The sequence below is a fragment of the Gadus morhua genome, chromosome 20 (genome assembly GCF_902167405.1).
Source record: "Gadus morhua chromosome 20, gadMor3.0, whole genome shotgun sequence".
Lineage (NCBI taxonomy): Eukaryota > Metazoa > Chordata > Actinopteri > Gadiformes > Gadidae > Gadus > Gadus morhua.
In genome coordinates this window covers 14,460,761-14,523,803 of record NC_044067.1, presented here as the reverse complement: position 1 = coordinate 14,523,803, position 63,043 = coordinate 14,460,761, and the positions used below count along the sequence as shown (strand labels likewise).

The window sequence follows — 63,043 nt, the reverse complement described above, 5'->3', positions numbered from 1 at the left end:
AAACTTGTAAACTGAACTGACTTTTCAGCACTGACTTTTCAGAGATTTGACCACACAGGCGCAAGCTTCGAGTCACGTGAATATTGGCAGTGTTCTGACGCTGTCATGCCAAATTTGTACTGGCTGCCAAATTTGTACCGGGAGCGTCATCCATACGTAATCCATTCCAAACCTGCCTGGCAACAGATGATCGCGTCGTCCGTTGCCTGGCAACGGACGATCGCGTCGAACTACGTGAAAGGTTCACGGACATTCGCGAACCTTCTATCTAGCGATCCATTATCTGTATTGTGCTATTTCGTCCTTGACCTGCTTTAAACACTCAGTTTACTTGCTAAATTTGATTAAACAATTAAATACAATACAAATATAAAGTAAAAACAAGTGTTATCTAGCGATCCGTTTTCTGTATTATGTTATTTCGTCTTTGGCAACATGAGCGCGAATGTTTTTTGAAACCCGCTTTAAACACTCAGTTTACTAGCTAAATATGATTAAACAATTAAATACAATACAAATATAAAGTAAAAACAAGTGTTTTTACTTTATATTTGGACGACGCGATCATCTGTTGCCAGGCAGGTTTGGATGGATACGTATGGATGACGCGCCCGGTACAAATTTGGCAGCCGGTACAAATTTGGCATGACAACGCCACTCGTTTTGAAACTCCTGACAGTCTAATCTGAAAAAAAAATAAACGTTCCTGGGGGCGGGACCATTTAGCTCTAAACCTATTGGTTGCTCTCGGCTGACGTACATTCCAATCACATGTGCCGTTCACCGGGCTGTGCGTGATTGACAGTGCTCTGCCGATGACACGAATAACAAGCGACTTTCGCGGTTGATTTTGATTTCCATTTTCTGGAACCATGGCTGTTTCCCAAAGTGAAGGCTGCAGCCTTGCTAGGACGCGTCCTTGCTAGTCGCGTCCTATGGAGATGAGACTATGGTTCCAGAAAATGGAAATCAAAATCAACCGAGAAAGTCGCTTGTTATTCGTGTCATCGGCAGAGCACTGTCAATCACGCACAGCCCGGTGAAAGGCACATGTGATTGGAATGTACGTCAGCCGAGAGCAACCAATAGGTTTAGAGCTAAATGGTCCCGCCCCCAGGAACGTTTTTTTTTTTTTCAGATTCGACTGTCAGGAGTTTCAAAACGAGTGGCGTCAAAACACTGCCAATATTCACGTGATTCAAAGCTTGCGCCTGTGTGGTCAAATCTCTGAAAAGTCAGTGCTGAAAAGTCAGTTCTGAAAAAATACGTTGCAATGTCATAAACGTACACCTTTACAAGTTTTTAAAACTAAATATTCAACCTTTCAAAACGTATTTCTCAATGTATGAACACCTGTTTGCAGAATCCCATTTACAAGGTTTCAAAACCGGGCAACAATGAAATACACTGTTAGAACAGTGCCAGATTTGAAACTCTGCAAATGCGCTGGTGAAATTGTTTGAACTTTGAAAATGTGTTGGTGACAATGATGAAGAAGATAAAATAGAACACAAAATCATGTTTACAGATGTTTGAATTTTAGTTTTATTTTTTTTCAGGTTATAATCTCTTTTTTCAGTGTTGCAAAACCTTTTTTACAAGGTGTTGAGTTTTCAAACCCAGACTTACAAGCCTTTGAAACTTTTTTTTTCAGGTTTGAATTATGGCAGGAAACTACGGAAGAGGATTAGGGCCACACATGTAAAAAAAAATTAAGTTCTGACTTTATTCTCAGAATTCTGAGAAAAAAGTCAGAATTCTGACTTTAATCTCAGAATTCTGAGAATAAAGTCAGAATTCTGACATTAATCTCAGAATTCTGACATTAATCTCAGAATTCTGAGATAAAAAGTCAGAATTCTGACATTAATCTCAGAATTCTGAGATTAAAGTCAGAATTCTGACTTTAATCTCAGAATTCTGAGATAAAAAGTCAGAATTCTGACATTAATCTCAGAATTCTGAGATTAAAGTCAGAATTCTGACTTTAATCTCAGAATTCTGAGAAAAAGGTCAGAATTCTGACATTAATCTCAGAATTCTGAGAAAAAAGTCAGAATTCTGACTTTAAAGTCAGAACTACGGGTATCTGTAAGGACCAACCTCCGTGGGAGAGACACTTTGCTTTATGCAGTAGGAGGAAACCTATGGAAGTCCAAGAAAGCCACAATCCGGCCCTAGAATGGCGCGGTAAAAGTGCACGTCCCATAGCCAACTCACCAAGCTCACCAAGTCCAGTATTCAGAATTCAAAGCATTTATTCACAAATACGTTCTATTTTTTTGACAAGCGGAGCCGACAGTCCTGTGCAAGTATGCACATTAGCCATGTGCGCCAAACAGAAGATAGACGCAATGTATAGAACTGATTGTTGTGCATTGTTGTGGATATGTAGGCTGGTTAGTTGTGGTTGTTTGTGGTCTTAGTGAAACAGCTTTGCCTTGGAGTTGGAGAAGTTGGAGTGATTGTGTGAATGTGCGAAAGAGAGCGCACCTGCCGTGGTGATGTTGGGCTTGTTGTTGGCTTATATGTGATCAATGATGTATCTGTCTGATCGTATTAGCTGTAGATGGATGGTTAAATAATGTCACAAGAACGGTCATACTGCAGGCTCTTATTTGCAAATGCACTGATTGTGTGCCTGTCTCCGATATGCTATATACCTGGCATTTATTCAGTTCATGTTCTTCTGAGTGCGCAAGAACTGTGCCAATTATTGTCGTGTTTGCATTGTAATGCACAACTTTGCCCCTCCCTGTTATAAAATAACGTGCATCCCAACAACTTTAGCCAATGCAGGCTCCTATTGCTATACCAGTGTGTTTAACGTGTGTGCGTGTGTGTGTCTGTGTGTGTGTGTGTGCGTGTGTGTGTGTGTGTGTTGTCATGTAGGCTATAGATATAGATTTATTGTCTTGGCTTGCTTGCATCCATGAAATATTGTAATGTTATGGCCTAGCTGGCTACTGCATATCGAGAACAATCTGGGGATGAGGGCATCCCCGAATATTGACGGGTATTTCGAACACTGCCATCTCAATATATAGCCTAACATATACAAATATATCAGTGTACTAGACACAAATGTATTTTCCACTAGCTAGTGGTGGTCATTACATTGTAGTGAAACTAGTAAAGACAACACAGCTTTATGTTACGGCGAAACATGGAGGCACTGCAGCTCTAGTCTCGACAATGCGTTACTTTAGTCTGGTATTTTTCTTCACTGATTGGTTAGACAGCCTTCAAACTTAGTGGTCAAGCAAAGAAGAGGGAGGGCTCGTTCTGCATACCTAATAGCCGGAGTGAATAACTAATAGCCGGAGTTAATAACTAATAGCCGGAGTGAATGACTAATAGCCGCGGCTATTAGTCATTCAAAACCGTACGGAATTCTTGCCAAACCGCACAGGTTTTGCACTTTTACCGCGCCATTCTAGGGCCGGATTGTGGCCTTCTTGTCTTTCCATAGGTTTCCTCCTACTGCATAAAGCAAAGTGTCTCTCCCACGGAGGTTGGTCCTTACAGATACCCGTAGTTCTGACTTTAAAGTCAGAATTCTGACTTTTTTCTCAGAATTCTGAGATTAATGTCAGAATTCTGACTTTAATCTCAGAATTCTGAGAAAAAAGTCAGAATTCTGAGATTAAAGTCAGAATTCTGACTTTTTTTCCTCGGAATTCTGAGATTAATGTCAGAATTCTGACTTTATTCTCAGAATTCTGAGATTAAAGTCAGAATTCTGACTTTTTTCTCAGAATTCTGAGAATAAAGTCAGAACATAATTTTTTTTTACATGTGTGGCCCTAATCCTCTTCCGTAGGAAACTGACTCCATACACGAGCCAATCAGAGTAAAGTCACTGTGTAAGTGGCGGGATTAGTGGCGCAGGTTAGTGTGGGGAGTAGTGAGGAGAGAAACAGACCTATCGATCTGAGAGTTAAAGGGAGGAGGCATCGCGGTGTGGGGAGCATTTAAGTTTTATCGTGGAGGTCGACAACTCGTGGTCCTGATATAAACTTGTGTGTGACTTGCAAGAGGTGAATATATGTATGCCTGTATTTTGTGTTATATCTAACTGTTATAGTGAAAAGAGACTGGACGTGTAACACAAGGTTAGCGACGTGCTCGCTAGCGGTAGCATTCGGTGCTATTGTGTCTGCATATCGTAGCTTTAACATTGTGACATTTCTGAAGCTAAAGCAAAGCTAATTCGACATGAGATAGCGTTTGATATTGCAGCTCAATTCGGATAATATGCTTTAAGGAGACGGACGTTGGAGAGGGAGAGAGACGGGTTTCGAACCGATGGCCCGGCTGTGCTGTGGTTTTCTTCCTTGTGACTTCGCCACCGTGCCATTGCCCGCTCGTGTGTTTGATTTGTGACCGCCAAGGCGCCAACGCCATTGCCATTATCATCGTGAGACTCATCACCCCCCCTCCTACCTCTACTAACAACACCCTGGATTCGTGAGTACTAACATACAGATGCACGTGCTTTTATTTTGTGCTCAGCTCTTGAATGAGGCGGCCATTACCGTTTTCAGGCCCCACAGCGCACAAGCTTCAATAAACAGGCCTGCAACGCTTTCAAATCTTATTTAATGTTGAGTTCATATGAATGTGTGTGTGGGACCACAGGTAAACCATTGAGTTTGGGAGTTCTTGTAAATTACTATTTGAAGGTACCTTAACAATTCTAAAAGGGATTATATTTATTTTCAAGTTTATTTTGAAAATCTTTTATTTCATTTATTCATTTGATGAATAAATACCTGTTAAGGGATTTTTGCATTTAAAGTACAGTTGTGGTGGTCATTATTAAAATAGCAAACATTTTTAAGGGTACACAAAGTTGTAGTTTACTACAACGAGCCCAGGCCCAGTCCCATTGTATTAACCACTCTAGCTTATTTTAACTACATGGGACCTGGGTTACTTTTGTCCAAGATGAAATATAGTGGTTGACACTGAAATGTTGACTATTGGTCCTGTCTCGGGTATTTGGCGAATTTTGAATCACATCAAATGTAGGCCTATTCATTTTAGGGCTGTCAAAATTGCTCAAAAATGACATTCGAATGTTCGTTTGGAAAAAAATCACGAATTCGAACTATTCGAATACGTTCGAATAGTTCGTATTCGAATAGCTTGTGTTCGAATAGCTCGTGTTCGAATAGGCCGTGTTCGAATGTGGCAGCGGGCTTCAGAAAAGAATCGAGCCGGGGCTGTTTGGCCGTTGGTCCGCTCTCAAGCTCACCCGGGTGCGCCGTGGACAGATGTGCCCGCATGTTGCTGGTTGTCGAGTGGTAGGCCAATTCAACTTTGCACAGCTTGCAAATAACCTTATGCCTTGGCTCAACAATTTTTCCCCGCTGAGCCCAAAAGCCAAAAAACCTCCACACGGTACTTGTAAGGTTGCGGGGGGTTATGATCTCCCTCCCCGACTCTGATGCAGCCGCGACGTGTTCTGTATTTTCAGCCATTTTTCATCTGATAACGGTTTTTCACATATAATCATGACGTAGCTGTTTTTGTTTTTTGCGTTGCTGTGATTTGTTTACATTTCCCGGGTATGTGTGCGTACAGTACGTACAGTATCAGATCACGTACAGTACGTACAGTAACTACAGTTACAGATTACACTGTACAGTCATTACGTAGCTATGTTCTGTGTTTGTGCTGCAGTGGTTTATTGAAACTTCCCGCGCACATGCACGTACAGTAGTAGCCTATCAGATTACGCTGTAGGCCTACAGTAGCCTATCAGATTACTTTGTACAGTATGTGTTCTATGTTTGCCGTCTCGTTGAGTGCTGGTGGGCGGCGGCTTCCTGCTGGGCATTTCCTTAGTTTAAAACGAGGGACATCGCGAACAGACAGAGGCTCATTCACAAAGCAGTTAGGCGCCTGTACCGCGGGAGTGTTTTTTCACATTCGAATATTATGAGGGACATCGCGAACAGACAGAGGCTCACTCACAAAGCAGATAGGCGCTTGTCTAACCGAGCGTTGGCACTTAGATATTTATATAACAAGAATGACACAAACGTGGAAGGGAAAATAGTCTCGTTTACTTAGTACATATCAGAAGTCACCCAGTCACAGCGTGAGAGCTGGACTACCTATATCCAAGTACGAAAACCCCGAGGGGATAAAATACATTCGCTCTTCACAATACTAGTCTGTTACACTTGTACCGCGGGAGTGTTTTTTCACATTCGAATATTATGAGGGACATCGCGAACAGACAGAGGCTCATTGTTACGGCCTCCAAACAACTGAATAAGATACCCAGTGGCTCGAATTGGAGACCCCAACATAAAGGAAGGACACCATGAAATAAGATGTTTTAACGGGTTTTATTAACCAAATGAAACCATAGCTGAAATGCAGTATGAATACTTTGCCAAATAAAGAAGTCTGCAAACTAGGGCTGTAACGATACGCGTATCAAACCGAAAATCTCGATACTCAAAGCCACGATCCTGTCTCGCGGTGTGAGAAGGCAGAAGCGCGATACGCCCTTTCTAACTCTGCGGTCAAATTGTCAGATTGAAATTTGCTAATAATTTGTCTAGATAATAGTCTGCTGACAGCGCCCCCTCCTATCGATGCCGTAAGTATGCGACTGCAATCCTCCGTGGCTACGGAGGATCGCATTTCTCCACTGCCGTCGAAGTGCTCATATGCGATATGAACGACATTTATCCAGAGGGGGCCTGTGTGATCCTGTCTCTAGTGTTTTGTGTGATTTGACTGGCAGTTTGTCTGCTTATAGGTCGGAATGAAGCGGCCACCGATTATTGACAGGATGGGTACTTTATTCTACCGGACTCGTTCGCTTTTTCACTAGACACACGCGCTACCGCTCGCTCTCCTCGCTCGTCCACTCACTCGCTGACGTCACTCACACACGCATACGCACATTGCCATTCTGGCGCATACACATATGCTACTCGTAACGCCTCGTTATTGCGACGTTCATGACCTTCAGGTTTTTCTCCATCTATTGAAAGTTAGGCTATTAAACATGTTGCATTCTATACGGCCTGATTATGTCATTATTTAAGCTACATAGCCTAATAAGTAGTGCTAATAAGGATATTTGACTAAACCAACCAAACAGTTGAAAAAAGCATCCTCCCACACGTTATTTCTTTATTCATTTAGCTATACTTTAATAGTATTCTTTTTGTTCAAATCTGTTCAGTGTTCCAAATTATTTGTTATTAAATGTTACATTAAGTTAATTGGTATATAAGTGTTGTTTAAATAAAATGCTTTTTAAATTTCAAAAAATCGTGGGATGTATCGAACCGTGGGTCAAAAATCGTGATACAAACCGAATCGTGAGTTCGTGTATCGTTACAGCCCTACTGCAAACCAAAAGGGACCTGGGGATGCCGGACCAACTCAGCAAAATGGAGGGGGGACCAGGCCACCCCCTATAGGGACGTCGAGGCTGGCCCCCCTCCCTGCCTGACAAAACCAAATCATAAACTAAGAACTAAACGGAAAAGTAGGACCGCCGGCCATCCCCAGGCCTAGGTCAAAGATTACAGAAAGAAAAGGCTATTTAACAACTCTCACTGTGGGACAAAAGGTGTTGCCGGGTCTGTGTCCCAAGCAACTGACTTTGCTGGCTTTATACAGCAGGCTGGTAATTGGGCGGTAGCGATCTCAGATTTGCTGCAGGTGTGTCAGCCTGAGTGCCAGCCTGATGAGAAAGCAAAGACATGGGGGTTTAGGCACAGCACAGTGATTGAATGTGAGTGAGTCATGGCCACACGCAACACTCATTCACAAAGCAAATGGAGGCGCTTGTACCGCGGGAGTGTTTTTTCACATTCAAATATTAATTTTCACGTTCGAATTCGCGTTTTTGGATACATTTCGAACGAATATTCGAACTTCGAATATTCGTTGACAGCCCTAATTCATTTATTTATTGAATTATAATAACTTATTCAAATAAAAAACGTAACAAATATGGTTGCAAAGCTGTCAAACCAGCTAGCCCAACAGAAGAAACCCTAGGGCCTCAAAATTAATCAATTAATGTATTCATATAGGGCCTACTACAGCAATCAGAATAGTAATCTATTTTTATTGATTTTTGGGGAGTATTTCAAACTATTAATTGCATCCCGATTCAATATAATGAAAAATGATCTGCAACTAATCACCTGTAGTAGGTAACAGCCCACCATTGGTAACTACTACAGCAATCAGAATGACAAAATGTATTTTTGTAGATTTTTGGTGAATATTTAAAACTATTAAAGGTCCCATGGCATGAAAATCTCACTTTATGTGATTTTCTAACATAAATATGAGTTCCCCTAGCCTGCCTATGATCCCCAATGGCTAAAACCTGCTTTCGGTGTAAACCGAGCACTAGGTATCCTGATCGCCTTTGAAAAAATAGAAGCTCAACGGCGCTGATTTGGAATGTGGCCCCATATGTTGTCATAAGGGGCCAAGCTACATCCCCTCTGCCATGCCCGCCCAGAGAATTTGGCCCGACAATGAGTTATTTGGATAACTGTTCTGCTGTTTGTGTAATGGCGCATAACACGTTGGTTCACTGACGTCTCTCATATTTCCAAAACGAGACTGTAGTGGGGGCAGTGTTTCCGCTAGAAGAAATTGGTGCCGGTCATATGACCGGGAAGGTTTCATTTTACCAGTCAAATTGGAAAAAAATCTGTCAGATATAATGTCCGTGTTTATTGCACTTAAAAAAAAAGTGCAGACGAACAAATATAATCTAGTGCAAGGCAAAGCATAAATAATAATAGCCTAAAACAATACAAAGTAGGCTACCAACAGTAAAACAAACTGGCGCGTAACATTATAAAATGCAGACTGTAATGAAAATAATTAAATTAAAATCATTAAACTACAGTGTAACAAGAGACGGGAGTATTTTAAAATGGATAAGAAACAGTGAATTGCCGGCCGTGACATGAACTAGGCCTACAGCATAAAATAAATAAAAACGATATTTTACTTCTTTCGATATTCGGCAGCTGTGAAGCGTGCCGCTGCTGAATTAAAGTCAAATGTATCGAGAGTGTCTCTGCTGCTTGCAATGCGCATAAGCCTTGTGACTCTTCCTTCCCCAAGGCGGCTTCGCTGAGCAGTCTTTATGCGGTTCTGCAGGGAGAAGCCTCTCTCCGCTGGCACACTGGAGACGGGGATAACGCAGGCTACCTTTGCCAGTTTGACCCACTCTGGGAAGATTTCCACGTAATCTCTTATGAGCATCTCGCAGGCCAATGAAAAATGCAAACTGCGGAGGGCTGTCAACATTGGGATGGCATCGATGAATGTGGTGGCTGTTGCTGAATCGTCCTCGCTTGCAATGTCTTGGCCAAAATGACCCGTTATGGTTTGGATTGCTGGTTCTGCATTCTCCCGAAGTGCTGAGAGAACGGAGGGACAATCAGTCTGTGTTTTTTTATTTTTAGCCAATAAACTAATATTCCTTGGTTATTCCTCTGTCTCCAACGTTCATGTAACACTGTACAAATCAGTTTTGTTAGGCCTACATTAGCCTACTGTCTCGCGTTTCCTTATTGTCTGTCAGCAGCCTATTATGGCAACACGGACGATTTTTACCACGATTTTGACGGTTACAGCATGGCCTAAAGCAGTGGTTCCCAACCTTTTTTCCTTGAGGACCCCCCTGCCAGGGTCCAAGACAAGCAAGGCCCCCCCAACCCTAACTCCGACCCACATACACACAATAAAAGAATAGTGATTAATTACAAACTTTTATTTGCAAAAATAAACAGCAGTTGTAGGCTTTTGTTCTTATTCTCCTGCTTTTACACTGTACACACACACACACACACACACACACACACACACACACACACACACACACACACACACACACACACACACACACAGTGTATAAAAATATGAACAGAAATTATAACTGCAAGGACATTTAACTATCTCTTTTCCTTTAACAACTGACAGGTGAGTGGACACACACACCTTCTTACATAGGAAATATACTTTCAGTAGTGTTTAAGCACTTTGGCTTATACATATAGCTCTGTCCCAGATCTCATTCAGACAACAAAACAGGGGTAGTCTTTTGATATTCACATGCACATCATGTCAGTGAAGGTTGACACAGCTATACACGTTTATGTGTAATAATTACAAGAACAGTAAACATCAATAACAGTAATCAAGTTATTCCTTATGTTTTTTTTACTCTGTGACAGTTAATTCATTCATAAACTAATGGCTACCTCGGACTTGCATACCTTTGACCAGGGATGCGATGTCAGGTGTGATGGTTGTGACAGCCAGTCTAAAGTCCTGGTGGGTATACCATGAACCTCGCTGAACATACCCAGGCTTTCTTAGGAAAACCTGGCTCGACAGAGCCGCAACTCGCAATCAGAGTTAAATGGTACCAAGAAGCTCACTTTAGATTCAATTAGTTGAACCAGGTTTTCCGCTTTAGGTTCAGTGCGCGTTCACTTGAAAGGGGCGTTTTTTGCGTCATTTTTCTCACCTTTACGATAGATCAAGCAGTCTACAGTGTTTCCCGCAGAATTTTTTCAGCAGCGGTGGTGTGGTCCCCGAAGCCCTCTTGGGGGTTCCGGGGGCATGGTCCCCCGGCCGAATTTTTTTGTACCCTTTACATTGGAATGCATGAATCTGGTGCACTTTGAGAGGAGAATATGTACTTAAATCCTATTCAAACAGTCCTGTGTATTACTGTAGATGGGATTATTGGTGTTGTAACTTTGCCTTTTGTGTCTTCATTTACAGATTTTTATATTTTTGTATAGTAATATTTAAACAAAAAATGCCACAACGCAAATATAATTTGCACAATTTATTTACAGATTTTTGCCTAATGCTTAAACACTAAACATGGTTGCTATGCCCAAAGCATAACTGTTTTTTTACGTAAGACCAGGGGCGCTGCCAGGAATTTTGGGCCCTATGAAAGATTCTAATTTTGGGCCCCCCCCCAACATCTATCGACTGTTTTGGTAAACATGGCCCAGCATCACAATAGCACTTCAGTTAGACTTTTCGTTGCCCCTTCATGGAGTATGGGTTTGTGTGACTTTAAATAAGGGTATGAACTTACTTATTAAACGTATTTCATTCAGTTAGTGACATCATGTAATTCAAGTAATAAACTAAGTATTTATAGCCTACTGTCTTTTAGGCAGCAGTCTTATACATATTGTCCAATAGCTGCTTAAACACAATTTTACAACAATGTCCTTCTCGGATGCTAAAATTGGACTTGACCCAGTTTAGTTTCAACACATCAACTTTTCAGCAAATCCAAACACACTGTTTTCCACACAACACAAATACCTATGGAAATCCAATGGAATTCTGTGTTGAAAAGAAAGCTGTGTGTACAGATTCACAAAGACAGAAATTTGATTGTTATGCTAAAATTGTCTGTAAGCAGCTTGAAACTGTACTACAATTGTCAGTTTGATTATTGGTTACCCATTCATGTAGTTAGTGACCTTGCTTTGTAATTGAGAGTACATTACAATGTTAAACCAGTACATGGCAGCATAAGCCTGTGTATGCTTCACAGCCAGAGCCCCAAGGAACCATAAGAGTACTCACAATTTCATACCTTGTATAACTGCAATAGTCTTTTCAGAAGACATGATGCACTGCAAAAAAATACAGTTTCTGCTTACTTTTAACAAAGATTTATTATGCAAGTAAAATTTCAAATATCCATAAATAGTACATAAAAAAAGATACATTAAAATGATAGACTCTTATAGGAACTGAATTAACATTACAATTGCTTGACATCAACACAAATATTTACACTTCAGCTTCAAACAATATGAAAAAAAATCTCAATTTACACTGTTCATGAATAAAAAGTTTAATTGCTGAAGTCTAAAGTGCAAAAAATAGCTCCAAGCAACAATCAAAATGTAAACAAAGAACAGAATTTACAGTGCAATTGCATACAATATCAATGGATCCACATTGTAGACATAAATAAAAATATACACTACTGCACATTTTCAAACAATATGAAGAAATCTTTATGTAAACTGTTCTTATAGAGCAGTAAAGACTTAAATTCCAAAGTCTAGACGCCGAGCCTTCTTGGTTGCAAAGTCACAAATCAAATCTTTGAAATCGAGTGAGCGAGCCAACTCACTTTCAATTGAAAGTATTGCAAGGCTATTCAACCTCTCTTGCACCATGGTCGACCTGAGGTAGCTCTTGATCAGTTTAAGTTTACTGAATGCCCTTTCCCCACCTGCAACTGTAACGGGCAGAGTGCAAAAAATCCTTATAGCTGTGCAAACCTCTCCAAAAATGCTATGCAGCTGCATTTTATAAATTGCATTGAGCAGATCAATACCAGAGCAATCAGATGGGAAAGTGGCAGAAAATACATCATTTAGATGCCTGATTTCACTCTCAAACTGAGGTGTGAGGTCCTTGTTGTATTTGTGTATTAGTGGCCGGCACACAGCAGCAACATCACTCTCCCTCAACTTTCCAACTTTAATGATGGCAGCAAATTCCTCAACAATATTTGCTGTGCTTTGGAATCTTGTGTCCAAGTCACTAATTATGTGATCCATGGCACAGTAGAAGATAGTGTTTCGGAATGTGTCTGCCGGATTGCCCTGAACGTTTTCTTCTGTGCGTGCCTCATCAAAAAACCTTTTTGAAATGGGGAGGTATCCCCAGTTCAGTGGCAATGAGTGTTGCCTCAGCGAGGAGGGAATCCCACTCATTTCTGAGATTCTGCATTTCAACTTTGAGGGACTTTATATTGGCTGCCTCCACCTCCAGAGAAATTTTCCCTGACTGCAGTATCACATTTCTTCGGTCAATTGCATGCAAAACTTTCACCCAAATCGTGAGGAGCACAATGGCATCAAATGTCATGAAATACTTTTGCAGACCTACAGCTTCTGCCCTGGCATCATGGGTTAGGCTGCATGTAATAAGTATTTTACCAAGGGCCTCAATGACACTTGGTAAGTGTTTGGCAATGGGCTTCACTGCATCAATTCTCGCACTCCAGCGAGTGTCAGACAAGCTGTGGACAGAGCAGCCAGTAGCTTGCTTATATATGGCCCATCTATGTGGACTGGCACTTACAAATCTGTAAAGACAGTTGATGAAGCCAAAAAAAGTTGACACTTCTTCGCTTGATCCTGCAGCATGTACCCCAGTGAGATTCAAAGTATGGGAAGCACAAGGTGAAAACGTGGCCAGATTGTTGGTCTTGAGTATTTGGGCTTGTACACCTTTAACTTTCCCAGACATATTTGCGCCATTGTCATAGCCTTGTCCCCTGCAATCACTGATATCTATGCCTAGTTCCTTAAGCATATTCTCTATCATTCCAGCTATTTCACTCCCAGTTTTTTTGTGAAATTGTTTAAATTCGGTAAACCTTTCGGTTATCTGCCATTCATTTTCATTCTCATTGTAGTGGACATATCTAACTAGCAGAACATTTTGCTCTGCATGAGAAATGTCAGGTGTGGCATCACAAATAATACTGTAGTAAATGGCATCCTCCCTTTCTTTCAGAATATATTTCAAGACCCTTTTTGCACAAAGCTGAATGAACTCATTTTGAGAGTCCGAAGACAAATAATGAGCAAGTCTGCTCCCTTTGGTATTGTTCCTGACTTTGTCGAGGTGGTCCTTTTAAAAGGGGGTCATAATGGGACATCAATTCCAATGTCCCCAAGTAATTACCATTGTGGACATCCCCTAATGTTTGTGTTTTGCCCCGAAAAGGCAAATTCCTGGATGCCAAGTGCAGCGTTGCATCTAAGAGGCGTGTCAAAAGAGCTACACTTTTCTCGATTTCTGACAGCATCTGGCTCTGTATGTGGTGGTCTACACCTTTTGCAGCATTAATAGAGCACTGTAGATTTTTCCATTTTAGATAACAATCTCTGTGTGCCCTATTGTTCTCATGGCTTGGTAATTTGTTATACATGCGACGCCATTTCACATCACACATTTTGTATCCACATCCACCCAGTGCGCTTTGAGAGGGCTTTTTTACCTCAGAGGCAAAAAGGACACAAGGAATGCAGAACAGTGCATTTACACTTTCACTGTAAATTAGCCAATCCCTTTTTGTCTTTTCCCTGCCATTTGCTGCCTTTGTGTACCTCAGGTACTCTGGAAAAGCTTTCCCTTCAGAGTCTTTTGGAAATGGCTTTGACTCTGTAGTAGCCAATTTCCTGAGAATACCAGTTCTGTCACTGTCCATGAGCTTTGCTGGCCACAACCCTGGATCAATTGACAGTAGATCCTCGCTTTCAGACTGGCAAACGTCCATTAACCCTGCCCCCTCCTGCTCTTCCTTACTCTGTGTTGCGCTGTCATCTGCACTGCTGGTACTGTTGTCCTCATCATGGTCTGATGAGGGGCTTGGCTCTGTATCAGTGATTTAAATGGAATGTCGGTTAGTGATGCATGGACGTTAATAAGCTAACACATGGTAATGTTAAATGTATGCAGGTTACAGTTATGCATGCAAGTTAGGTGTAATTCAAATTAACTCCATGATTTATAGTTTAAAAAGTGTCACCCTTAAAAGAAGGGAAACATCTTATTGTGAATAAATATGAAAGTGACATTGTAATCTGTGCCATTTCCTCACCATCTGAACCGCTGGTCCTCGTCCTGTCCTCCTGCACTTCGGCACTGGTTTCTGGACTAGACGCTGCAACATCATGGCCTGATGTGGGGGCTGGCTCTGTATCAGGGATGTGGTTTTAAGATGGGATTTAGTTAAATGCATGGCACATTTAGATGCATGCAGGCAATGAGTTACAATAATGAATATGCAAGTTATATGCATTCAAATTAACGACATTCTTAATAGCTTTAAAAGTATAACCCTGTGAATAAATATGAAAAGTGACATGGTCCTCTGACATGGTCACCTTCTGCACTGCTGGTCCCTGTCCTGTCCTTCTGCACTTCAACATTGGTGTTTGGAGGAACATGGCATGATGAGGGGCCTGGCTCTGCATCAGGGATGATGCATGCAAGATAGTAAATAGGTTAATGCAGGAAAAGGTTAGAAGAATGCAGGTTTCAATTAGCCTATACATGGAAATTAGTTGGATGCATTTCGTTAACTCACACTCACTGGCCTTACAAGTAACAAGAGTTACAGTAAAAGAAAGAAAAACATTCTATGTTTTCTCGAACCTAACGACTGACCGTTATTAGCAATACTGAAATATGATCTAGCCTATAAGGCACCCTCATTCAAAACTTTTATCCTAAAGCAACTAACATCCTACCAAACTAATGTTGCTTACCTCCTTCTCCGAAATGGGATCCAGTCGTGGTGGCCGTGGGCGGATCTTGTCCTCCTCCTGAAGTTGAAAATGCACATATTTAAGCCATAGCTATAATGTGGAAACCCCAGTCGATAATGTAACACATTTCTGAGCACATAATATAATAACATATTGCCTATAATGTTACAACGTATAACAATTAGGTTCAGCTATAACGTAATGAAGCAAGCATAATAATTTTCTCTTGACGTTATGAAGCAAGCATCTTTTGCCCGCCAACGGAGCTTCATGCCAATTCATTTTCAACCACGGCCGAGATAACAGACACCACCCCGTTAGGTTCTTTTGAAAAAAATATTTTGTATTAAAAGACGTTTATCACGGACGTTCGTCCACATTTGCCGTTTGTTCGCTGTGACAATAAAGGTGGAGTTTTTAAATAGGAAACTATGCTAACTAGCATGCTCTCTTGGAGGCTAATCCAAGAATTCTGCTTGTTAGCCTACCATTTGATAGAGTTTGAAAACGCAAGGTCATTGAGTGAGCATACCTTCTTTCTTGGCGAAAAATTTAGTGACCAGTTGCCTGCCACTTTTGGCCCTCTCCTCTTTCTCCCGTCTTTCCTTCAGTTTTTGCCAACCTGACTTCATTTCTGTAGGTGTCACCAACTCACCACCAGCTCACCATCATGTGGTTAAGACCTGACCTCAGCCGCTCTGTACACCTGCTGCCAGTGCCAGCATCTAACGCATCGCGCGTTGCGGCCGAACCATTTCGCAAGAGCTCAGGGGGAAGGGCAAATGACAATATGTTAAATAACTAACGAAAACGTTATGGAAATCGACAGTTGTGAGTTTAATAAGTTTATTTCCAATTACCATTTCTTTGTAATGAGACATTAAAAAAAAAAAAAAAAAGCCAAGAATATTAATATTATATTATTAATTGCCATCCGCGGGCCGTGGGCCGTGCTGCGTTGGGCCGGGCCCTTAGAATCAGTACCACTTTTCCCCGCCAGGCAGCGCCCCTGCGTAAGACACTTTGTTCAAAAATGTCCTTAGGTTTTTTCCCTGCATTTATGCTAATGACCACATGCTTACAGGCGATTAGCATAAATCCCTAACTAAAATACGCGATGAACGGATTTTATATGGCAATAAAGAACAACATCGGATCTAACAGTATGGATTCATTTTTCAAAGTTCCCGAAAATACCCCTCTGCGCATCTACTCGGCGCAGACGTGATCCCCTGTACAAGGTATCGCGACATGCTAATTTAGCCGCTACCAAAACAACTAGCTCGTCACCGCTGATTTCATTTCAACAATTAAAAATACGAACTTCATAGTAAATAAACCCACGTTTCCACTGCTCGATGCTGTGCTCATTCGTGTCGAATGAGCAAATCAAACAGGATTTTTTTGCAATCCTTCTGATTGAATATATGTACATTTATGACAAAATCGTGAGGACTAGGCTTGTGACACACACACACACACACACACAAATGTGGCGCTCGCGCGGTAATAGCTCATTGGCGCCACCTAGTGATCATTATGTGCAAATGCACAGCCTCTCATTAAAATGACTTAGGGGTCATTTGACCCCTCTTGCGGCGCTAGGAGTAAGTAAAAATGGCCCGGCGTTTCTAGTGTTAAACATGAACGGTTGAGTACTCCAGCTCTAACCATATCATACCACCATCAAGGAGTTTAACACTATTAATTTAATTTAAGAAATAGAATAATAATAAAAAATAAACACATTTTTTAAACTGGGGAGTCGGGACCCATTGAATTTCTCAGGGACCCACCCAACTCGCCACCTGTGGGTCCCGGGGACTCACTACATTGAAAACCTATCAACATCACTGGGTTTATAGATACAATAAAATGATTGGGCTCAGAGGGTTTTTAACACTGGTGGTCATGTAGCGACACATTTTTAGCAACTTACTTTCTCTCTCTGTCCGTCTGTCTGTCTCTCTCTCTCTCTCTGTCTGTCTCTCTCTTTCCTTCTTTCTTCAATCTTCCGCTTCACTCGCTACTGCTAGAATCAATGTAACTTTGCAACCGTGTAGGGTAGCCTACTGCCAACAACTGCCACACTCGCTGTGTATTTTTCTTCTTTGATGTTGGTTACGTGACGATGTGCCGCGTGCTGCGCAGTTGACGTTACGCGCTGTACATTTTCTAAAAGGAGCTACGTAAAAAAAAAAAAAAAAAAAATTAGAAGGATTTTTATTGCAGCGCCGGAGAAAATTCAGCAGCGGCAGCGCCGCTGAATTGTTCGCCATTAATCCAAATGGAATGATGATGATTTAAAAATGCATAAGCAACGTCCATCCTGCCTTATTTGATCATTTAGGGAATTCACTTTAAATACACCCTATGTAAGAAATGTATCGTATGTTTTCAACCGCTGAGAGGTAGCGGCTGTAGCGTAGTGGATTAGTATAAGACCCGAACGCCAGCGACCGGGGTTCAAATTCGCCGGTCTATCATCATGCATTTTACCCCATAGATGTGGTGCCAGCACGGCCTTGAAAATATGGGTTCAAGTTCGAAATAAGCACAAAAATATAATTCCATAAGCTTTAGTGAATAAGTATTCCATATGCATGAGAATTGGGACTTTTTAAAGGTCCCATGACATGCTATTTTATGTATTCTTTAATATAGGTATTAGTGGGCAACTAAAGCAGTATTCAAAGACGTTCCCGAAATTCAGCCGTGGTGCAGAGTTACAGCCACTCCGAGCCAGTCGCACATTGAGCTTCCCCCAAATGCGCTGTTTTGGTGTCTGTAGCTATAATGCAAATGAGGAGGAGCGAGGCGGGTCAAGGAGGAGGGTGGGGGTGTGGCCCTGAGCAGCTTGCAGCCACAGTACCATGCGCTGTTTACAGTGGATGTATCGCAATGGCGAGGCGCACACAGCCTTTAGCCGTGTTCTGTAAATATTCTAGAAAACACGGGAGTCCTGGAGCTCTATATCTAAATATTATCATATAGCCTACATAGATATCTATAATATATATTATCACGGCCAAAAGCTGTGTGAGCCGATATTATGAATCTCAAACGACCGCGTTGGGTTCTCCAACGTTCCTGGTTCTTCAACGTCCACATCAATGTGAAGTACACTGAACCGCGACAAGGAGGAGAAAGGGATCGTTGCCGGGCAGCGCTTAGCGTCGACGTTTTTCCATGTTTCTGAGAAAGACCCACGTAAAGCGATTTGCAAAAATTGCAATGCCTTGATTTTAATGAAGTTAGTATACAGTCATAAATGCAATGGTACTAGGGTTGCCGCGTGTGGACATTTTCACACCGAGTAATACACTCGTGTCAACACCGGTATATAAACGGTATAAAATAGTATAATATAATTTTGTTGATAATATCACGGCCAAAAGCTCTGTGCGCCTCCAGATGGCTGTAGCGCGGAGCTCTCGTAGGGATTGGGCTTCGGGGGGTTTGTTTACTGGCGTTGCTATGGTTACCGGTCTTGTGCGTTCCAACGCTTTTAGGTAGCCTTTCTATTAGTTTAAAAAATAAAACATTGCAAAGACAAACTGCCAAACTTTCTTTTTTAATCAAATAGGCCTAAAGATGACGTTGAATTTCTTTTTATTACTGAAAAAATAAATAAAAAATAACTTGAAGTTGCCGGTGTGCAACACACTCGGTGTTGGCCTCAACACCGGTAATTCCGTATACCGCGGCAACCCTAAATGGAACTAATAATTGGCTTAATAATTTCATTCTCATTTTCGGTTTCGGCCAAGAATCTTTATTTCGGTGCATCCCTAGTTCCTACATTAGCTGGATACTCATGGAATCTTGCTGTGAGATTAGTGGTTCAAAACTCTCAAGGTTGGCTTTAAAATGTTGCTCTTCTGTATGCTCAGTGGTCAAGCAAGAAATCCAGCAAATTTAAGTTAGATCATGTTTTATTGATGAGGAAACTTAACACATGTCAGTGATACGCCTCATGCTCATGAACCTCTGGCAGCTCATCATCTCCTTGAAGCTCCTGTACTCTCCGGGCCTCATGTACATCATCCTGCCCTTGTAATGGGGCTGCTCGTACATCAGCCAGTGGCCGTCCATCACGTGGCAGGACTGGCAGTCGGACATGCGGTAACGATCCTGGATGTTGTCACAGTCGTCCATCATCTCATTGAACTGACCAACGAAGTTCTCCCTCTCGTAGATCTTCATCCTGAACTGGCCTCTGTGCTGTAAAGCAGAGATTCAGAAAAACATTGTCAGCAGAGTCATCAACACAGTCAATGTAACAGTTGAGCTAGTTCAGCGTAAAAGTTGAACTGTGATTTCTCTTACAAAGGGGATCATTCTGCAGGACCTGATGTTGTCAAACATCATTCCCATGCTCTGCATGCGGTGCATGTCGTTGTACTCTCCCCTCCTCATGAAGAACTGCTGGCCCATGTAGTTGTTCCTCTCATAGAGCATGAAGCAGCCGCTCTCCACCCTGCAGGACTGGCACCTGCTCATGTAGGAGGACATGTCGGAGCAGTCGCTCATGCACTCATAGGAGCGACCCTGGAAGTTCTTCTCCTCGTAGAAAGTGATCTGAAACAAAGAATTTGTCAGCCAAAGTTTATAATTTCAGAATATCATGCCATTTCTTAATTTAACTAGTTGGCTTTAATCTGTATCATGTCATTATCTTAACGCAAATCAATTATTTATGTTAAAACTATGTGTATATAATATATATATATACCTTGCCCATCATGATGGCTGTGTTGGTTTCTCAGAGATCGGTTGGTCAACTGATGATCCACCTGTGTCAAGCCCCTCCATTTATACCTGAAAAGACCCCTAAAACTGTGACGGCCCCCTATTGTTCAAGCTACTGACTCATGACATCTACTCAACGTACTGTAGAAGCCCATTGAGAAGCTTCCACCTGCTCTTAACAGGTTTGAGCTAAATTAATGTATAGACGGATGCTTTGCTGACAAACTTAGAGGTTTCAAATATGAACTTGACATTTTAAATCTACCCATATTAGTGTTGCACGGTATACCGATGCTAGAAAGGTATCACGATACCCTCACGCAAAAAAGGATACAATACACTTATTTTTTAGTATCCTGACTTTGATTAAAAAGAAAATAATACTTTTTATTGATAAAGAAGCAGTAGCAGCAAGCGCGGCTATTGACACTTCTGATCAGATTAGATTTCTGATCGGAATAGATCTATTCCTGTCATGCAATCCGAATGTACTGTATGTATGGCATTCACAAAAAGGGTAAGCGTGTGTCCGTATGTCTCACGCACAACCGTTATGTTGGTCTGGACTGATGTATGTAAGGGATAATGTTGTACAGAACGCCGGTCATTATCGGGAAAATAAGCCCCGACCGGGCGAACCGGACCCCGACGCGAAGCGGAGATGTCTTGCTTCGCCCTGAAGGGTACTATTTTCGATAATGACCGGCAATTGACAGACATTGGTGATCTTGGAAGGCAGGGCTCCAGATTAACTTTTTCCTTGGGTGCACTGGTGCGCCTACATGTTTAATTTGGGTGCACCAGCACGTATTTATGGTGCACCCAAGTTTTGAGTTGTTGGGGGGGGGGGGGGGGGGGGACGACGACCGTGCTTGCCTTGCGCTGAGTTGTTGGGGGGGGGGTTGGACCGTGCTTGCCTTGCGCTGAGTTGTTGAGGGGGGGGGGTTGGACCGTGCCTGCCTTGCGCTGAGTTGTTGAGGGGGGGGGGCAACCCGGGCAGCTGCACCGTCGATATTTACGCCATTGATTAATAATATCTTGACCATTAAATAAATGCCGAATCTGTATCTCTCATAAAGAATATCGTCAGACAATGCCAAGGGATCCGTTCTGTCCCGAAAAACCCTCTGTCTCCGGAGAGACGCCTGTACGATAAGTGCCTCGAGGTCCATGGGAACACCCACAAATGGTGACGCCATTATCGGAGGAGGGGCTAGGAAGCTGCGCACGCCGATATAAATAGCCGATCTCCGGGTAGACTCGCTGAAAAGCTGCTCCCGACCAGGTTTGGTTGCGAGCGTAAGTCACCATGGTGATACAGCGACGCTTAAAGAGATCGACTTTCATGGTACAGCTAACCCAGGCTTTCAGCTCAACATACCTCGCTAACCCTCTAATCGAGATTCGTAGTACAGGCCCCTGGATTGGGCTTTGCGGGTTTGTTTCCCGGCGTTTCTATTGTTACCGGTCTTGCGTGTTCCAACGGTTCATTAGGTGTCTAATAATTCGCTGTCTAATCAATACTTCATTCACTGCCTCTTCCGTGGTTATTACAATATTATGAAGAGACTGCTCTGTAAAAAAATAAATAATAATAATTATACCAGATACATTTTCAGTCGCACCGGTGCGCCCAAATAAAATATTTGGTCGCACTGCCCCGAATTCTAGGCGCATGTGCACCCTACTCACTGTACCTTGCACATGTTTAAAATAAAAACATGAATATATGAACCTGTATATTATTTCAATGTCTTAGTATTGAATGCAAAATAACAAGGTAAATGTATACATGGCACTATAGGACCAGTTTAATTATGAAACACAATTTTATACTATAAGTAGGGGGTCCCCGCTCCATCTCTCCATCAATTTGGGGGTCCTTGGCCTGGAAAACGTTGAAGACCCCTGCTCTAGGGTCTATAGCATAAAACCGCGTTCAGGGGTTGACACTAAGGTTTCAAAAGCACTTGCCCATCGGGCAAGTACAGGTCAGGTTCAACTTGCCCGAATGTAATGTTCACTTGCCCATATTATAATCAGAATCGTGAACGGGCCTCTTTTTGCCAGGCACCCGGCCTGGTTTTGGGGGGGCGCAGAAAAATCTGCCTAGCTCAGAATGAAGCTGAATGTTAGCTTCCACACATGTTGTGTTTAAAAAATAACAAACTTCTTTGTTTACTTATTTATCGAGCGGTCACATCGTACCATGAATTGATTTCAATCCACCGTTGCAACCTATTAAAGCTATCGCCAAGTTATATGTAGACCTGCATGATTTGATGCAAATGTACATAACTAAATGTCAGAGGTAGCAGCAAAGATATGTCTTTTTTAACTTTAAAGTTTCTTGAAGCTCTAACTGAATAATCACAATCGCGTTTCTAGTAGGGTTGTCAGTCACGATACTGGATTTTCTAACTTCAACACTAGTCCTGGATAAAGATCGATATTCTATACCATTTTCGATATCAGGGGAAAAGTTTTTTTCAGGAAAGAACATACCCAAAGTAAATAGATTATATCTCCACAACTGCAAGGGCGATAATGTCATCTTTGGGCCAAAAGAAAGATTGTTGTACAAGTGAAATATTCAATGGGGATAATACTTGGTGAATAAAGCCATGGAACACAGCATAAGTGGAAGATAACATTTCCACCTGAAATAGTTATCAGTATCAGTTGGTCGTTATCAGTTGGGAGCAGTGGCGGCTGGTGGTTTTTAAAGTGAGGGAGGAAGGACTGCGCGCTTGGTTGCCATTGGCCTGCTTGCACTGTTGGTGTATGGTGGCATAAGAATGTGAGACTCAAGTTGTTTCAGGGTGTTTTGGTGAACTACAAAATAGCAGGGAGGGAGTTATGTGAACAAAATGTATACAAAGCCACCAGTGGCATCACTGTAATTTGAGAAGGAAAGGATGCAAAGCATATTAGTCAAATCAGGCCTACTATTGATTTTAGTTATGTTATTTAGCTATATTTATTTTCAGTTACAATTGCTTGTAATGCTACCAGTAAGTCATGCGTACCTAGCAAACCATGTAGCACTCACAACACTGACGTTGCCATTACTTCTGGTGACCTTGATTTTGGGAAGTGGTCTACCTCTTTCTGAATGAATGGAATGGTTTTTGTAATAAGACGTTAACAATGTCCTCCGTTTCCAATGTTTCCATTGTGCATTTAGGATCTCGCTATCGCAGATTTCACTTGCTCTGCGTCTCTCAGACTGAGCACCGCGGCAATGCAGACCGGGTTTGTTATCGACAGCGTTGCCAGATTGGGCAGATTTCCCGCCCAATGATAATTTTTCCAGCCTAACATGGTTAAAAGTAGCCCAATTGGGTGGGAAATCGGACCAATCTGGCAACACTGCTCAACATCCAGGGATCCTGCTTATTGGTTCATAGCGCAGACGGATAGATTTTTGCGCGAATCAGACCCCTTAACCCATTTAGGCCTAAAACGCCTGCTAAAAAAGGCCTTTTTATGCCTAAGAACGTTTCTGCAAACCCCTTCTGCAAACCCCTTCTCAAAACCTGAGGGTTTTCAGAGCAATATTAAAAATTTGTCAACGCCTACTAAAACCTTAATTTCTCAGGCTCTATAGCAGATAAAAACATGAGGTAAAAGGCATTTGAGAAATTAATTCTTTGGCTGTCAACTTGACTGACTTGCTTGGCCATAAACTTCAATTGCATATTTTTTAAAAATCATTAAACATCAAAAACATCAAAATTTTGAAAATCAATACAGATCTGCTTTTATTTCATACTTTTGAGGTACCAAAGTGACAAATGATGGACACTGAAACACAGATATAGAACAAAACCAAAACAAACCAGAGAGTTACTTCTTCTTTACGTAATAATTTCAATTTTAATTAATGTTAATTTTCTTTGTTGTATTATTTTGATGGATTAAAGCGTCTTGAGAAACCATATAATCATAACTTGGTGGTGAGTGTACAGATTAACAGAACAGTACAGTCTCAAGTCTAAACACAACTCATAATTTACTGTTGTCATCCTGCATAATTTCAATAAATTCCGAATTAATTACTTCGTCAATATCACTTTCCTCACTTGAATCAGCCATGACGGATCGCTTGCAGTGTTTCGAACCGAAACATTCTCGGCGTGTATGCTTATTTCGACCAATCACAGAGCATTTTATTAGTCGGTCAAAAATCCCTAATCATCTGTCACTCACCCCAAGAGTATTTCAGCCAATCACAGTGCATATTATTGGCCACGTGCCTCGGAAAAGACGACATCGCTCCAAATGACACAGACGCGTTTGCTGGCATTAATGGTAAATACGCATTGATGCGTGATCCGGTCTTAAAGGTAAACACGCACACATGCGTGATCCGGTCTGAATGGGTTAAGGTCCCACCCACTCGGAGGAGGATTTTCCTCCTCTCTCCCATTGAAACCCATGTTATCCACCGGCCGCCAGTACTTGCGGGAAAATGAATGGGAGTGAACGGCGGCGGAGGGAGGATGTTCCTCCCTGAAGTAATTGTCAATAGGCGATAGGGGGTGCTAATGTCCCTTTACCCAGGGAAACGAACATTATATATTCAAAGGCAATAAAGTAGTCATATTTAAGGGCATTAATTCATTACAATAGTCGGGGCAATCAAATTTTTTTATTCTCAACAATGTTAGGGAGGATCTTCCTCCCTCTCTCCTCAATGGAGAAGCCTCCACTGGTTGGGAGCGATGTCTTACTATGAGACACAAATAAAGGTAGATATCTTACAATTTTGACACTTGACACCTCTATTTAAAGTTCAGGGCAATCGAATGCACCAAGCCAAACACTCACAAATAAATATATGGCCACTAGATTGCGCCGAAGAATATGTTTTCTGATTGAAGGCAATTTACCCATTTCCTAAGAAACCTTCTCTTATTCATTGATTGAAAACACCATGTTAATTTGCAAAATTTGGCCCAGATACTGGATAATCTGTTTATGGTGGTTTTATTCGATCAGAATCAACTTTGTGGACAAAAAACACAAAAGTAATAGGCCTACTTCATTTTTGGTTGTTAAAAGAAAAGGGGACGTTTCATCTTAAGTTGTTATTTTCGAGTTTTAGTCACAGTATGATATGGTTTGGACTGTTGGAATAAGTGGAGGCTCAGCTTTCATGTAATATATAGGCCTACAGTAGTTTGTGAGGGTCCAATTTTGTGGAAAAAGATCGCTATTGCTATGCATGTGCACAGTTATGAAACCCAAAACCGTGTTCTTGACTTTCCTTGATAATTTGCCTCAATCCAAAGTATTTCCAAACTGCACTCCTCCATCACTACTCCATTTAAATTCTACCAAACCGTTCGCGGCGGTGCTGCACTTGAGATGCTAGCTGTGTTGGCTAACCTTAAGCGAATCACTGCCAGAGACCGCACTGCGAGTGAGTGACAGAAGGCGGGGCTATATTCGCACTGAAGCGATGCGTGTCTGTTAACTCGCTTTCCGAGAGAAGAGAAGACAGCGCGCTGATCAATTGCAAATACTTCTATTTTGTGTGGTTTTGCGGAACAAAAGGTTGTTCTGCAGTTTCTAAAAACATTTGAATAAATAGCTTTTACATTTACATCCACCCAAAATCCACTTGCCCGTTCGGGCAACCAGAAAAAATCGCAATTTGCCCAAACATTTTTTTTACTCGCCCCGGGCAAGCGGGCAACCGTTAGTGTCAACCCCTGCGCATTGTCTGATTACAGTTTAATTCATTTTTCACAATTTACCAGCCCTTGTTTTGATGAATAATCAACCTGCCATTCGTTTAAAAGGGTATCGCGACGGTCTATACTTTCAACATAAAGTGTACATATTTATAATTTGAAATTCGTCCCAGCCTTTATACCACAGATACTATAGGGTCCAGTGTTTCCCCTACCATTGTTCAGGCCTGGCGGGCCGCCAGGCCAACGAGCGCCCCCGCCAGGACAAGAACCGGCCAAAAAAAAAAAAAAAAAAAGATAAAAAAAAAAAAATAATAATAAAAAACTGCGGTCTCGCGCGTGCGCAGATGATGCCCCATCATAACGGACAATCTGACAGCATTAAGTTATATCATCATTAGCATGGCACCACCAAAAAAACTTAAAAGAGATGAAGGACAAAAAGGTATTTGGTGGGGAAGAAGGGCGAGTTACAGGTGTGGAGGAACGAGTCAGAGGGGCAGAGGGAGGAGATGTCAGCGAGAGCAACCAACCGAGCGCTAGCAATAGCATCGGTGACCCAGATAGGGGCAGCAAACACCGAAAATCCGGCTACGACCCAGACTGGCTTAAAAAAACCAAATACAGCCAGTGGCTATACCAGACTCAACATGGTAAGTTACAATTTGTTGTCATTTGTTTTTTTTTTATTTAAAGGAAATATATTTAGCTTACATTGTTGTTCTAAAAGGGCTCAAAAGTCTGGTTCTGGAAGTAAAAATCCCATTCATTTTTCCCATTGAGAATTGGATTATTAGCAATAATATCATAACCATCCAAGCTCACCACCAGCTATCTCAATATGTATTGGTGCTTTATGCTCCTGTACATGAAATTAGTTTATATTAAATCAACTTTGTTTTTAGAAAAACACTGTTTATTCTCCGGCAGAAGAACTATACCACGAACCAATCGCGTAAATGCGACGTCTGATTGGTTCAGCCTGCCGTTACCAAGGACATTTTTACCGCCCCCGCGAAACACTAGCCTCGTTCTTTATCTGTCCATAACTTAACCAACTTGTGATGGCTAAGCAAGTGTTTTATATGGAAATAACCAACAAATACTCTAGCATCCTGTGAAAAATGTATAACAAATCACACTATCAGCTCTTACCACCGGGCCTAAAAAAAATTCTAGGGGAAACACTGGTGTCTATAGCATATAGCCTTTTCTGATTATAGTTGAATGTGACAGTAAGCTGAGAACACCGCAACTGCAAATTAACCACACAGAGATAACCATTGCAACCGGTCAAACTAATTTTGCACGCATCCGCCGTGTTGATAAACTAATAATCCCCCTATTGAAGGAAGTTAAACCGAGTGAGCGTGCCGTTCACAGACACCAGAATGAACGAGTTCCCAGTAAAGTTCATCAGGCAGTAATGGAGTACGTTCAGTTCACGTTTGCCCAAAATATGAACGACTTGATAAACTATCGTTCACTGAACGCGTTCAGGTACAACACTGGTGATATGTGAGCCAAGAAATGCATTCGTAATTTGTGAGACCGAAATGGACCATTATTCGTCTCTTACCAGATATTTTAGATTTTCACCGTGGTATCAGTTCATTATCAAGTATCGAGGTATTTTTGGGCAGGTATTGTATCGAAGTCATAATTTTGCTATCATGCAACACAACGTGCAAGCAACCCATATTTATTAGATCTTTATATAATTTTCCCAAAAATATGTTTACATGCAATACGTCTATAGTACAATACAAAAGAGTAAACACGTGTCGTCTTATCTTTTTTTTATATATACATAACTAAGTATGATAAAGGCTAGTTGGTGGAAGCAAGTCCACATTCGGGCCTGCCATGCCCGAACTGGGCGGGGCTCAGGTACAGCAACAAACACTGGCCCGTTGGGCTGTGCTGGAGGAGCTGGGATTGGTGCGGCCTCTAACCATGCAGGCGGCCGAACTCTAACAGGGTCTGGGCCCTGGGGGGCGTGTACCTTGCTCAGGCGGCTAGCATGCCAGCGTAAATATAATAAATATAAACGTAATATATAACTAAATGCCATGAAGTTATATATTTATATATATCATACTAGCGCTCCATTATTTTCATTAACCATGTAAACTAACAAAGTATTTATTTTCTTTATTTTAAAATGAAATGATTTACCTTATGACAAATTTAGTTTTACCATATGACATAGTACATCTTCAATGTTTCATTGCATTTTTTTGTAAAAAATTGATGTATGCCAATTCAGAATAGTTTCAAAGAAAGAGTAGAATATATTTCCCAACAAACAACACTTTTAGTCAACTCAACTCTCTTCAATACAAGAAGGAACACAGTCAGTATGTGCTATATGTAATACATGACTATCAGTCAAATTTAAAACAGTGAGATAAATTATCAGTTAAAAAAACCCCAGTAATATTCATATCTGCTATCAAAAGGTTATGAACAACCTTGTCTGGCTGAACGGAAGTGGACAGCGTCTATTGCCTAGCGTCGGATTTGGCCGCGACTCCTCCCCTTCCGGTTGCTCCCCCTCAAACTCGGAAACTAGGCAGTATGGCGAGTTTTGCAGAGCACTTTGACGGCGCTGTAAAGTTGGCATGTTTGGCTCTTTCCGTCGAAAATGGCAAAGAACTGCAAAAGATTGGCTTACAGCATTTGCTGAGGAAGAAAGATGTTCTATTTTGCATGGACACTGCTGCTGCTTCCCGGGCTTAGCCCCGCCCTAGACGATTGTGATTGGTTTAAAGAAATAAAAAGAGGCCCGCCCAGTTTCCCCACGGATAGACGGCTCGAGGTAACGTGGCTCCAGACCATTCTACTTGCTGTAGTTTGGTCTGGCTTTGCGAGACTATGAACAACCTAATCTCGTATCATTTACAGTAACGGCTCATATCAAAAGACTCCTCACACCGTTTTGTGCTTTTCACTTGGCTGCGAAAAACAGTATAACATAACAAATAATTGTACCATTGTTGAGACAAACAGGAATATTATCTCTCAATCGAATTGTCAGTTGATTTATCTGGTATCAGGTTATGAACAATCATGTCTACTTTAATATCTCAAAATGTAGTTCATATCAAATGCATAACCCCACACACTCTTTTTCGCCTTCAGGCTACAACAAAATTAAACGCTTTACTAAACCACTAAAAATAAAGACAAACCTGTTATTCTTGATGCAAATGAAGAAACATCCCCCGCCCCGCACGCACGCACGCACGCACACAAACAAACACCACTACTACAAAGGGCTTGTCATTGTATTTTCAGACTGATATGAGTCTTTCCCAATCCTCAGATTACAATCTTAAACTTCGACTGGTTGATGGTTCTGGTTTTGAGATGACCGCTTTTACATCTGATTGGAAGTAGAATAGCACATCTCGGGTTTGGGGCCATATGAAGCAATTCTTCATCCCAGCCGAAGAATTTCATACAGGAGACCTCGATTTCTTCCTCGACGATCTTCAGTACCTGCCCAACAAAAGGCTTTTTGTCATAAGAGACAATAACCATCTTTCCAACCATGGGCCCTGTTTTAAAGGGGACCTATTGTGCTTTTCGACTTTTATGACCTATAAACGTTGTTTTAATTATTGATAGTCATGTTTAACCATACACAAAAAACGATATCGATTTTCGGGAAACTCTTCCTATCATCTGGGCGATTTCAGCCTTCTCTGTCAACGCTCGGTTTCGTCCTTCTCTGCCCCATCGCCCCCCTCCTGCCAACCCAACTCCGTTGTGATTGGTTACCTTCCTTGAAGCGTGCGCGGGCAGATTTGACCAGGCATATGGGGGCGCGGCAGGAGTGCCTCTACGTAGATGATTTCCTGGAAATGTGAACTAGTGAATCGCAAACGTTGTCCCGAGTCTTTAGCGCTCTGCACAGCCATCCCAGTCAGCAGGGAATACGTTGAAATGCATGTACGTCATTATTTGACACTTTAGTATGGTTAAACATGACTATCAATCATTATAACGTTTATAGGTCATAAAAGTCGGAAAAGCATAATGGGTTCCCTTTAAAGGGACTCCTACCTTTGTTGCATTTGAGAATTACAGCACATTCAAATCATCCCGCCTTCCTCCAATGCCCCACCCCCTCGTTCCCATCCGCGGTCTTTTATTTAAGAAACTTTATTTACACAAGCAGACTTACAACCTACTGCCTCCGCGCACGCACGTGAGTTTTTGTTTACCGAAGCAATGGAATCGGATTCAGAAGCACCGGTAAGTTATATACATTTACATACACATATATATTCAGTTCAATGGTTATTTGCACCATTTATTTGCTTTATTCTTTTAGTTGTCATACATTTTTTTGTAGAATTCGTCGTATTTTCTTGCAAACACTGTACGGCTAACGTTATCTAACGTTATAGCGGCCTTATAATAAGCAGTCTCAGCTGTTTTGTTTTCAGTGTAACGTCGGTTACGGTTTTGTCTGCTAACGGCCAGCGGTGGTTAACTTTATCACTCTGTTCAAAAAAGTATTCTTCAATGTCGAAAGCTCGAACTTTATAATAAATAGACATTGTGGGACCCTGGGGAGTTCTCCACAGCAAGAGTAATAACACACTGCCCTAATTATGTAGAAAGGTTGGCAGAGATAATGGAAACACATTTTGCTATGCTTTCGATCTTGAATGTTAGCTTCATCAGCATACTGTAATGGGAAATATTGCAATATGATCTCAAATGATAGAATGCTTATATCTGCAATTGGAAACATTGTAACATTGCAAACTGCTGCTGTTTCTAACATTGTCTGCATTTTAGAAATCTCCCCTCTTCACGTAGCCTACTATGTGGATTCACACCTACAACCAGCCTATCGACTTCAGACTGTCTCCCCCTCCCCCCACCCCCCATCATCAGACTCGACACAGCTTATGTTGTCTGAATATCACGAATCTCACTACAATAATTTCACAGAGATATGATTTATAGTAAAATTAAAATATGCAAAACATGTATTTTCAGAAAGTGTTCCTATGTCTCTCTTCACCCTGATATTGTTATAAAGTAAAACATGTTCTGTCTTTGTTTTTACATGTTGGTGCTTCTAGGACGACAGTGTAGTAGATCCTGACTACAGCATTGAAGTTTACACAGAGGAAGATGATATTGATATTGATGACGATGATGATGACGATTCTCCAGGCGAAGACACCTCAAGGAAGAAAGCAAGGACTGAAAGTGGAGGCAGAGGAAACCATGGCAGGGGAATGAAAGGCAGGGGCCGTGGTTTTCCACAACACAAAAAAAAACCAAACACATCAGGCCAACAAGTTGTGGAGGCAGAGGAAACGAGCAGAGGAGCCAGAAAAAGAACAGGCCCTTCTAGAGGCAGCCGAGGCAGAGGCAGGGGGGGCCGTGGTGTGACACAGGGTGGAGAGGACTGTGATGAGGAGAGACCAGGAACCAGCAGAGATGTTCCTAGCAGAGCAAGAAGAAGAGCAAGAGGTCGCCGGGGACGTGGACCTGCTGTTCTTACTCATGATGATCTACTAAGAGTTCAGCAATTTCAGCAGGAGAGGATTGCCGCTGAGCAGGTAAAGCAGCACCATATTAGTATTTTCTTATTATTATCGTCTTTGGATTAGATGTCCAGCAGCCAATATTTCTATTTGTTTTAAAAATTATGACCTCTGCAACATCTATTGACATGAAAATATCTACTATTTCAGGCTAGAATTCAAGCTCTAGACATCACACAGTCTCATGAGCTGCTTCTGACCTGCCTGGAAAGGGACCCAAGCATGCTGTTTGACCTGATGGCACACTCACAGGTTCAGGATGATTCCCAAATTATTCGAACACCCGGGCAACCAGAGTGGTGTGTCTGTGGCAGATGCAGGCAGATGATTAGAGACATTGAGAAGGTGTGCTGCCGACAAACGCTGGAAAATTGCATCTCTGTCCTGCCTCACATGGATGCCTTCATCTTGCAGCCGGGGGTCCTCCGCATGGCTAGACGCATCTGGAATGACTCCCGAGCATTAGATGATGCACAAACACCGGGGGAAAGCCACAGGCAGTTCCGCTTTTCTGCATATAGACAGTATATAATTTGGCAGTATGGTCAACTTGGACAAGGCCACAGAGTTGTCATACCAAGTTGCTGTGTTTGGAGAATACGGGAAACATACCCAGACCCCAATGGGATCTACAAAGGTTTTATCCCTAGCCGAAATGGTATGGATGAGGAATAGACTCCAGCCCAGTGTACCCTGCCCTGTGAATTATGTACATGGTACTGTCTTATTACTGTATATTTTGGCCATAGTTAGTGACCCATGTTTCTAAATTAAAAATACATATTTACTCTGTTGTGTTGATTTACATCTGTGAAATTCCAATTATAGTCAATTTTCAAGTCAATTCAGTTTAAAAATGTCGAACTGCCATTTCCTTTACTTACATCATATGTTTTTCTTATGCTTTGGTTACACTATGCAGAAAATCACACGACTTATTGCTGCTCCTGCGCTTCGTTCCCACCATTACATCTGATTTGCAGAAAGTCTTTAATATTATAAGTTAGTGTATTCTAGTTAGTGTATATATAGGAAGTGTATTCTTTGAATTTCAACTGAATGCTTACAGAATGCCTTAGTTTAATTTCTCCACATATTCTGTATGAACTTCAGAATCAATTTGATTTTATGAAAAAAAGTTTTAATGTTTAAAAATCTTACTGAGGGAATTCAGTGATCCCAAAAACACACATCTTACATTATGGAAACCAATGACATAAGTCTACATTTTCAAAATATTGCTTTATATCCGGAGTTCTCTGGTAGTCCTTTCAGACAAGACGGCAGGTTTGATGCCAGGACAAGCCCTGGTTGGTGCAGATCGTCTTCTACTTTTGCGGGAGTGGTTCACCTTGACAGAGAGTAATAAAAATCAAAATGTAACATTGGACAAAATTGCAAAGTTAGGTATTACTAGCCAGATAAAAAGATTTAACTTTATCTTCCATCGATTATGTGTTTATGGACAATCTAACAGGTAACATATAAGGAGAAGTTATGCTCCTTCTCCAATGAGAGATGTTATTAAAAAAAACAGTAGGTGTCACAATCACATGTCAACTCACCACGACCTCTGCTGCGTTGAGTCTCCAAAATTTGTTCCGTTGATGGTGCAGGGACACCACTGAGAGTCCCAAGTCGTCGGGGGTCATCTGGTCTCATCGCTCTTTTCCGAGGCATGCCCCTCCCTGCCGCCAACTGGTCCAACTTGCAGCGTAGGATGGCACACTGGCGGTCTTTTATGTACTCATAACTCTTCTTGACCTTCTTTATGTACAGACAGAAGCCACCGCTTTTTTTGTTGTACATTTTGTGGTAGCTGACAGGACACAAAAAGTACAGTTACCAACAAATAAAAATGTGGTAAGTTGATATGAGATGTGTTTCACTTTATAAGGAGAATAAACAAAAGATAGACTATCAAAGAACAATATAGTATATAAAGGGTGTATTTTGAATTCCTCAAATAAATGTTCAAACAGACTTCAGACTTGACCTCATTGTCGTTGTACCCTCCACAACCATGTCACGCCCAGTGGGGAAAAAAATGTCATTATGACATGAGGTGGTAGGCCCTGTCAGCGGTCAACCGACTTTTTAGAGTGCAGCACAGACACAGTACTTCGGCATGACCAGTAGGTTGGTGGGCCCCTATAATGTGGTCAAGCTAAAAATCTGACAACACACACTACTAGGGGTTATACCTTCCACAAATGCAATTGCACAGCTGTGCAATCTTATTTATTGCAAATTACACTTATAAGTGACTGCTGTAAAGGTTTTTGCTTTGCTATGATTTTTTTGACCAGCACCCAATTACACACCAAATCTACTAATTATCTGTTCACGGGGGAGTCAGAATTATGATTTTTTTGTGTTTTAAACATCAACATACCTGTATTTGCCATCTGCCTTCACATAGTAGGGTCGGCTGCAGTGTTCATTGTAGTCGAGGGCAGCTAAAAGTGTTCGGGCCGCATACACAGGTGGTACGAAGGCGATTCGTTTTGATGCGTACATCAGAAGGTGTGCATGGAAACACTCCAGGGCACCAGTGGATCTGGCATCAGAGAGGGAGGAAAAATTAAAGATATGATTGGTTACATAACTTCAGCAAAAACAATTATTACTAAATAGTAATGTAGTTTCAATCTATTATCCCAAAGTACACAAGAGCTGCATTTCTTGTCATTCTGTAGAAGGCCATTATGTATGTACTGTACAATAATAAATGTTACTAGTACAACACATCTAAACAAAAGCTTATTATATTGAAGGCTGACTCATTACCTAAAGGTCAAGTACTTTGGAATCGTCTTTGACCACCTCTCATCCATGATCAGTTCTGTGATTTTGCGGTGTGCAGTGCTTCCCTTTGGAATAAGCTCCTTGTTGCCATTTTCCTCCAATGGGCCATGGTAACAGCCGCCAAGTCCCCACTGGTGTTCTCCGGTGACATGGTGTAGCAATCCTGTCCACATGTCCTGAATAGGCAATTCAGATGAATATGAAAAAAAAATTGTTATAATGTATAATTTCAATACATTGACAATACACTTACTTATAGAAATTACAGTGAAAAACATACCCAGAAATCCTCCACTGTATTTGCTGCCTTGCAGCAGTACCAAAAGTGGTTGCAGATATCCTTCTTCCAGACAAGTAATAGTGAACAGCCTTTTTGGAGGCCGGCCTAAATTGAAAAAAAGAGAATGATTCTGCTTCAGAATGATAACTAACAAATATATGACATTTCTAAAATATTTTTTGAAAACAAATACAGTAATCCATCTTTACATAGCAGTAACTTACAGCATGGATTTTTTTGCCAAGATTCTTGGCTCCGTGCCACATTTCCAGCGTGTGCTTGACGCCACTGTCCTTGTACAGCCCTTTGTTTTTGTCTGGAAAATAATGATTACAAAAATACACAGTATAATATCTCAGTATAATTGCCAACTGTTTTGTTGTTATTGTTTTTCTTCCAATAATTCTTAAAATCATACATTGTTTTTCCAAACCCAATTAGATGCATCTACAGAAGCACTTACTGAATAGGGCCGATATTTGGCTGTGTGCATCAGTGCAGAACTCAATGACATCAAGATCTTGCTTCAGCGTGTCTAATGTCTCTATAAAGGCCACCTTCTCCATGTTGGTCGATTTCCGCGAAGTCTCACGCTTGTCCACATTCACCACGTTGATTATTTGTCTTGTGGCATTGTCCATGGCAGTGTACGTACAGTACTGGGCGCAGAATCCTGGACTGTCCATCCTTCCATCTCCTTAAAATACAGACGACAAAACAGAATATGATGATAAATAAGTTTGTGGTGCCAGAACATGCATGAAAATGTGGATGCGTCTTGCATAATTGTTTATGTTCTTAGTTTACTATGGGTGTGTTGATGTATGTGTGTGTGTCGGTGAAACTAACCGAGAGCAACAGTTGGTCCTAATGTCTTCACATTGGCAATCACTTTGGCTCTTCTCGCATTCCAGAACGCCTTTATAGTGTCCACACAGTAGTTGTCTTGGATGCCCGCAAAGTATCTCTCATTGATCATCCCCATATTCATGAAGTTGAAAAGCATTTTCACCTTTGTGTAGTTGTTGCCTGTGAGCAAAATGTTGGTGGCCATTAGAAAGTCTCCTAACTGACTGCCAAATTTTAAAGTTGGTTGGGAAGACCACCGCCACACGATATGACCTTGAGGACACAGCTGAAAAAGGGGCAGGAGAAAACACATGGAAAAAATGTAATAAGTGAAGTAATATAAAACAATGATAATATTTTGTATTAAAAACGAAATTACATGTGCTACCAAAACATGACTTACCCATTCAATGACGGCAGCTGTGACCCTTGACTTGATGTTAATCTCAAAAGGTCCTTTTGCCTGACATTGTTTTTGGGTGATGGGGTCCTTCCCATTACAAGAATCTATTGGCAAAGCAACAAACTCACAAAGCTGCCTCAGACAGTCATGGTAAGCAATAGAAGCCGGTTTGCCAATTATATCCTCTTCCACCTCAACAGTTATCTCTGATCTATTTGGTTGCCTTCTTTGCTTTTTTTGGGGAAGATGTTGTGTCTCTTGCTCTTGCTCCAGCACAGAGAGATCTTCTTCATGATCATCTTGATCTGTGTCGTCTCCCGTGTCATGCACAGTGTCTTCCATGGTGACTGATGGACATTCTTCAAGGATGAACCCAGTATTCAGAGATCTGCCTTTGCTGTAAAAATGAACGAATATTTCTATAGTGTTTCAAATTATTATTAATACTAATAATCATAAGCGAAATATAAAATCAGGTAAAAAAATGTCAAAACAGGTTGGTTATGAAGATTGATAATAACCATACCACACACGAAAAAGTGGCACGTAATCTGGGTCGTTGCTGTCATTGCAGTCAGAGTCTTCCTCTACAGTGTCCTCCTCTTCCAACAGCAAATCTGATTGCGCCTCCATGTCTGGATGCCAAGAAGGATCGTATTCGTCCTCATCGTGGTCAATGCTGATGACAGACAACCCCAGCTAGTTACATTATGTTACATACACAGAATTTACAGAAATAATAACCCATAAAATATCATGAAAAGTCTCATCTTATGTCCTTGAAAACACTTACATAGAGTTTGTTATATCATTAAATGCGTCCTCATTGATGTCACCCAATCTTTCATCTGCTGATGTAACACTGCATTTAGGAAATCAGAAAGAAAGTCAGTATTACATAATTATACATTTGGATGAGTGAATAAAAGGACTCTTCACTTTAAAAATATGTTATTGTTAAACATTTGACAAGTAAAACCTAGGTACCACTGTACCTTGCTTGTATTGTGAGAAGTGAGGTCTCAGCCGAGTAGCTGTCCAAACCCTCACCTCCATGAACAGAGAAATCCTCCTCTCTACAGATGTATACATGAAATAAATAATGGGCATTTTTCACAACATTAGATAAGTTGCTGCCACACAGCACATGAGTAGAGACGACTTATAGTGTTCTGGAAACATCAGTTACATTTCTCATGTTCTGATGGGGTAGGGAAACGGTATAGCATCAGCTCTAGGTTTGATTTCACACCAATAACGTATCACTTTTAACAATGTACTTGTTCATGCCATCGCAAAACACAACGCATGTGTGATCCACGTTGATGGGCAAACGATAACATTAACAAACAAGGCTTACCGTTCTGAAAAAGATTCGGCAATGGTGGACAATGGTGGCGGAGGAGGCCTCTTGAAACCATGTTTTACTGGCGTCTACGTTGTTTTTCCGTAACTAAAACACAAACATGCACATGCAGTGCACACACAAATATTAACGTGAGTGGGCGGGTTGTACCAGCAGAAAGTTAAAATATGATAAACTGTACCTTGTACTGAACATGGAAACAGCGACAAACACAGATATGATATGACTTACACCTATGATTTACACACACATGGACAGTTAGCACCCTGCTAACTGCTGCCTTCGGTGTATGAATGTGTGTGTGAATGAGCCAAAACAATTTAAAGCACACTAGTACTGTGTAAAACGGTGAGGAAGACTATAAGTGGAGAATATTTCTTTATTTCCCGAGCAAACTGCTTAAGTAGCTGGAGCTAACGGTAGGTCCGTTAGCATTATGCTAAACGTGATTCCGGTAAGTGTCTGCAACAAATAGTCAATCGTAAGGTTATATGATGTTTTTGGTTATGTTATGCAAAATAAAAGTACCTTTCCAGCAGAAACTCCGCGACCATTTCATCCGATTTTAGCTCTGGCTGCAGCTTCATCAGTTCCCTCCATTGCTCAAAAGCAGAGCCGATGTTTACTCGACGTTTTCCTCTTGCAGTATCGAGTTCTTTTTTTCGGGTGACCATCTCTGCTAAACTTTTGTTTTTCCCCCTGGGAGCGGTTGTTTCAGTACGTGGTGTACCACTTTGGTCCGCCATCATCAGCCGCTACTCGCTACGGACTGCCGTGGAATCAAAACAAACCCTCTATTTGAGGACGCGCCTTGATGACGCGGGCCCGAATGCGCCACAAGAAGCAGACGGAAAACCGCGAAAAACCTGCATGTCCATCTAGCAAACAGACAGGTCTGTCGGCCAATAAGATCCTTCGGTCCGAAGAATCTTATTGGTTGAAGTTTTCACTAAATATTATGAGGGTGAAATAATTGTTTGTTTTTACTCCTGGTGGGTCTGTCTTGCATTTTAGAGTGTTATTACCTTATTAATACCAATTTAATCTTATCCAAAAAAAGTGTAAAAATGCAACAAAGGTAAGAGTCCCTTTAACAGTCTGAAACTAACGTGAGAAGCGCAAGTAGCTTTGTGGGCGGTTCTATGGAGATGTCGCTATTTTACCGGTGCAAAAAATGACTTGTGCCCGGCGTAAATCTAAAAAAGGTTGGTCTGAAGTAGCCTAATTACCTGTAGGTGTGATTTGGGCGTAACGTGCAATAAACCAATGAGTGCCAGCTCCCATCCCCTTTAAGAGCCATGAGCGCATTTTAATCTGACGAGTTGATATTTTGACAGCGCGTCTGCAGTTTCCGATGAGACAGATGCACATGAATTTCAAAGTTCAAATGGCCAAATTCACACATGGAATAAGGTTTTCTTCCACAACTTCAGAAATATACCTCAAATAAATTTTGGCAAAGAAAACTTCTATGATGTAACATATGATATGCAGCAACTGTGGTTCTATTTAATGATATACGCAATACATTATAAACATTGTTTCTTATCAGTATTGTATGCATTATCGTTATCGACTTGTGTTCCTAATATGCATGTGTCTCACCGTTAATATACATTGCCATGGACTATATTATGCATTGCGTGTTTAGTTTGCGTGTGTTTAAACAGATGGACGCACACACGTGCACCCGCATTCATTAATTATTTTACACATACACACGTGCGCCCGCATTCATTCATTCTTTTCTCACTCACGATTAAACAATGTTTTTTCAAGATCAAATATTCATCAATCCTAAAAGTTATGGGCATGTACACGATGTCTGTCAAAATATGTGTTTGCTGTACGGTGTTTGCAGATGCATTGATTTAAATGTACAACTCATTACCACTGTATCAGCTGTTCTTTCCCAAATAATTTACCAAGAATGTGTGGCTAGGTAGATGAGAGAAGCAAAGTGTATGCGCGAGGTGCATAAGCAACATTATGCATGCGCCCTTAAAATAACATCTGAACAACGTGCCACTGACTTTAAACCAGGTATTGCCTGGTTTGTGGCGCAAGTGGTTTCTGAAACTGCAAAGTAGCACCAGGGAACGTTTGAGCCAGAACACGCCTCCTCCTTTCGCTGAACCTCCCCTTGGGGCGCAAGATCATTCCCTAATTAGAAGAAGTAGTAGAAGATCTTGCCTGGGGTGTTGTCTCTTTATGAATACCCAAAGTGCCTCTGACTACTGGCAACCTACCTGGCACAGCCTCATCCACCCTGGCAATGTCAGCCTCTGACAGCCAATGGAATTTCACACTAGAATTGGCTTTTGTCAGAAAGGAGTACAATTCTTCAGGGCGTTGGATATCACCTCCTTGAAGCACAAATGCATCGGCAATCCTTTTTATTGAGCCACTAACACCATCTGGTGCACCCTTTCCATGTGCCTTCTCCGAAAAGTTCCATGTTAGCTCCTTTATGCAACGAAGAAGGCACAAGGTGCACATCAAATATACATTTTTCCTATTCCTATATTGCGTTAGTGGGCCATCACTCATGAAGTGCACAGTTGTAATGCTTGCATTGGCTTGAACTTCGTCTAACACAGGCTTCAGATGTGCCCATACTGCCCGCTTGTCATGTCTTACAGAGTCAGAGATTGTGGCATAAGCTTGTGACCCTTCTGCAGTATAAACCATGCATGTATGGCCAGTGGCCTGTTTTCGTCTCCCCCCAATGGTAGTGCTGGACCTTACAAGCTTAGTTCTCAGAGAAGTCCAGGTGTACTTTGCCAATCAATCGAGGTTTTCATTGAAGCTCTTCATGAGATCCTCCCACGCCCCAGTCAAGAGTTTTTTTCACAAAATGTGAATACGTTTTCCCTTCAGTGCAGACCCTCTCCCTCTGCCATTGACTCCATGACACCTGGCTGGTTTCGTCTGGAAGGAGTGGCTCCATATCGGTATAGAAGCACTTCGCACACGGCCTAAACATACACGCCCTGCTTTTCAAATCACACACAATGTGCGCAAGTGCTTCAGAAGTACTCCTAATGCCTACAAGGCCACTCTGGTGCAGTTTCTCGAGTAGGAGACTTACATTTTCATGGTCTAGGCAGGCACGGGTGTCTCGGTCATTAGCCTTTGGCTCAGTTACATAAAATGGACGGAGGCGGACAAACTGCCGGTATGACACTGTCCGGGGCGGTGGTGCAGCACGGCGGCACGGCGACTCGGCCGTCGGTGAGTGTGCCTCACCGTAACTCCGCGTTTACATGCGGACACATCTGATTCGCATAGATAGATATATACGCCTCAATCGGTTCGGAATAGAATTCTATGCGGAATAGAATAGGTGGTGTAGTCCGCTATAAATACTTATTCCGATTAGTTTGGGGTTTAACTTGGAGCAGCTGCAGTAGTTCGCAATTGGTCCACTCCGTCTGTACTTTAATGCACACCGAACTTTACCGCTGTCAAGGAAATTGGATTTATTGCCTGATTCACGTCTTTGTTATTATCACTCCGTAGTAGTTACAGTAGTCCGGTAACTTATCAACCCCAGCGTGTCCGGTTGCTAAGCGACAGGTGACATCGGTGGGTTCATGTGTTAGCATCATCGCTCCGTGTGTGTGTGTGTGTGTGTGTGTGTGTGTGTGTGTGTGTGTGTGTGTGTGTGTGTGTGTGTGTGTGTGTGTGTGTGTGTGTGTGTGTGTGTGTGTGTGTGTGTGTGAGAGACAGGGAGAACGAGTGCTATGCAGAGATGAATGGACGGAACGATTTTTAGATTTCCAAATCGTGTTATTGAATTTTTTTCTTTTTATGTAAAAAAAAAAAAAAAAAAAAGACATCAATTGGTGGCGCTCAATGTTGATTCTGTGGCGCCGCGCCACACAATGGGCTATGTATGGGAAACACTGCCGCCACCTGCCTCTGTTTCTCTCTGCATCGTCTCTGGTCGAGCCTCTACTGTTCCCTCCTCTTTGCGTGTGTAGTACATGCTGTCAACTATTTGACGGCAGGATTATAATCACCCTGTCCAGCTTGTTTCCTCTGCCGTTGCCTGCATGTATACTAGTGGTGAAACGGATCAGTGTGTTCACGGTTCGGTTCAGATAACCGTTTTGGGCCTCGGTTTCGGATACGGTTCGGATTAGGATCATGTCCGTGATAGTAAAAAGGCAGACTTTTTGGGTCGCTGACAGGCTGAAGGGAGGGGCGGGAAAAGTCTCATTGGCTCGGGCAGCACTGGAGAGAATTCATTCCGCTGGGTCCTAAACACCCTTTCGTATCGGACGTAGGCTACAGTAGGCAAAATACGCTACATAAGGCAATGCCTTCATGAAACCGAAATCCGCGGATCTCCAGAATGCTCCAAACTGTGGTAAACGAACCGAACGGATTCGGATACAATTCGAATCCGCTGCAGGCCTAATGTATACATATGTACATTTATTGATATTTATTCATAAATATACATACAAATACAGATACATTTATGTGTATATTAACAAATGCTTATGTATGTATGTATGTATGTATGTATGTATGTATGTCAGTGTTTCCCCCAGTAAATGTCTTAGTCAAGGTGGTCAAGGAGCGGGGGGGGGGGGTCTCCCTGGTTAAATTCAATTAAAAAAGCTTGATGTCACGACCATTGCATTATTGATCTTTATTTTTACACCTGATGGAAGTATGTCTACGAGAGTTTTCTACTTTGTTAATGCATAATAATTAAAAAAAAAAAAAAAAATTTTTTTTTTTTTTTTTATAATTTTTTTTATTTATTTTATATACATTGGTAGTCAAGGCGGGGCCCTATTGTTGATAAGGCGGCCGCCTTAACAACACAGTGCTGGGGGAAACACTGTATGTATGTATGTATGTATGTATGTATGTATGTATGTGTATGTATATATATATATATATATATATATTAGAGCTGTCAGTTAAACGCGTTATTAACGGCGTTAACGCAAACCAAATTTAACGGCGTTAAATTTTTTATCGCGCGATTAACGCAATTATTTTATATAAAAAAAAAAATATATATATATTTTTTTTTTTTCTTTGGCTCAAAACAAAGAAGCAGTAGCCTGACTGCTATGTTCAAATGACATTTGTTCAAAGCAGTCGTTTAATTGAACTATAGGCTCTTTTTTTGTATCGTCCTGTTTTGATCAGTGTATATGCCAATGTTGTTATCAATAAAAAATCATCTGCACAAGGCAAGCCGATGCACTTCACCATGTTGATAAGAGAATTAAAATGAGAAGAATTATGGGACAAAAAAATCAAGGGATATTTAGCATAGAAAAATAATTTGCGATTAATCGCGATTAATTAGAGTTAACTATGACATTAATGCGATTAATCACGATTAAATATTTTAATCGCTTGACAGCTTTAATATATATGTGTGTGTGTGTGTGTATATGTATATGTGTGTGTGTGTGTGTGTGTGTGTATATATATATATATATATATATATATATATATATATATATATATATATATATATATATATATATGTGTATATATATATGTGTATATATAATATATATATATGTGTGTATATATATAATCACATTAATGTAATAGTTAACTCACGATTAATCGCAAATCTTTTTTCTATGCTAAATATCCCTTGATTTCTTTGTCCCATTAATTGTTCTCATTTTAATGCTCTTATCAACATGGAGAAGTGCATCAGCTTTCCTTGTGCAAATGTTTTTTTATTGATCACAACATTGGCATATTCTGATCAAAACAGGACGATACAAAAAAAAAGCCTATAGTGCAATTAAACGATGAACATACAAACATACTGCCTTGAACTAAGCAGTCAGGCTACTGCTTCTTTGTTTTGAGCCAAAGAAAAAAAACACCGTTAAAATTGGTTTGCGTTAACGCCGTTAATAACGCGTTTAACTGACAGCACTTTATGTGTGTGTGTGTGTATACAGGTGCTGGTCAAATTATTAGAATATCATGAAAAAGTTGATTTATTTCAGTAATTATATTCAGAACGTGAAACTTACATATTATATCAATTCATTACACACAGAGTGATATATTTGAAATGTTTATTTCTTTTAATTTGGATGATTAGTACTGACAATTACTGAAAATCCCAAATTCAGTATCTCAGAAAATTAGAATATTAGTTACGACTAGTACAAAAAATGATTTTTTAGAAATGTGGGCCAACTGAAAAGTATGAACATGGAAAGTTTCAGCATGTATGGCAATCAATACTTAGTTGCAGCTCCTTTTGCCTGAATTGCTGCAGCAATACGGCGTGGCATGGAGTCGACCAGTCTGTTGCACTCCTCAGGTGTTATGAGAGCCCAGGTTGCTTTAATAGTGGCCTTCAGCTCTTCAGCATTGTTGGGTCTGGCATCTCGCATCTTCCGCTTCACAATACCCAATAGGTTTTCTATGGGGTTAAGGTCAGGTGAGTTTGCAGGCCAATCAAGAAGAGGGATACCATGGTCCTTAAACCAGGTACTGGTAGATTTGGCACTGTGTGCAGGTGCCAAGTCATGTTGGAAAATGAAATCGTCACCTCCATAAAGTTGGTCCGCGGCAGGCAGCATAAAGTGTTCTAAAACTTCCTGGTAGACTGCTGCATTGACCCTGGACCTCAGGAAACACAGTGGACCAACAGCAGCAGATGACATGGAAACCCAGACCATTACTGACTGTGGAAATTTTACACTGGACTTCAGGCAACGTGGATTCTGTGCCTCTCCTGTCTTCCTCCAGACTCTGGGACCTTGATTTCCAAAGGAGATACAAAATTTACTTTCATCTGAAAACATAACTTTGGACCACTCAGCAGCAGTCCAGTCCTTTTTGTCTTGAGCCCAGGCGAGACGCTTTTGACGTTGTCTCTTATTCAAGAGTGGCTTTACACGAGGAATGCGACAGCTGAAGCCCATATCTTGCATACGTCGGTGTGTGGTGCTTCTTGAAGCACTGACTCCAGCTACAGTCCACTCTTTGTGGATCTCCCCCACATTTTTGAATCGGTTTTGTTTGACAATCCACTCCAGGGCGCGTTTATCCCTCTTGCTTGTACACTCTTTTCTACCACATCTTTTTCTTCCCTTCGCCTCTCTATTAATGTGCTTGGACACAGAGCTCTGGGAACATCCAACCTCTTTGGCAATGACCTTTTGTGTCTTGCCCTCCTTCTTTAAAGTATCAATGGTCATCTTTTGGACAGTTGTCAAGTCAGCAGTCTTCCCCATGATTGTGTGTCATACAGAATCAAAACGAGAGACCATTTAAAGGCTTTTCCAGGTGTTTTGAGTTAGTTAGCTATTTAGAGTGTGGCACCAGGTGTCTTCAATATCTGACCTTTTCACCATATTCTAATTTTCTGAGATGTTGAATTTAGGGTTTTCATTGGTTGTCAGCTATAATCATCTTCTTTTTGGCAAAAAACACTTATAATGTATCAGTCTGTTTGGAATGAATGTATACATTCTACAGGTTTGACTTTCTAAATGGAATTAATGAAATAAATCAACTTTTTCATGATATTCTAATAATATGACCAGCACCTGTATATGTGTGTGTGTGTGTTAGGGGTGTAAATCGCTGCTTTCATCGCGATACGATTTTGATTCGATTCATTGGACAACGATACGATATTCTCCGATATTTAAAATCTGCTGCGATACGATTTCGATTCAGGGGCCTGCGATCGATATGAGACGATATGCCCATTTAACACAAGCACAACCTGTTACATTCCCATCAACTCACAGAAAACAACTTCATTATAATTTCATCAATTTATTTCTGAGCTCTTCCAGATCATTAAAACTTTGCATTTAAGTGCAAAAACATTTTTATGGCTGATCTTAAAGAGCCTCTGATCTTCAATGTTGAACATCCCAACCTGTGTGGACAGTTTTATTCTAAAAACGCATCAATTTTGAGTGCAGATACATTGTATCTAGCCATCAGTTGAGCCCACTGCTAAAAAACCAAGTAAATCTTAGCTTTCAGAACAAAGCAAATGTATTTGTAACCAAATGTAATTTCATCATTTTATTTCTGAGCTCTCCCACATATTTAAAACAAATACAAAGAATAAAGTTCCACTTTGCATTTAAGTGCAAAAACATTTTTATGGCTAAAGTTAAAGAGCCTGTGATATCTTGAATTTTGAACATGGACAATTACCTTTCAGAACAAAGCAAATGTATTTGTAACCATTTCACATTGTCAGTCGAAGTGGATTTCTCTTCTCTACAAGAGTCAAATACGTCCTCCAGTGTCCTTTGGGAGGTTTTTCTTTAAAAAAACCAACTGGTCGACATGCTCAGGAGTTAAAACACTGCGTTCAGAACGGACAATGTCTCCTGCAGTGCGGAAAACACGCTCTGAAGGTACACTAGTACCAGGAATGCAGAGGTAGGTTTTGGCAAGGTTTGCCAGGAGAGGGAACTCGGTCTGGTGTGTTTTCCACCACTCCAACACATTACCTCGCAGGGGCAAAGGGGCAGTCTCTTTGTACTTAGCAACTTCTGCACTGGCTAGGTCTCTGGAAGTCTTCTGCGTAGGTTCTGCAGTGCTGAACGTATCGCCAAAGAGGTCTTGAAATGCCTTGGACTTTTGAGCTGGAACATATTCTAAAATGACACAGAACAGGACAGAAGACTAAATTAAATCAGAAGAAAAAAATCTATCTTTCATGCACTCCAAACTAGGGCTGGGCGATATGGGAAAAAGTTATATTTCAATTTCCCCCCCCCCCACCAAATTTCCGATTTCGATTTTATATCACGATATGAACAAAATCACAATTTTTGGATAATTTCTTTTTATTTTCTGGTAAAAAAGAAAATGTAATACACAAAAACAAATGTAATACACAAAAACAGCTTAACAAGCTCTAAGGTTTCACAGAACAAATTCTAGCAGCTTTAAAAAACAACAACGAAAAACATGAAGTGCATTTAACTTGTGCTGCAATGAAACAAAAAATTGCAATACTGTTTCTCACAAGTTGCGAGCAAGGAAGACAAGTGTATCCACCATCTCAGGTTTTAAAGCTGCCCTGTGGCAGGTCACAATGTTCCCCCCTGTGCTAAATACCCTCTCGGAGGGTGTGCTGGTTGCAGGGATGCACTAATAGTGCTTTGCAAGGCCGCCAAGTCTTTGGAAGTTCCTTTCATTCACCTTCCACCATTGCAGTTGGTCCATCTCACTGTCTGCATCTGCTGCTGTCAAGTAGTTTTCGAGTTCCCGCTCAACACTAGTGGGCAAATAACGCAGTATTCAAAGACGTTCCCGAAATTCAGCCGTGGTGCAGAGTTACAGCCACTCCGAGCCAGTCGCACATTGAGCTTCCCCCAAATGCGCTGTTTCGGTGGGTGTGTCAAGGAGGAGGGTGGGGGTGTGGCCCTGAGCAGCTTGCAGCCCCGTGCGGTACCATGCGCTCTGTTTACAGTGGATGTATCACAATGGTAGGCGCACACAGCCTTTAGCCGTGTTCTGTAAATATTCTAGAACACACGGGAGTCCTGGAGCTCTATATCTAAATATTATCATATAGCCTACACAGATATCTATATCATATAATATATATTATCACGGCCAGATGCTGTGTGAGCCGATATTATGAATCTCAAACGACCGCGTTGGGTTCTCCGACGTTCCTGGTTCTTCAACGTCCACATCAATGTGAATACACACACTGTAACGCAAGTGTTTCTTGTCGGTTCTTTGACGTGTCTTGTTTTTCCACAACGAGACTGTCGTGGGGGTTATCTGAGCCATGGTTGAGAAGGAATTGGGGGAAAGGAACTTTGGTTTGACTCGCTGAAGTACATGAACTGCAACATGCTGCCGGTTGCCGCGAGGCACCATCGCCCGGCAGCGGGCAGCCGGCAGCAGGCAGCGCGCGGTTCAGTCGACTTCAGGTTGATGTGAAAGTGGAAGAACCAGAGACGTCGCAGAACCCGACAAAGTCGTTTGTGATTCATAATATCGTCTGGAGGCGCACACAATATGTTATATGATATAGATCAGGGATGGGCACGAGTAGTAATTTCCAAACTCGAGTGATCGATGGAATTCCTCGAGGATCAATCGAGTACTCGTTTATCTATTTTTTTTTTAACGCTAACGGCAATATCACCAACCCAACATGTAGCCTAATGCTTATTCTCAATCAGTCAGAGTCAGAGTTATCAGAGACTATTCATTATTTATTAATATAACCTATTATTAATTATTACATTACATATTATTAACGTTCAAAAGTAAACGCATCCTTAACAATAACAAATAAATATGCGTCGAACAAAGGCCAGTAACAATCACCAAACAAAGGCCTGTAACGGTTTAAAAAAAAGAACGAAACATTATGCGAAAACCGAAATCAATTCTTTGTGAGAAAAACCAGCATATCGACGTGCTCTGGAGACAGACGAGAGCGCATTCTATTAACTATCAGTCCCGCGGCGGAGAACACTCGCTCCGCTGGCACGGAGGTGGCGGGGATAACCAGGTGCTGCTTTGCCAGAACGCTCAGTTTTTTGTACCGATCCCCGTTTGACTTCCACCACTCCATGGGGTTTTGATGTGGACGGATGCATGGCTCATTGAAATACGCTTCTAGCTCGTTGACATCGCTAGTATTTACGTAGTAGTCCTCCCCGAAGAGGGTGTCAAGTGCCTCTGAAGTGCTTTCGACGCTGCAGGCTTGTGCTTCACTACTTTCCCCCATGTCATCTGGGCCTTGCAATGTAACCCCGTCATGCAGTTCCGACAGCTTCTCTTGGGTGCGGAGGCGAAGTGCTGGATCCAAAAACCGAAGGTGTTTGTGTCTCGGGTCAAGCGCAGAAGCAAGGACACACACACACACACACACACACACACACACACACACACACACACACACACACACACACACACACACACACACACACACACACACACACACACAATTAATAAATGTAAATTTGTTTTAGTGGCAAAAAACATAACTATTTAAAGAGCAAAGCAATATTAATAAACAGCCAGCGGCTTAATTAATTACCTTGGCTGATATTTTCTTCAAGCGGCCTTACACGGGTTCGGAGGGAGCCGGCGACGGTTCTCTTGAAGTCCACTACAAGCTTTGATTCCCCTTCCATTGGCTCAAGATGCTTTTCAAGCAGGCTCTTCGCGACTGGGAGCACCATGGACAGAGACACATGAGTCTCAGTGCAGAGAGCTGCAGTCGCACATTTGAGGGACTTCAGTGATGGCAAGATCTCTTCAATGCTCTTCCACGTTTCGTCCTTCAGCTCAAGGGTCCTCGCATCGGCCAGCTTCGTCACCGTCCTGTCCGAAAGCGCTGCGGTCACAGCCCATCTCTGCTCGTGCAGTCGCTCCATCATTTCAAAAATTCTAATTTCAAGAGTTCCATCGTGTCCGGCAGTATTGGATCAATTTGTGTGTTGGGAGGTTTTGTAGCGCTTGCTTTATTTTTAAAGCATTAGATGCCACTGTGCTGTGGTGGAAGTGAAAATCAACTTGCTGCACGCTGCGACCACACGGTTGATGTTCAAATTTTTAAAGCCGTCATTAATTGCTAATTGTAGCGTATGGGCGAAACAGGGAGCTACTACTTTATCGTGAACTCTCCACTCCTCAGTGACAGCTCAGAGATGAGCAGCGATGTTCTCTGCTGCGTGTCTCTCATCCGAGCTACGAGTCTCCAGCACCGCTGTCTTCAGGTCCCAGTCATCTCCCACATAGTGACAGGTAACTGTAACGTAGGACTCAGTTGTGAGGGAAGTCCACGCGTCTGTTGTTGTTGCAACCTTTTTGGCTGTCACCAGGTCGGCCTTTGACTGCTCGCTTTTCTCCTCGTACATTTTCTCCACTCGAGCAGTGATGGTGCGCCGCGATGGCACCGTGTATTCAGGCTCTATAAAGGCCATTAGATCATGGAACCCCTTGTGATCCACAAAACTCAGAGGCAGCATCTCTTTTGTGATCATTGATGTAATCAGCGTTGTGATTTTCTCTCCCCGGCCGGGATTACAGCTACGTTTTGCGGCGGTGAAAATAGCCGACACACTAGGTTGCTGCGGGTCTGCTTTACCGAACACATCGCCGTGTTTTAGGAGCATATGCTGCCGCATAGTACTTGTTGTACTTTGATAGCTCAATTTGGTTTGACATAATTTACATTCAACCTTATGATCTCCTATTTCATAAATTTTTTTCCAGACTTCGCTTCGTTTTGTTCTAACCGCCATCTTTTGACGTATTCGTTGTGCGCACGGCACGCACCAGTGGCGCCAAACAGAAAATGTATACATTTTCAGAAAACTTTAACTCAAGTTTGTGTTTCCTCCAATCGAGTTCATTTGTAACGAGTAGTACTCGAGTAATCGATTCCTCACGCCCATCCCTAATATAGATATCTATGTATTATATGATATTATTTAGATATAGAGCTCCAGGACTGTAACGCAAGTGTTGTACACTTCCTTGTTATTTGGATAACCGTTCTGCTGTTGGTGTGATGGCGCATAACACGTCGGACTCTCGTCTCTGGTATTTCTACAACGAGACTCGTATTGGGGGTTATCTCAGCCAAGGTTGAGAATGAATTGGGGGGGAAGGAACTTTGGCTTTGACTCCCTCAAGAACATGAACCACGACATGGAGGAGAAAGGGATTGTTGGGGGCGAATGTCTCCCGCTTGAGCCCCGCTGAGGGCGGAGGTGCATAAGCGCTGCCCGGCAAAGATCCCCTTTTTTTTAAAAAAAGCATTAGCCTGACTGCTATGTTCAAATTACATTTGTTCAAAGCAGTCGTTTAATTGCACTATAGGCTCTTTTTTTGTATCGTCCTGTTTTGATCAGTATATGCCAATGTTGTTATCAATAAAAAATCATTTGCACAAGGCAAGCCGATGCACTTCACCATGTTGATAAGATAATTAAAATGAGAAGAATTATGGGACAAAAAAATCAAGGGATATTTAGCATAGAAAAATAATTTGCGATTAATCGTGAGTTAACTATGACATTAATGCGATTAATCACGATTAAATATTTTAATCGCTTGACAGCTCTAGTGTGTGTGTGTGTGTGTGTGTGTGTGTTAGGGCTGGGAAGACGTAATCGATTACGTTGAAGCGAAAAATGCGCGTCGATTCGAAAGACGCAAAATAAAGATGGCAGCGGAGGAGCGTAATAACGCGAGTGGCTCTTCAGAATTCCTAAAATGCAAGGCGACACGCAGTCGTTCTTCAAAAGTCTGGGAATATTTTCATTTAAAAGGAAACGATTTGGTGATATGCCGGCTGTGCAAACTGGAGATGGCTTTCCATTCCAGCACCACGGCGATGCACCAGCACTTGAAGAGGCGCCACCCGGGAGCAGCTGCAGATGACCGAGCACCGTAAGCTTTTTTTCAACTCCCCACTTTGCACTTGATGTTGAAGTAGGCTATAATACATTGTCGAAACCTAAAGTTTTAGGGTATGTAGTGTATGTTTTCGGTGTAATTAATTACTACATGTAATATAGTCATGTATTCAACGTGTGAAATTACAACGCTTGAGCAAGTCATGGCATGTCAGTGAGCACAGTTAGATGCCAGAACTAGTGCTATTCCGGTTTTTAACGAAAAATTGGCGCATGTAATAGTAACTGTGTTCACTGTCATGCAATGACTGCGCAAGTGACGTTTATGTTACAAACATAGGATTTGATTAGCCTACTTGATTGATTATAATCATAGGGCATAGCCTCTGCTGAGGTGGATACATTGAAAAATCGTATATTGTGTTTCTTTGTTGTTGGTTTATTATATTTATTTTAATGTGTGTGTACTTTGTTTTCAGGGATAAGAAGAATAGTGTGGAAAATTACTTTCGCTAGAAAAATACAACCCCCTGCACCCCCCAGGAGGCTGCCATACTTACTGAGAGCGTCGTATCAATGATTTACAAAGACATGAGGTCAATTTCTATGGTTGAGGGCGAGGGATTTAAAGAAATGCTGACCACCTTCCAAGCAGGTTACACTCTGCCTTCTAGGCGCCATTTCACTACTCTGATCGAGAAGAAGTATGAAACTTCAGTAGAAAAACAAACTTAAAATGGCCACATCCAAAATCTCCCTTAGCACTGATGCCTGGACCAGTCTGGTGACAGAAGCCTACTTAGGGGTAACTTGTCATTTCATTGATGACAATTGGGAGCTTGTCTCCTTCAATTTGATAACACTGCCAGTTGAAGAACGCCACACAGCAGAAAACATTGCCTTATGGCTGGAGAATGTGGCAGTAAAATTCAACATTTCGTTTGAGAATGTCCTTGCTATCGTCCATGACAATGCAAGTAACATTGTGGCAGCTCTCAGAATCTTGGAAGAGAGATTTGGGGTGGTATCCCATCGGTGCGCTGGGCATACACTTCAACTGGTAGTCAACAACGCAATGAAAAACCCTGAGATTGACAAGGCACTCGCAGCTACACGGTGCCTTGTAAAACACATAAAGAAAAGTGAGCCAGCTACCACTAAGCTGAAGCTTAAACAACATATGGGCACAGTTGAACATAAACTGATACAGGATGTAGCAGTCCGTTGGAACAGTTCATACTACATGATTGAACGTGTTTTAGAGCAGCGATGGCCGGTGGTTGCGACACTATCAGATCCAGAAATCAGAAAGCACTATCTTGATCTGAAAAACCATCAATGGACTCTTCTGGAGGAACTGGAGGTTGTGCTCAAGCCCTATGAGCAAGCCACGGTTTTCCTTAGTGGTCAATCTTATGTCACAGCCTCTGTTCTCCCCCCCCTGCTGAAGGGTCTCCTGAAATCCACCCGCAAAAAATCATTTGATTCTGCTGCCATGACCTTTTTCTAGACCTAAGCAGAAGAGGGGATATTGTCAAGGTGGCAGCAGGTGTTTGTATTTAAAGAGGGTGGGAAAAATGTGTCTCTCATTGCTGCTGCACTTGATCCCCGTTTTCGGAAATTGAAGTTCCTTCCAGCAGATGATGCTCTCAAACTCCAAGTGCAAATACAGAGTTTTGCTCTTGATATCAAAAGGAAGCATAAATTGTTACAGGCAGCTGTGAGGCAGGAAGCCTCAGCAAGCTCCCCACCAAAGAAGAGGTCCTGCTCTTTGTTGGACACTTTGTTGGGCTCAGATTCTGAGGGGGAAGACGAAGTAAACATGGACCAGGAGGATGGTGACGGGGACAGTGAGACAGTCAGGAAAGAGGTGATGTCGTATTTTGGGGAAAACCCTATCCCAAGGGATGATAACCCCCTTACATGGTGGAAGGATAACGCCATAAGGTTCCCCACCGTGGCTGCAGTAGCCAAATCTTATTTGTCTATACCTGCCACATCAACGCCATCTGAAAGGCTTTTCTCAGTTGCTGGGAACATTGTTTCCAAAAAAAGGGCAAGCCTGACTCCTAAGCATGTGGAAATGCTTACATTCCTCCACTCTAATCTATGAATGTATTTTGTCTTGAATGACACACACACACACACACACACACACACTTAATTCTTTATTTGAATCCACCAATCACATTACAAGAGACAAGATTCAAATATTTCAGAGATAAGACAAGTCATTGTTCAAGGGTACAAAAAACATCTCCTGCGCCACACTGCCAGGCTGCCTATCACTGCTGATATGGAGCAGAACTTTGCTAATTGTTTTGATTTTCTGCTGGAGAGCCCAGCCAGCCTTAACCCACTGAAAACACGGTTGTGGACATGCCCCAAGCTTCCAAAAATAAACACTATTAGCTTGCATTGGTAGACTAGGTCCCTTAGAATTTCCAGAATGGGCTGGTATTTAAGGATTTTATCGTTGAAAGCCATTTCCATGTACAGGTCAAATACACAGCCTATCTCAAGTAGGAGCACTTCTCTTCTGTCTCTGTTTAAAAACACAACATCAGGGGTATTTGGGATGTTACACATCACATCAATAGGGCTGTTAAACCATTCCGGCCTGATGCGTGAATGTTTGTACATGGTTACATTTTCCAAAGATACTTCCTTAACATTACTGGAAATAAGATCAACAAGTCGGTCATGGCGTGCAATATACAGTCCTTTTGTACATAGTACAGCCATTCACAACATGGGCAACTGATTCAAGTTGATGGCCAGAGTGCATTATACAGTGTGGATGGTGGTGTGCAGGATACCATAATGCCAGATTGTATTTGGTAGGTAGCACCTGCAGCCTTGCTTTGGCAGTGAAACAGAGGATGTCCACCCCAACAGCAGCATTTTTGTACATGGAGTGGGAAGCAGAGTGGTCGGCAAAGTCTAGGCATGCTAGCTTTCCCTGCATTCTAAGTCCAGTCCAGTGTTGTTTGGTCTCTGTTTTATGTTGAGAAGAAATCTCCTCGCTGTAGTGTTCTGTAGTATGTGTTGTGCCTCGTTGTGATATACAGTTGCCTCTGCGGTTACAGAAGGGTCGGTGACAACTGCATCAGATGCCTGTGGTGCTGTGTGTGAGTTGTGTTGTGTCCATTCCAGTTTGACTGACATTCTGTTGCACAGATCATTTAGGTCCGGCCAGTCCGACCGAACTCCAAAGCCTGCAGCTTGTGTGTCCAGTTTCCCGCTGCTTTTCCTCCCAAAGCCTAAGAAGCTGTCCTGGCCTGCTTTGGCCAGAGGGACCTTCCTCTTCCTGAGGTCCAGCATGAGGGAAGCTCTGGCAAGCTCTCTGACAGTAGTGTCATCATTATTGAGCATGCTGAGGAGGTGTGTCAGCCTGGTAGCAGTGTATACCCATTCCACGTTTGGGACACCCAGCCCCCCCTCTTTACGTGAGAGGAAGATGAGGTCCCGGGTAGAGTGAGTTCAGCCCTAGCCATTTTCGGACAGCCTGGACTGTTTTATTGTTCATGTCTTGTAAGACATTTTGCAGGATGTGAACGTTTGCAAAGAGGTGTTGAACCTTTGCAAGGGCCACCTCTCTGATAGCGTCCAGTTTCATGACTACAGGGAGTGGGGAGGAATCAATTAGATCGATTCTGTTCTTATAGGCACTACATAGCTCCTGTGCCTGCTCCCCCCACTCACCCGCAATGTTGATGTTATGGCCAAGATAGGTGTATGACTCTTGGCGTGAGGAGACCCTGATAGGCTGCCCCATTATTGTGAAGGAGGGCGGTTTGTCAGATTTGGCTTTATAGCAGCGATTGCCACCACTGCGTCGCTCATAAAGAGCTGCACACTTGGTGTGCTTCACCTCCAGCTTTGACCAGTGAAGAAATTCATCTGTTCTGGCCAGCATGTTATGTATGACACTCTCATCTCTGGAGGACACCTCGACATCATCACACACACACACACACACACACACACACACACACACACACACACACACACACACACACACACACACACACACACACACACACACACACACACACACACACACACACGGGTTTATAGCCTATATCAGGACTTATGAAAAAAACGTGACAAATTGGGACATGCCTTTCCCAAGGTCCAAGAGACCTGGGAATCAGAATATTTCCATTCCTTGATTCTAAGAATGCAACCATCTGTTCAGATTTAGGCTAGGGCTATATTTTTGTTCAGACCTGATTTTAATGCTACATATGAGGACCTTTTCGGGTTTATGTGATTTATAAGGCCCATAGCAACCAGACAGCACACACACAAACTCTATTTTCAGGTTTATGTGACTTATAAGTCCCATAGCAACTAGCCCATACACACAGACACTCTATTTTCAGGTTAATGTGAATTATAAAGACCCTAGAATACACAAAATAGGATCTGTATTTTAACTGGGGTCCGGTTATATATGTAGAAATGTCAAAACCCCAGACAGCCCGGGTAACCTTCAACAGAAAGGACTATCCATGTTCGCATAGCTCTTAAATATAATATATTCTCAGTCTACTGTTTAAGTCGTATTATTGTTATTTGTGACAATATATAAAAATTTGTAGCAAATATTCACGTAATAAAAAAAGGCGGAACACTTTTTGCATTTCTTACTTTTATTGAGTGCCAGCAAAAAAAATACAAGCAAAAACCAAGATCAATTGGAATGGATCTACCTAGTCATCTTCCTTTTTAATGCTACGTTTCTGTTGTGTACGTAGTACTTGATGGCAACCCAGTCTCGGTCTTTCAGAGCTACTGGCTCTGCCTGGAGGCAGGAGTCACAGTCCTTTTTACCAGGTATTCTGCAGCTTGTAATGAAGTTAAGCAAATGCCGCTCAACAGCCTTCACTTCCTCACCTGTCCACTTGCTTCTCACCTTCACAGCTTTCATAAATGGAAACAAAATACAACTGATTAACAATGGAACAATGGCTCTGCTAACGTGACAAATGGGGGATATGATACAAAGGATTCTAGTTAGTAGTTATATGATATATGTTATCAATACATTTTTCTAATAAAGTAATGAATACAAAATGCTGACTAACCTTGCTTTCTTTTGGAGCCCTTTGAAGAAGCTTGGAATGTGACTATTTTGTGACTCATGTTTACGTCATCCAAGGTGGTTGATTCAGGAGTGCCCTCCATGTTGTCCAGGGTGGTTGATTCAGGAGTGCCCTTCATGTTGTCCAGGCTGGTTGACTCGGAAGTGCCCTCCATATTGTACAGGGTGGTTGACTCGGAAGTGCCCTCCATGTTGTCCAGGCTGGTTGACTCGGAAGTGCCCTCCATGTTGTCCAGGCTGGTTGACTCGGAAGTGCCCTCCATGTTGTCCAGGCTGGTTGACTCAGGAGTGTGCCTCAGAAGTGTCTGGTCCCTAGCAGTCTCAGTTATTGAGCCTTTGCAAAGTAATAATGATTGTGATGTTATTCTATGAGCTTTCTGACAATACGTTGGTTTGCTTGCATTATTCACTGTTAACAACCTCAGTGTCAGGCAATATGCAATTCTACATTATATATTCATTTAGATTTCAGATGTAAACATAAGCTGAATGCAAATTCATGAATGTAGAATTACTTGAGGATCATTTCGATAATCCCCCAGAAATGTTAATTTATGTGACATAACTTAAAGATATTACCGCATATATACAAGTCAGGATACCTTTGCATTGATGTAGGTCAGCAACGTTTTCTTCGCTGGAATCGTCACTCATTTCTACTTCATCTGGTTAGGGAAAAAACAGTTCAGGCAAATCATTTAAATTAAGGACTAAGAACACTTATAATAGTTATATTTGAAGTGGTTAAAAACTATATTTCAAATAAAATGTTACCTTCAGGATTGACCTCAATGTCATCCAGCCCTTTCCCCTGCAGGTAAGGCAGTCTTCCTTTTTCGAGTGATATTTTGCGAGCTGAAGGGTACTCTCTGGAAGCCGATAGAATTCTCTATGGACACGGATGTCGTGTCCTAGAAAGGTGGCAAGTTGATCCATTTCATTTTCTTTCAGATTTAGTAGTGTGGACAAAGTGGCCACTTGTTTCCGCAATCTTGTTGAGGTGAGTGCCTCTGGGTTCTTTGCACCACATTGCTTTGCATACTTACGAAAGCAGTCAGAGCCTCTGTAATGGGAAAGGACACCTGGCCGTGCAAACATGTACACATTTTCTTTGTGGACTTGACACTCTTTCCTGCTTTTCATTTGGAGGTCCATAGCAGCGATCATGTCGGGGGTTAGAAGCACTGGAACCTTTCTTGACCTTTTACCACGAATCTCAACTCTCTCAAAGTGCTCGGCAAGCTTCCTCTCGAAGTCGGTAAGGCCCCTCACAATGTCTGGATTCAGCTCTGTGCGATCCCTGGATGTGAAAGTCTGAAGCTCCATTTTTGAAACTTCACCTTCCCGCCTTCTGTTAAATAGTACTACCTGCGTCAAAGTCACTTTAGCAAGATTTCCAAAGCTTTTGCTGTTGGGTTCTTCCTCAAGGTCTTTCATGCGCTTAACACGCTCAGCAGCAAGAAACTTGTGCAGCACCGACACATCCTCTGTAAAGGGTAAAACCTGTGGTTTATTCCATTTGGCTTGTTGAAGTGTTCCCAATGCGGCGTCAGAAATGGACTCCGTCCACTTTCTCTGATGTAGAGTGGCAAATTGCTTTGCAGACTCCGCAACGGCAGGGCGATTTGCAATGATGGCATTGCATTGCACAATGCCTGCAACTTTGGCTAAACTGTGTCCCAATTTCAAAGCCAAAGATGGGATTTTATACGAGTTGCTTTCGACATCATAACCAGCAACAGATCTAACTGCCTGTATCACATGCGGAAAGTTACAAGGCATAACAAGGTCTTCGGTGCTCTTCAAAGGTGTTATAGCTCTTGCCGTTATCAATAGTCTTGCCATCTCTCTCATTTTTTGGCGTATGTAGTCATTCCTTCTTTCATGCGGTTTCCTGGAGTTGAACAGTGACTCGCTGATACAAAGGATTACAGTTTCACTCCTTACAACCGAAGAAACGTCGTCCTGGTTCATTTCACAAGCAATCTTCCAAACAGTTTCCTTAACTGAGTCAGGTCTTGGTAAGTGCATTTGAATCCTTTTTCGGCCAACTTGAGGCTCTTCCTCAACAGACTTTTTCGGGCAGTTTCTCACATGTCTCCATAAAGAGTTTCTTGCATACAGTCCTTCGCAAAATTTGCAGTGACGGAAGTCATCAGATTGTTTTGCAGTACTGGGTCTTCTACAAGCAACCATCTCTCCAGTGCCACAGCTTGCCACTTCAGCATTATGGTCAAAGTTTCCTCTCTTCTTAATAGAGCGTAACAACTCGCTTCTTTTGCGGGATCTTTTATCAAAACTGAAAGCCATTGCAACATCAGGCTCTTCACGGTGGACGGATTCAAGATGTCTTGCCAATTTAGAAATGGCCTTTCTACAATAAAGACAAAATTGCTTCTTGTTGTACTTGCTTCCTTTTGCTTTTATTGGCAATGGTGTGACATTTATGGAGCTTTTCTGCTGTGATGTGTTCTTTAATGAATTGGCACTGCAGCTTATCACTGAAGCACAATGATTGCTGCTCATCTTTGAAGAACTTAATGTTCTAGGTACCTCTGAACTGGTGGCACCATCCCCCTTCATGGTTTTGAGTTCTTGACGAGCAGTACTTATAATTGAAGCATCCCAGGAATTGCCACATGAGTCTGGAACATAGTCAGCATCATCATAGTCCGTAGCATCCGAAGATTCCTCAAATAAGTCAGTGGAGGTCTGAAGGAAAATGGAGAAGAAAAAGCTACTAAATCTGTCAATAACTTACGCATGCATTAATAGCTAGGGTATCATACTCCCTATAGTACCATCACAATGTGCATAACATCTACAAACTCACCGAATAATTAATTCTGGTGACCTGAATCAAAGATCTCTTGGCTATCTCTTTTTGAGCCTCCTGGTAACGATCTTCACAACGACCATGATGGCGCTTCAGATTTTTCAGACGGCAGCTTTTTCTAAGCTTTACAAATCAAAATGAAAATACTTACTTGAAGGTCTACAATGTTTCCTCACATCCTAATTACCCCAAGCGGTGAAAATATGAACTATTTGAACTTATGACCAGAATGCAGCGTTCTTACCTGCTCTGCAGTTGGACACTGGTGGAAGGGGACAGTTCCAGAGGACTTGCTTGCCTTGAATGAAATGATGAACAATAAATATTATTTTGTATAAACACAGTACTGAAACGTGGAATTAGGATATATTATACTGTGCTGCATTGACTATGCATGTAGGGACCACAGTTGTAAGTAAAATAATTCAAACGTGGATCTAGGCTATTTATGTAAGGCTCTATAGAAATAGTTAAAACTAAAATATCTTTGCCAAAGGGGAAAAGAACATAGGATTTAGTGAGAATAAAGTATAATTTTATGTTTTAAGGGGCGGTTAGTTCTGTCAAATGGTAAGGCAAATTTTTTTTAACGCTATGATATTGAACCAACTTATGGAAATGTTTATATTGTGAACATTTTGCACATAAAGGTTGGTTGTGATAGTCAGAAGCCATTTCATATCAAATTGGAATGAACTGAGACATCTATTTAATTTAAATAGAAACAATCTACAATAAATGTGTAATAACCTGTTGGATGGATGAAGTGGATCTCTGGCTCACTTCTGGGTCCACTGAAGTATGAGCTGGGATCATGCCACTTGGTGTCTGAAACGAAATACAACAATAACCTGTCAGAAATATTCTGTATTATAAGACAGATCAAATCTAGTTCGTAAACTAATGATCATACTCATTTAATTTACAATATATTCCTACCACCTGTCTATCATAATCGTCTTTGGAATGAGACTCATTGCTGAGGTCAAGGTCTGCATTGACTTTGCATGTAGGGACCACAGATGTTAGTTAAAATAATTCCCACGTGGATCTGGGCTTTGTATGTAACTCTATAGAAATGGTTCAAACTAAAATAACTGCTACCCAACAATATGAGGACCGTGTAACACACACATACTCTACTCTAGTTGGGTCATACCATGTTGGGACGTCATCTGAAACACATTTAAGCCTTGCACAGACTAAGTACAAAATGAGGACCTGACGACTGAACACATCTAGAGTCAAGGTTCCTGACTTTGACTTATCCTTTTGTCCTCAAAGAAAGCTGAAAAGCCCCAACACTAATGTAAATGAATCTACTGCCATAGAAATTAAATCCCGCAAATTGATAAGAAGTATGTTAAATGGGCAAAATCATTGCCAAAGGGGAAAAAAAACATAGGATTCAGTGAGAATAAAGATTAATTTTATGTTTTGATGGGCAGTTAGTTCTGTCAAATGGTAAGGCTAATTTTGTTAACGCTATGATATTGAACCAACTTATGGAAATGTTGATATTGTGAACATTTTGCACAAAAAGGTTGGTTGTGATAGTCACAAGCCATTTCATATATATATTGGAATGAACTGAGACAGCAATTTAAATAGAAACGATCTACAATAAGTGTGCAATAACCTGTTGGATGGATGAAGTGGGTCTCTGGCTCACTTCTGGGTCCACTGAAGTATGAGCTGGGATCATGCCACTTGGTGTCTGAAACGAAATACAACAATAACCTGTCAGAAATATTCTGGATTACAATATAGATCAAATCTAGTTTGTATACTAATGATCATCCTCATTTAATTTACAATATATTCCTACCACCTGTCTATCATAATCGTCTTTGGAATGAGACTCATTACTGAGGTCAAGGGCTGCATTGACTTTGCATGTAGGGACCATAGATGTTAGTTAAAATAATTCCCACGTGGATCTGGGCTTTTTATCTAACTCTATAGAAATGGTTCAAACTATAATAACTGCTACCCAACAATATGAGGACCGTGTAACACACACACACTCTACTCTTGTTGGGTCATACCATATTGTACCATATCGTACCATATCATACCATATCGTCGGCCGGCGGCGCCGTCCCGTTCCGGTCTCGCACTGCGGCCTTGTCTCCCGCTGCGGCACCGGCGGCGGCGTCCCTTGCGGCGGTAGCAGCGTCTCTTGCGGCAGCGGCGACGTCTCTGGAGGCGGCGGCGACGTCTCTGGCGGCGGCGGCGGCAGCGGCGACGTCCCTTGCGGCGGCGGCGGCGGCGGCGGCGTCTCTTGCGGCGGCGGCGTCGGCGTCTGTACCAGGGGGTCGTAGTGGGACCTTCATACTGCCTGCATTCTCCACCATATGTGGCAACCCGCTACCCAAATGAGCCGGGTTCCAGGTATAAACGACACGTTAATGTGTGGGACAAGCCATCCAAGGCATTTATTATCTACAACTTAAATCACACACGAAGGAGACGCGGTCTCTAGGGCCTCCGTGGGCCTCTAGCTGCTCGTGGACCCGAGCGCTACCTCCTTCCTAGCTCTCCCGTGCGTGCCGTGCTGTCAGTCCACCTGCTCCTTTTAAAGAGTCTCCCTGGCTTTCGGCCAGGTGTCCCCCATCACACTGATTGGGGAGGCGAAAGGGCTGCTCTCGGTCGCCGTCTGGTGGGTGACGGCGGTACACGCCGTCCAGGACCAACCCTCGGGCTGGTCCGGGCCGAGGCTTACTGTGTGTGTGTGTGTGTGTGTGTGTGTGTGTGTGTGTGTGTGTGTGTGTGTGTGTGTGTGTGTGTGTGTGTGTGTGTGTGTGTGTGTGTGTGTGTGTGTGTGTGTGTGTGTGTGTGTCAGGGATTAAAATTAACTTTGTTTCACCACCGTCCCGGAACCGTCCCGAAAAACATTTTGAATCGTCCCGAATTTTCCCATAAATCTTTTTTACAGTTTCAGTTGTTACTTACTGATAGTATAATGAAAACATAAAACATTATGTTGAGGAAATAGTAATTTATTTGTAGATGACAATCACCCTCAGTCGCAGAACTGTGGTCTACGTAACCTTCTGCCAGTACTCCACCATTTAGTGACTGCCTTTATTGAGTTGTACTCGTCCAGAGGAGGGCCATGCATTGAGATTAGCATGAGGCTGGTCAGAGTGTCATTTGCTAGGCGAGACCTCCAGTCCGACTTCACCCGTTTCATGCACGAGAAACCACGCTCGCAGCAGGAGCTACTCATGGGGAGGACAAGGCTGATCTCTGCTACCACCTGCATGTGCTGGAACTGACCGGCTCTTCCAATGGCACCCTGGATCAGCCTCTGCCACAGCACCTGAGAAAATGGGTTGAAAGTCTGTTCATCCTGCATGTTTTTATTCTGGGATTCTTTGTGGACCTAAGCACACTGTGCTGCAATCTACTTGTAGGAAATGTGCTATTTAAGTACAATGTTGCTGTTGGTGGGGAGGAAACCCCTGGAGGATCACTCACCTGGGAATCGAGATGCCTGTAGCGACGGGCAACCAGGATCTTGAGGTCAAGCCACTCTCGCCTTGCTGCATCCTCAGATACAAAGTCCTTGCATGGCTCCAGGACTGGGCGGAAATGCTCCATGATGACATTTAGTTCATCTGTGCCAAATGTAGCCAGGGCGGTGGTGTCTTCTGGCCAGCTGGTTAAGTCGAATAGTGTCGAAACCGCTTTCAGAATGCCAGTCACAGAAGCTGTTGGTGAGGTGAAGCTTGATGTTGTTAAAGATGTCATCATCGGTGCTGGTCCTGTTGATCTCAACCCCTTGCCAGTTGGATCCAGTCCCAACTTCGGTCAGGAACCGCTGCAGCCTTGGGCCTGGGTTTGTCTGCATTACATGAACAAACATTTATAATAATTTCATCACCAAAAACCACAATTCAATCATACAACTCTGACTTTTAGCTGTTACAGCCTAAATATAATATGCAATAATGTAAAATAAGGGAACATTGTTCCTCACCTGCATAGCTACAAAAAACATGCATTTAGTCTGCAGCCCATCCGAGACCATCTGGAGTGTGAGGCCGTCTTTCTGAAACAAGAGGCTGAGCTGCTTCAGTTCGTGAAGTATATCCAGCATGAGGTGGATGAAGAGGAGTGTGCTGTACTGCTTCATTATCATACTTCGTTGAGTATTTCTACACGGTACAATTATGGACTATATGGTGCTAGAATGTTGATGATCCACAAAGCTGACATTTATCTTTCAAGTATTAGAAAATGTATTTATGACAGATTTAAAGAAAGCAGACTTCTCTTTACCTTCTGCTGTTTTAGCCTGTGGCCTGCCAACATTTGTGTTATGATCCATGACTGCCAGTTGGGCCAGCATGGTGTCATAGCTGAAGTGGAGCCTTTTCGGTGCATACTTCAGCATCCCTGAGAGGTATACCTCAAGGGACCCTGTGTAGGTTCAATTTAACCCGTCAAAATATATTCGATAAAATTAAATAATAACATGTGTTCAGAAATAGTTCAGAAAGATAGATTTAAAACAACTACTTTTAGAACTACAGTGTCCTGGTTATTCGAGAGGCACAGTAGAGTATTGCTACATATAATCATGCGTAGTTGTAAAACTTTAGTCATAGGAATAAAACATTT

At 42.0% G+C, this 63,043-nt stretch overlaps 4 protein-coding genes and 2 long non-coding RNA genes across 6 annotated transcripts; 2 read left to right on the top strand and 4 right to left on the bottom strand.

Moving 5' to 3' along the window:
• Window positions 1–10,615: 10,615 nt before the first annotated feature.
• Window positions 10,616–16,450, top strand: LOC115532969 (uncharacterized). Its single transcript, XR_003974128.1, has 3 exons — window positions 10,616–10,944; window positions 12,640–12,642; window positions 16,369–16,450. It is a non-coding gene; the product is annotated as an uncharacterized LOC115532969 (long non-coding RNA).
• LOC115532970 (uncharacterized) lies at window positions 11,635–15,424 on the bottom strand. The gene is made up of 2 exons (XR_003974129.1): window positions 15,351–15,424; window positions 11,635–11,684 (listed from the first exon to the last, which is right to left on the bottom strand). It is a non-coding gene; the product is annotated as an uncharacterized LOC115532970 (long non-coding RNA).
• Window positions 16,451–19,267: 2,817 nt separating the features above from the next.
• Window positions 19,268–20,163, bottom strand: LOC115532964 (gamma-crystallin M1-like). Its single transcript, XM_030343094.1, has 3 exons — window positions 20,086–20,163; window positions 19,680–19,931; window positions 19,268–19,574 (listed from the first exon to the last, which is right to left on the bottom strand). The coding sequence occupies exons 1-3, from the start codon at window positions 20,095–20,097 to the stop codon at window positions 19,302–19,304; spliced, it is 537 nt and encodes a 178-aa protein (XP_030198954.1). The 5' UTR covers window positions 20,098–20,163; the 3' UTR covers window positions 19,268–19,301.
• A 9,714-nt stretch (window positions 20,164–29,877) lies between these two features.
• Window positions 29,878–32,168, top strand: LOC115532954 (uncharacterized). The gene is made up of 3 exons (XM_030343080.1): window positions 29,878–30,067; window positions 30,910–31,395; window positions 31,531–32,168. Exons 1-3 carry the CDS (start codon window positions 30,044–30,046, stop codon window positions 32,053–32,055), a joined length of 1,035 nt encoding a protein of 344 aa, XP_030198940.1. The 5' UTR covers window positions 29,878–30,043; the 3' UTR covers window positions 32,056–32,168.
• A 331-nt stretch (window positions 32,169–32,499) lies between these two features.
• On the bottom strand, window positions 32,500–37,905 carry LOC115532953 (uncharacterized). Its single transcript, XM_030343079.1, has 14 exons — window positions 37,615–37,905; window positions 37,081–37,173; window positions 36,716–36,796; window positions 36,514–36,582; window positions 36,247–36,399; window positions 35,721–36,117; window positions 35,318–35,603; window positions 34,932–35,165; window positions 34,693–34,784; window positions 34,469–34,573; window positions 34,171–34,364; window positions 33,776–33,940; window positions 32,946–33,199; window positions 32,500–32,731 (listed from the first exon to the last, which is right to left on the bottom strand). The coding sequence occupies exons 5-14, from the start codon at window positions 36,351–36,353 to the stop codon at window positions 32,709–32,711; spliced, it is 1,857 nt and encodes a 618-aa protein (XP_030198939.1). The 5' UTR covers window positions 36,354–36,399; window positions 36,514–36,582; window positions 36,716–36,796; window positions 37,081–37,173; window positions 37,615–37,905; the 3' UTR covers window positions 32,500–32,708.
• A 16,960-nt stretch (window positions 37,906–54,865) lies between these two features.
• On the bottom strand, window positions 54,866–56,904 carry LOC115533528 (uncharacterized). Its single transcript, XM_030344070.1, has 4 exons — window positions 56,780–56,904; window positions 56,353–56,447; window positions 56,181–56,243; window positions 54,866–55,912 (listed from the first exon to the last, which is right to left on the bottom strand). Exons 1-4 carry the CDS (start codon window positions 56,902–56,904, stop codon window positions 55,557–55,559), a joined length of 639 nt encoding a protein of 212 aa, XP_030199930.1. The 3' UTR covers window positions 54,866–55,556.
• Between the last annotated feature and the right edge of the window lie 6,139 nt (window positions 56,905–63,043).

Bases quoted from the DNA above. Each gene is read 5' to 3' on its own strand.
- LOC115532953 (XM_030343079.1), bottom strand. From the start codon at position 36,353: ATGGAGGCGCAATCAGATTTGCTGTTGGAAGAGGAGGACACTGTAGAG. The intron at 36,118-36,246 runs GTATGGTTATTA...TCATTTTTACAG, and splicing joins GTGCCACTTTTTCGTGTGTG to CAAAGGCAGATCTCTGAATA. The intron at 33,200-33,775 runs GTATGTTGATGT...GTGTCCTGTCAG, and splicing joins AAGGCAGATGGCAAATACAG to CTACCACAAAATGTACAACA.
- LOC115532954 (XM_030343080.1), top strand. From the start codon at position 30,044: ATGGAATCGGATTCAGAAGCACCG. The intron at 30,068-30,909 runs GTAAGTTATATA...TGGTGCTTCTAG, and splicing joins AATCGGATTCAGAAGCACCG to GACGACAGTGTAGTAGATCC. The intron at 31,396-31,530 runs GTAAAGCAGCAC...CTACTATTTCAG, and splicing joins AGAGGATTGCCGCTGAGCAG to GCTAGAATTCAAGCTCTAGA.
- LOC115532964 (XM_030343094.1), bottom strand. The intron at 19,575-19,679 runs GTAAGAGAAATC...TCTGCTTTACAG, and splicing joins CCTGCAGAATGATCCCCTTT to CACAGAGGCCAGTTCAGGAT.
- LOC115533528 (XM_030344070.1), bottom strand. From the start codon at position 56,904: ATGGAGCTTCAGACTTTCACATCCAGGGATCGCACAGAGCTGAATCCA. The intron at 56,244-56,352 runs GTAACATTTTAT...TTCCCTAACCAG, and splicing joins CATTGAGGTCAATCCTGAAG to ATGAAGTAGAAATGAGTGAC. The intron at 55,913-56,180 runs GTATCCTGACTT...TACTTTGCAAAG, and splicing joins TGACCTACATCAATGCAAAG to GCTCAATAACTGAGACTGCT.